A 72089-nucleotide genomic window follows, 5' to 3' on the forward strand; every position below is an offset into this window, starting at 1 on the left:
CATATTTGTAGCCCCAGCACTTGGGAAACAGGTAAGAGGAACTCTGAGCATTTTAAACTCATCTGGGCTACATACATAGTGGCTTCCAGGTCAGTCTGATCTAAAGAGTGAGATCCTGTCTTCCATGCACACACACACACACACACACACACACAAATCAGTAGAAATGCATGTGTATAATTTATGATCTCTTGGCTTTTTTTTTTTTTTTGTATTCTGAGGTTAGAATCCAGGGCCTTGTGTATACGGGGCTGGCACTAGCCTTGTATCCGTCGTGTCCTCCAGGCTGCCCTCGAACTGCTGCAGCAGTAAGCAGTCTGGGTTGACTGTGTAGGAGCTCGGGAATTTATCCTTGGGACTTTGCTTTCCTCGGGGACAGTGGCCTCATTATCAAAGCAGCAGTCGTATTAACCCACTGTTTTGTGAGTGGGAGTGTGATGGCCCCTGTCCTGTGTTTTCCGCCCCGCTTAAGATCTGAGCATCACACTGAGGTTCTTCCCTCCCCTCCTCCTCAGACTTTCTTCGCATCCTAACTACAAACTGCCTTTTAAAAGTTAAATGTTTCCGGGCGGTGGTGGCGCACGCCTTTAATCTGAGCACTCGGGAGGCAGAGACAGGCGGATCTCTAAGTTTGAGGCCAGCCTGGTCTACAGAGTGAGTTCCGGAGCATCTAGGACTGTTACACAGAGAAACCCTGTCTTGAAAAACCATCAAAGAGAAATGTTATAGGGAATATGGGGTTAACTCAGTTGCTGCACAGATAGGAGAACTCCAGTTTTATCTCCAGGATCCACATAAAAATAAATAAATAAATAAATAAATAAATAAATAAATAAATGTTGTATATAGCAGCACTAGGGAGGCAGAGACACGCAAGCACACACATGCACACACACATGCATGTGTGCATGCACTCACATTTATACACAAAAACGTATTATAAATGGACTCATACTCAGAAATCTTGTAAGGTGAGCTGGCAAGATGGCTCAGCAGTTAAAAGTGGCCACACTCAAGTCAGATGACTACGGTCGACTCCTTAGTCGGTATGGTAGGAAAACTGATTCCTGCAAGTTGTCCTTTGACCTACACACAGAGAGAGAGAAAGGGGGGGGGATGTTAGGAGGCAAATTTGATTGTCCTGTTAGAGATGAGGATAGTGAGCAGAAGTCAAGTATGTTATCCTAGGTCATAAACTACACAAGTAGCCACAGCTGAGTCTGAGCCCAGGAGACGCTTGCTCTAGCTTTTGACTCAGTGACTCTGGCGTCCTGTCCCATTTCCAGCAAGGTTGTCTGTAAGGCAGGTTTTCTCAACTGTCCAGGTTGCTTGTCCTGCTGTGGGAACAGGGAGTGTAGAACAAAGTCCCAGACATACCTGGTTCCAAAGATTCTCGAACACCTCCGGCCCTTACCCAATAGCTGTACCTCTACCCCACAGACCTTGCCCTGTGTCTGGCTAAGAACTGCAGGCATGAATTTAGCTGGCTACCCTCACACTGTTCAGGGAGTTGCTTTGCTGTGTTTGTGTGCTGCGGATGTCTTGCCTTAACTATTTTGTAAATTGAGTAGAATCTGAAAGCGCTGACAGTTTTTATCATTTTTTTTGTTTTTTTCTCTAAACTTTTTTTTTTCGAATTATGCAAGCAGACGTCACACACAGAGACACAGACAACACAGAGACATTCACACAGAGACACAGCATACAGACTTACCTTACCTGGGACTTGAACCGGCGACCTCGGGCTCTGCGGGCGGCGCTCCAATCCTCTCAGCCAGCTCTCCGACCCTATTTTTGTTTTTTTTTTATTATTTATTTTTCCATTCAAAAATTTGCACTTCCTCCCCTCCTCCCATTCCCCTCCCTCTCCCCCATTCCCCCTCCTCCCTCCCCCTCCCTCCTAAAGAGAGGGCAGGGAACCCTGCCCTGTGGGAAGTCCAAGCCCCCCCACACACACACACATCCAGGCCTAGGAAGCTTTGCATCCAAATAGACTAGGGTCCCAAAAAACCAGTACATTGTTCTGTGTGTATAAATGTTTTGCCTACGTGTGACGTCCATCTTGTGCTTGTGCATACAGTACCCGTGGTGGCCAGAAGAGGGAGTCATTACCCTGGACTTGGAGTTAGGGATGGTTGTGAGTCACCATGTCAGGTCTGGGAAGTGAGCTCAGGTTCTCTGTGAGAGCAACAAAGGCTCTGAACGGCCAAGCCATCTCTCCAGCCCCTTGAGTTAACTTTTCGACAACGGACTGTATTCCTTTCTCCTCTGCTACAGGGAGAAACTACTCATCTGTTGGCAACATGTATGCTCCGCGCTGGTGAGCAGTGAGCAAGTCCAGGAACTCCAGGTGAAGGACACGAATCTGGGCGAGTCGGCCTTTTCGGTTTTGTATAATCATCTCAAGCATCCCAGCTGTACCCCTCAAATACTTGAGTAAGTTAAAGGGCGACTTTGGTCGGGTCCTGTCATGGAAGTAAGGGACTCAGCTCCCGGCCATCTTCCCACTAACTGCACAGACGGAGGCTTACGGTCTAAGGTCGGGTCAATCTAGCCATCGTGGTACCACAAATGTCTGTTGCTGACCCTTCTTCACTGGGGGTGTTCTGTGAATTGTAGGGTGACGAGAGTGTGTGCGGGCTCCTCTTTCTAGGTGCTTGCTCTTCTGACAGCCAACCTTGCTTCCAGACATTTCTCAGGGTTCCCCGTGGAGGAAGAAAATCACCCAGTTTGAGAGCCAATGAGCTGTATCACTGGGTCACAAAATTAGAATACCCAGTCATTGCGGGTCACAGAAGAAGACGGTCGGGCTGGATGGAACTGACGGGTCTCTTTGTTCTGCAGGGTAAACAAGGTGTCCTTCCTGTGCAATAACTACATGTTCTTTGAGATGTTGGCACAGAACCATAACCTGCGTTACTTGAACCTCAGCTTCACAGTCCTCTCCCACAGCGATGTGAAACTGTTGTGTGAGGTGCTGAACCGGGAAGAGTGCATCCTAGAGAAGCTGCTGTGAGTCCGTGTGTGTGTGTGTCTGCCAGCTTGCACGCCCTGCAGAGGAGGCATCGAAGTTCGGTCCATCTGGCTGTGATTTAAAAAAAAGTCCTGGCATAAGCAGCATCAGAGTAAAAGGATATTGCATTCAAAATTCCAGCTCACAGGACTCTGCTGTGGGAGGTCGGGGCAGCAGAGCGTCCCTTCAGTCCACAGTGGAGAGCAGAGAGCAGTAGCTGAATGGACGCTTGCTAGTGTTCAGCTCACTCTCCCTGCGTGTACAGAGCTCAGGACTGTCCTTCCTGAGGACTGGTGCCCCCACAGTGGGCAGGTTAGCCCATAGCCATGCCCACAGGTCGTCCCTATCTAGAGAACCCCTCCTTGAGACGCTTTTCTGTGTGATCGTAGATTGTGTCATGTTGATGATTAAAACTGTCAACAGGAGAGCTGGGCAGTGCTGGCTCCTGCCTTAATCCCAGCAGGTGGGAGAACAGAGACAGGTGGATCTCAGTTTGAGGTCAGCCTGGTCTGCAAAAGTAAATTTCAGGGCAGCCAGGACTGTTACGCAGGAAAACACTGTCTTAAAAAGACAAAAAAAAAAAAAAAATCCACCTTATCACAGGAAGACTACAGTTTTTAATTTGCACACTTTCATCCGTGTCCTACCGTTCCTGCGCAAACTCAGTCACCTTATTCACTGATGACAGCTAACCAGCAGGATGGGCCAGCGGGTCCAGCTGTTCCAGAACACAGTGTTTCTACAGAGTGCTCTCCCCTCTCCCTATAGACCCGCAGGGGCCAGTCCATTCCTGGACAAGGAGGCGTCTTAGAGGATATTTGCAATAAGCGTGCTAGACTCTGGGGCAGGAAAGCCCTCCTCACTCCCACAGTCCAGTTTCAAGAGATGGCACATCACAGTTTACCAATATAGCGTGTACCACAGCTGAAGGGCATTAAACGTGTGTATACACCTGCACCCAATAAATAAATACAGTTAAAAAACTGGGCTGGAAAGATGACTCAGCAGTTAAGAGTACTTGCTGCTCATGAACAGAGAACCCATACTTAAGTCCCAGCACCCACAATGATGCCGCCACCTGCAGTTCTAGTTCTAGGGGATATGATGCCCCCTTCTAGTCTCTGTCGGTACCAGGCACACATGTGGCATGCATACGTACATACAGGCAAACACTCATACACATTCCAAATCATCGTTTGTTTTAAGAACAGTGTCAAGGCCTGAGAAGTCCCAAACCTTCATGGGGTTAGCAAGGGGACATTGTTGTGAAGCCAGAGAAAAATATGATCTTCTTCTCCTGCAGGGTGGCAGGCTGCCAGCTTTCCCCTGAGGACTGCAAGATCTTTGCCTCCATCCTGACCAACAGCAAGACATTGGATCATCTTAATATTGCATCCAACAGCTTGGAAAATGGGGTGTCCTCGCTGTGCAAGGCTCTGTGCCAGCCAGACTGTGTTCTCAAGTACCTAGTGTAAGTGACCATGCTGGCATGGTGGGGGGAGGGGTGCTGTGGAAAAACCGTGACTGGGAAATGGCTCAGTGGGGAAGAATACTTTCCATACTGACAACCGTGTGCACTGTCTGAAACCCCAGAGCTGAGGGGCGAAGATAGGTGGGTCCTAAAGCTCAAGGACCAGCCATATTGGTGACAGACGAGACAGCAACTGAGGAAGACACGCAGTGACAGCCTCTGGCCTCCACTGGGCCATCATATAGCATACACACTGGTAGATTCCTGAATCAGCATAGAGAGGCAGGCGGAAGAGAAAGAAACTGGAGCCTAATCTTGACAGACAGCAAAGGATAGACAGTCTCCTGTGGGAAAACGGGCACCTGTGTGGGTAGCTGTGACTCTTCACAGGAGTGTGTGTGTGGTGGAGGGGTGCTTGCATCCATAAGGAGCCAGGGTAGCTCTGTTTGGGTTTAGGATGCAGCCATAGGGTGATTTGATGGGCCCACATTCTTTCTTTCCCTGAATTGCCGTACCTTCCTGTGCTTACCCACTCACCAGAGTGAGGTGTGTGTAAGAATCCTGCCTGGTGACTAAGGCATGCCCTCACACACCCGATGGAGAGATTAATTAGTCCTAATATCTGCCCATTTGAAAGAGCCCCGTAGCAGAAATTCCAAGGCCTAAAACCTAAGATTCGCAGACAAGCTGAGAGGCCTTGGAGAGGCGGCGTAAGAACATGCATACTGCTCGTGCAGGGGATCGTTTCATTTCCAGCACCCAGATCAGGCCACTTGTCCCCAGCCCGAGGAATCACAAAGCCTCTGCTGGCATCCACAGGCACCCTACTCATGGCACACACATGATGTAAAACATAGACACACAACACACACACCGGGCTTGGTTGCTGCACATCCCTGTAGTTCCCACTGCTCGGGAGGATGAGACAGGAGGATTGCAAGGTCAACCTTTGAAAGAGCCCACACAAAAGCGGGAGGAGGCAACTCCAAAAAGTTGCTCTGTGACCTCACACATGCTGTGGTATGTGCCCACACACGTCGTAGATGGCACATACACACAGAATGTTTAAATTTTTCATTGGGTTTGACCTGAATATCTGCAGATCATTTTTCTAGTTATTCCCTTGTCAACATGGCATGACAGTTGGTGTTTAAATTGTATTGCATATTATAAGAAGTCTAGAGGTGGTTGGGGCTGGTGCATGGGAGAATGTGGACCACATCTGAACACATCCTGAACCCACTGTCCATACAGCTCTGAGCACCTGTGTGATTTTGCATCCGCAGTGAATCTGCCCTCTTGCCTTTCCATACACACCCCTGCTACCCATAAATACCAAAGGATTAATGTACTAAACTTCAAAAGCTATTAGGTTCGATTACAGTGTCTGAAACAGACACAGAGAGACCTGTGTTGGTAACTTGTTTCTGGCGTGCAGCGTGGGCTCTAAGCTGGGACAGTCTGAGCAGGATGCCCGTGAGCCCCTGCGCCTCACTCCATACAGAATGATCCTCTCTTGTGATTGTGGATGGAGTAAGTGGGTAGGCTGACACAGAAGGAAACTAGGGTCTTTAGACGCAGAGGAGAAAACAGATGGATTGGCGCTTTGGAGGGTGTAAGGCAATCCTATTTGGTCTTATTAAATAAAAACCTGGAGTCCGATATTAGGGGGTGAAAGCTGAAAAGATCAGAGAAGCAGAGCAGCAGCCACTAGCATTACACCTCTCGGAATGCTCAGCCTAAAGTGGCTAGATCCCGTCTTCACGAATCCTCAGACAGAAGGCTCTAAGCTCCTGTCTCCTCCCGCCCTATATTCATGTCTCCGCCCAGGCATATCCCTTCCTGTCTCCACCTCCTCAGTGGTGGGATTAAAGGTATGTGATTCCCAAATACTGGGATAGAACGTGCGAGCCGTCACCGCCTGGCCCTGTTTCTCTTTTAAACTGGATCAGTCTCATGTAGCCCAGGGTGGTCTTGAACTCACAGATCTGTTTGCCTCTGCCTCCCGAGTGCTGGGATTAAGTGTGTGCCACCACTGCCCGGCTCCCAGAGTTGCTTTCTGTAAGGATATGTTTGTCACAGCAACAGAAATGAAATGGAAGCACACCCACCTTTTTCATATCCTTCGTTACATAAGACACCGTGGATGTGGTTGTCTCCATGACAGTAACCATGTAGCTATAAAAGGTATCATAAAGCCAGGTGATGGAGGCATTGTTAATATAAATGATTCGGGTTAACGTTGGGGAAGGTCTTCGAAACATAAGCATTTTCAGTGAATTTTATTCGGTTTGGATACTGGAACTGACGTGAGTCGGAAGAAAGGATAAGCCGCCAGTTCCTTGTCTTGCTTGAATCTTTTGTTACTGTGTGTGGCATTGCTATACTCCCCTTCACACGATCCTTTCCCGCCCACAGGTTGGCTAACTGCTCCCTCAGTGAGCAGTGTTGGGACTACCTTTCTGATGTTCTTAAGCAGAACAGAACCCTGGAACACCTAGACGTCAGCTCCAATGACCTGAAGGATGAAGGACTGAAGATTCTCTGCAAGCCTCTGAGCCTTCCGGACAGTGTCCTGCAGACACTACAGTAGGTTTCTGTCAACTTGGCTTTGCAGGCTCTGCCTAGGAATCCTTAATATCTATACCTGAGAATATGGAGGTTAGGGTCACTCACGTCAGGTTCCAGATGAGCTGTTCCTAAGGACAAACCTGTACCTTGACCTCTGAGTCACAGAGTTGGTATGTGGCGGGGCAGCCTCTCAGAATATAGACACAAGGGACCGAAAGAGAGGAATTATGACTCGGGTCCAATAGATGGTTAAGACGTTTGGAGTAAATACTGGACAGTGAGTAGATACCAAGAGGTGGAAAACTGGACCCCAAATTCGGGATCGAAGGGTATCGTTGTAATTTTTCTTATTGCTGTGACTATGATAAAACACCTGACAGAAGGGACTTAAGGAGTCGGGGTTCATTGTAGGTTATGGGATGGGATACTCTAATCTCTCCTGGTGGAGGAAGAAATGGTAGAGTGGCTTCATGGCGCATGCGTGCCTAATGGTGCATGCGTGTGTGTGAAACTTTTCACACCTCATGCTGGCGGTGTGTGTGTGTGAAATTCTTCACGTCTTTGTGGGTTAGGAAGCAGAGAGTGGGACCGAAAGTGCAGAGATAAGGATATATCCCTTAAGCCGACACCCAGTGACCCACATCTGCCTGTCAGACCCAACCTTCCAGAGGTCCCACAACCTCCCCAAACAGTGCTCCTGTCTGGGGACTAAGTGTTTAAATGCATGAGCCTACAGGGACACATTTCAACCCAAAGAAAGAGTTAATACATGGACGAGAGGATCCAAAAACGTGTGTGTGGATTAGTTTATGTGCATGAAAATTCTGCTTTGGGAAGAAGAAACAGTTATGGGAAGGGAAATGACAGAACTCTTTATTTCAGATTATAAGATCAAGGGGTGCCTGGGTAATGTGGTTCTTGTTTTGATTATGCCAAGTAGATTAGTATGGCTTGATCATAGGGCTTTTCCGTGAGAGGACCTGACGTGTGGGACTTAGGAGAACAGTGTTACTTAATATGCTGTGACCCCTCAGCGTCACAACGTTATCCTCACCAGAAGGGGTTAAGAAGCAGAATGAAAACACATAGTGAATGGAGCGAGGTTTTTGTCCTCTAGTGATGGCTTTGGCTAATGTTAGAAACTAAAAATGTCAGCATATATTTTTAAAAATTAAAGGTATCTATGGTTTCCCCAACATTGTAAAGAATAAAGAAAAAGTATTTTTAAAAGTCCCAGTATAAACCACTTGAGGTCTCTAAAAATACTGAATATGTGCTTAAAAATCTGTTGGGGGGATCAGTTTTCTTAATGGATTAAAGACTTTGCCGTGTGGCTCCCAGCAACCTGTAACTCCATCCTGGACTTCACAGGCACCGTGCTCACATGTGCATAGACACACACACAATTTAAAAATAATAAAATGGATCATCTAGAAATACATAAATGTCAGTATTAAATCCCTAGTGGCATGGGTTGACAAGTTAGAAAAAAAAAGACACTTCACATGTCAGCAGAACTGAAGACAGGCCACAGGGGGCGAGAAGACAGACAAGAGAAATGCATAAATTGCGAGAGACTAGAAAAATCTAATGTATTAGTGAAGCCCGGCTCCGGCTCAATAGTAACAAGAGGCTTAGTCAGTCGTTCTATGGCAGAATGCTTGCCCTTTGTGCACCAGGTCCTACCTCCAATCCCAAATACCAAAATAAAGAAACTCTAACTGAAGCATTTAACGATAGAGGTGAGATTTTTCACTCCATTCCAAAACAAGATTGCTTGTCGTCCCTTCCATTCAAGAGAGTCCTGTGAGAACTAAAGGTTTCTTTAGGCAGGAGAGTAGGTGGGAAGGAATTTCTAAACCCATCCTTAAGGGAACAACAAAGGAAGAAACCACTTGTTTTATTCAGATGATAGGAATGAATATATATAATCCCAAAAATGTACAGATAGTTCCTCAGGCACAGGTGTACCCAAGTCTCCCCAAACAGTGCCACCAGCAACTAGAAAACAAGTGTTCCACTACCTGAGACCATGGGGGCAGTTATTCAAACCACCACATACAGTATGTCAACAAGAAGTAAGCTGTAGAATTACATATGTAATATCAAAATGCAGTTGTCCAGAAATAAGACCGTCACAACAGGTGAGACTTTTATATACAATATTAAGTAATAGTATAAATGAAATGGATGTTCAAATACTGATGTAGTATTTAGTCATTTCTCCATAGACGGACTGTGGTTTTAATGAAACACTAGTAGAGATATGCTTGCTTATTTGGGTTGTTGTACTTGAAGAGCAAATCCTAAAACTTACTCGCACCTGTAACGCCAGCACTTGGGAGATGGTTTGCGGGGATTCTCATATGGTACTTTCAAAAAGCCGAAAACAGAAAACACCGTAAGAATATGAGGTAGACAGCGTCACTCCAAATACTTTGAGAGATTCGTTGTGTGTGAGCTGGAGAAATGGCTCAGCAGGTCGGAGCCCTTGCTTCTCTCGACTAGAATCTAAGTACAGTCCCTAGCACCTGAGTCAGAGGCTCACAACCATGTGTGACTCTGGCTCTGGGGGACTGTACTGTTGCCTCTGGCCTCTGTGCACACCTACTTAGATGTGGCAGGCACACACTCAAATAACATTTTCTAAAAGCCGTGTTAGATTCGCACGGGAATTTGAGAAATCAGAAATGGGCTCCTCAGAAACAAGCTCATCCGCTGGTGTGTTTCATAAAATCGAGTGAATCAAAGATAGTTCAGGAAAAGAGCGGGCTTCAAGCATTCCCAGTCAGCTACCCTTCCGTGTGGGTGGCAAAGGCGGAAACATCACGCCTTCTTTCTTCTTTGCTGCCAAGTGTAGACTCCTTGAACGCTGCACAGTAGCTGTTCCCACTCCTGCCTTATCCACGGTTTGGGTTACCCATAGTCAGTACCCCACTCCATTTTCACAGGAGTCACCCATAGTCAATCATTGCTCAAAGTCATTATTTACTATAATATTGTTCCAACTTTTTTTGGAACAGTGTGTAATTTTTTGGAAAAGGATTTCTCTGTTTAACTCTATAGACCAGACTGGCCCTAGCATTCAGATCCACCTGCCTCTGCCATCTGAGTGCTGGGATTAAAGGTTTGTGCCATACCCGCCCAGCTTGTTCCAGCTTTTAAAGATTTATTTACCTCATTTTATGTGTTTGTGCTTCTGAGTGTATGTATGTGTATCACGGGCATGCAAGAACCCAAGGAGGCCAGAAGAGGGAATCGGATCCCCTGGAACTGCATGTAGTAGGTGGTTGTGAGCTTCCTGACATGCGTTCTGACAGCCAAACCTGGGTCCTCTGCAAGAGCAATGTGCTCTTAACCTCTGAACCATCTCTCCAGTCCTGGTTTAACTTTTATTACAGTGCATTGTATTTGATGTGCTCCGCCATCGTTAATACCTTAGTGGGTCTGGACTTCTTTGTCCTCTGTGGACCATTGAGAAGATGATGTGTTATCTGAAGGGCTCGGTGCTATCTGCAGTTTCGGGCATCACTGAGTCTTGTGTAACAGGGAGTAACTACCGTATTGTGATTTTTCCCTTGCAGTTTGAGGCATTGTCTCATCACCGCTAGCAGCTGCCAAGACCTGTCGGAAGTCCTCAGCAACAACCAGAACCTGAAAAGCCTTCAGATTTCCAACAATAAGATAGAAGACACTGGCGTGAAGTTTCTGTGTGATGCTATCAAACAGCCCAACTGCCACTTAGAGATTCTCGGGTGGGTGTCATCGAGGTCATAGCTGTGTCCTTGAGGGTGACAAAAGGTAGGAGATTAATGTGCAGAAAGAGGAATCAAAGTTCCATAGGGACAACGTAGCAGTTAGCCTTACTACGTTGCTAGTCTAGCCAGGTATGATTTATCTCAACTGGGCATACTTACAACACTTGATCATCCAGGGAATTGTGATAATGGGGCAACCTCACTGCTGGGAATGGAGGCAGAAGACGTGGATGGTGCATGCATGGGTGGGTAGATAACATGGATACACAAATGGATGCCAGGATGGGTGGATGGATGCAGGATGAGCGGATGGATGCAGGATGGGCGGATGGATGCCAGGATGGGCGGATGGATGCCAGGATGGGCGGATGGATGCCAGGATGGGCGGATGGATGCCAGGATGGGCGGATGGATGCCAGGATGGGCGGATGGATGCCAGGATGGGCGGATGGATGCAGGATGGGCGGATGGATGCCAGGATGGGCGGATGGATGCAGGATGGGCGGATGGATGCCAGGATGGGCGGATGGATGCCAGGATGGGCGGATGGATGCCAGGATGGGCGGATGGATGCCAGGATGGGCGGATGGATTGCAGGATGGGCGGATGGATTGCAGGATGGGCGGGTGGATGCCAGGATGGGCGGGTGGATGCCAGGATGGGCGGGTGGATGCCAGGATGGGCGGATGGATGCCAGGATGGGCGGATGGATACCAGGAAGGGCGGATGGATGCCAGGAAGGGCGGATGGATGCCAGGATGGGTGGATGGATGCAGGATGGGTGGATGGATGCAGGATGGGCGGATGGATGCCAGGATGGGCGGATGGATGCCAGGATGGGCGGATGGATGCAGGATGGGCAGATGGATGCCAGGATGGGTGGATGATTGATTGTTGCATGAATGGAATGAATGATTATTACATGGATGGATGCATGTTTGGTTGGATGAGTGTATAGATGGATGCCTGGGTAGGTGAGTGAATGGACAGGTTATTGAAGGTTGCAGGCATAGATATTATTAATGGATTGAAGCATGTGACAGGTAGCTGTTTTATGGATGGGTGCATATGTAGATGCACGGATGGATGTCCACTGGCAACGACAAGTGTGGCTAGCCCACATCTCATTGACTTATTTGTCTGGATTGATTTGGCAACTGCTTTGGCTGCCATGAGAAACATAGATTGAATGGCTCCTACACCAGAGATTTAGTGATGATACAGTTGTAGAGGCTAGAAGTGAGAGCTTGCTGCCAGCTGGTTCCTTTAGAGGACCAAGGCAAGGCGTACGGTCTAGGCTTTGCTCATTGACCTGAAAATGGCTGTCTTCTCGCTGTGTGTTCAGTTATACAAGATTAGTTCCCACCCTAGCGTCCTCCTTATAACTTAGTTTTCTCTCTACAACTGTGTCTCAAGGTCCAGTCTCATGAGGCACAGGGGATTCAAACTTTAACATATAAATTTTGAAGGGACATAGTTTAGTTCATAGCAAAATGAATCTTCAGTGGTTCAAATTAAAAGGTATCATGGTGCCTGAGGTATAGGCTCAGAACTCACCAACCCTCCACTGTGCCAGGTAAAATTTCACCCCAGGTTCAAGGGCTGGGACAACAGACTGAGTGGAGAGGGCTAATTCATTCACCACAGACACGGATACAGAGCATGGGCAGTTGTGGTCACATCTGACAGAAGGGGCAATGCGACGTCATGGACACTGGGCTTTTAAGAGACTTAAAGGTTATGGAGTAAGTGTAGGCTAAACGACCAAGTCACTTCTCGCCCGCCGTCTGCCTTCCAACCCTGACATGGACCTGTTCTTTGTTGCAGGTTGCAAGCCTGTGAGCTAAGCGACGCCTGTTGTGAGGACCTGGCTTCTGCTTTTATCCAGAGTCAGACCCTGCGGGCAGTCATCCTGGCAGAGAATGCCTTGAGCCGCAGTGGGCTGGCCATGCTGTGCGAGGCCCTGCAACAGCACAGGAATATCCAGCGTATACTTGGGTGAGCTGGCATTAGGACTAAGAAGTGATTGACTGAGATCTGAAGTGTGCAGCTAATAACATAACATAATAATTTAACATAGAAATAAGGGCTGGGGAGACGGCTCAGTCTGTAGAGTCCTCGCCACACAAGCATGAGGACCAGGGTTCGATCCCCAGAAAGTACATGAAAAAAAAAACCATACACTCATAATCCCAGTCCTGGAGAAGTAAAAACAGGAAGGAGGATCCTTAATGCTCAGTGGCCAGCCTGTCTAGTCATATTGGTGAGTTTCAGGCCAAATGAGGGGACCCTCATCTCAAAAATGAAGAATGATAATCTGATGTTGACCTCTGTCCTTTGCATGCTTGCACACACACACATGCACACACACATGTACACACAAAGAACTCAATAATAAGGTGGTTGGTTGCCCCAATAGTAACCATGCCGCTGCTGTAGCAATAGGCATATCTTGTCATGAAATCCCACCCGTCATTGAGGACAGGTGTCAACCTCAGAGATCATTCTTGATCGTTCAGATAGGGGTCTCTCAATTGAGGGACTATGGGTAGTTAATTGGCATTTGGGGAGGAGATGCCATAAAATATTTAAAAATTTCAAATTAAAAATAAATTCAAGTAATATATTCTCTCACTTGGGGGCTGTAGCAGGAGTATTAGATTAAGTGTAAAGCCCTTCCTTTCCCTGTGCCTAGTGTGTGCCCAAGTACTGGTGACATTTGATACTATCATTGCTCTAACAATAATGCATAAATATACTTGTAAATAATAACTTTCGTGTATGCAGGCAGCCCGGATCTAACATCATTCAACTCTGCAATATGAGGGCATATCCTTACAGCCATTCATTTTTTTTTCTTGCAACACAGTAGTCAATAGATACATGAGAGACTCAACATTTTAATACAGGGTGGGCTTTGGGATAGGTGATTTGACTTTTTTGCCCACCTGGGGACTAATGTGGCTGCTCTGAGAATATTTAAGATAGGCTAAGCGAGCTAGGGTGATCTGCTTGTAGATAAAATAAACATATGACATAAAACATATAAATACGCCGGGTGGTGGTGGTGCACGCCTTTAATCCCAGCACTCGGGAGGCAGAGGCAGGCGGATCTCTGGGAGTTCGAGGCCAGCCTGGTCTACAAGAGCTAGTTCCAGGACAGGAACCAAAAGCTACAGAGAAACCCTGTCTCAAAAAATCCAAAAAAAAAAAAAAACATATAAATACATATCAAATAAATATATTCAGACTACTTTATATTAGCATAAGATGTTTGTAAATGTATATTATTTTTATAACCCTCAGCATTTATCTTTGTGATTCATTTCCCCCCATGGTCTTCGAACCCATGTAGATCAAGGTAACTTGTGAACGCATGTAGGTGAGTTCAGGTTACATGTGAGGTTGGAGACCAGAGGACAGCCTCCGCCGCTGCCATCCGCCTCCGTTACCAGTTCTGTTAGACTGGCTGGCCAGCAAGCCCGGAAACCTGCCAGTCTCTGCTTCCTGGGTTCTTGAACTGCAGGCGTGTGCCGCTGTTCCCAGCTTTTTATGTGGGCATTGAGGGTTAGTCTCAGGTCCTCAAGCTTGTGTAGCAAACCCTTTACTGAGAGAGCCCTCTTCCCCAGACTCCAAGATCAGGTTATTTTAGGTAGGTTAGGGCACTCTTTTCTGGAAAAATCAAATCCTTAAGGAGTGTCCATGCTTTTGACGTTACAACATGGCCAAACACCGTTCACACTCAAACCTGTGCAGCTGGTGTACAAAACAATCTTCTGTTTTGAGTAAGTTTGTAATTTTGTGCAAGACCTTTTCCTAGCTGTCCTTGGCTGCATGTGGCCCCAGCTGGAGTGAAGGCAGGAGGTAGAAAGAGGTAAGTTGTCTATCATGTTCTGAGCCATCCAGATCTGCATTTGATTCCAGTTCAGCCACATTTACGCTGCACCCTGGGGCCAGGTATCAGTCCCTCTGACTATCAGGCTTTGATCTGCAAAGTAGGAGTCGTTATTTGACATGGGAAATTCAAATATATACAGGTGTCCGATAATGTGGTAATATTACAAAACCAAGTAAGTTTTCGTTGTTGCTGTTTCTTTTTGTCGTACACCACCATGGAAAGTATCAGAGAGACTTGTACTGCAGTTAACATATGCCCTAGGAACATGACTGTTTCCTACAGAGGTACTTGGAACATAAAATATGCAAATGTCACGGTTTGAATGAAAATGTCTCCCATAGGCACAAGTGTTTGAATACTTGGTCCCCAGTTGATAGTGCTGTTTAGGTAGGTTTAGAAGGTGTGGCCTTGCTTGAGGAAGTGTGGTCACTCTGTGCAGGCTCTGAACTTGCAAAGCTTTGGACCATTCCCAGTGTGCTTTCTCTGCTTTATGCTTACGGCAATACACTCAGCTTCCTGCTGCTGCTGCCGCCATTCTCCCTGCCACTATGGTAGCTTCTTATCCCTCTGGAACTCTAAGCCTAAATAGACCCTTCCTGCTGTGAGTTGCCTTAGTCCTGGTGTTTTATAACAATAATAGAAAAGCAATTAATACAGAACCAAAACAGAGACCAGAACCAGGGTGTGTGTGTGTGCGCGTGCGTAAGTGTGTGCATGTGTGTGTCTGTGTTTTCATCTGTGGTGTCTGTGACTGTGATTGTAGGTGTGTGCACATGCATAAGAAACAGCCAGAGGGCTAAGACCAGACACTCAGATCGTGGAAAAAATTGTTTTGGCCTTGAAGGGGGAAAAACCTCCTAAGCCTTTTCCATGTCTTCTGTCCAAAATCCTAAGGCTTAGATGGAATCCGTGCTTCCTATCACTGTTCTGGGGGTTGACATCAAACTGAAATAGACCACAGTTGGGTTGAAGAATTCATCCCACAGAAATGGCCCGAGTAAGAGCTGAAGGGAAGCTCAGTCGAGTAAGGTACTCTCAGCAGAAGCATGAGGACCTGAGTTCCGATCTTCAGCCCGCACATTCAGAAATTGATTATGGTCTCATGTCTGTAACCTTGTTGCTTGAGAGAAGGGTGGAGATAGGGGCCCCTCTCTGGCAGGTTCAGAAAGAGACCCTGAACTCAAAATTTTAACTATGGTGGTCAACAATTGAAGACACCGGACATTGACCTCTGGCAGGTGCGTGCATGCACACACAAACATGGGCAACAAATCAATTAAAATTCTGTATGTATGTGTATGCACCGCATGCGTGTAGTAGCCTTGGAGGCCAGAAGATGGTCTCGGGTCCCCCGGAAATGGAGTTACAGGTGGTTATTAGCCGCCATGTGTGGAACTGAACCCTGGACCTCTACAACAGCAGCCAGTGCTCTTAATCACTGAGCCACCTCTCCAGTCCCCAATCAGTTTGTATGGAAGAAATCAGGATATCATAGGTATGTCTCCCCATTTAGAGGCAACATCAGAGTCTCCTGAACATGATCTTGGAAAAGAAAAATTATGAAGGGAAAAAGAAATGTTGGAAAGCACAAAAGGGAAGCGTGAGGGGCTGGAGAAAGGACTCCTCAGTTAAGAGCATTTGCTGCTCTTCCAGAGGTCTCAACTTCAGTTCCCCAGCACCCAGCATGGCAGCTCACAACTGCTGTACCCTAGTCCAGAGGGTCCAATGACCTCATCTGATCTCCACGGGTATCTGCGCACAAATGGTGCCCATAAACTTCTCACACATATACATAGACAAGAAAACCTTAGAGTGACTTAGAGCTGTCAATTTTGTGTATCTTTCTAGGCTGCAAATTACTGACTTTGATAAGGAAACACAGGCGTTTCTGCTTGCCGAGGAGGAGAAAAATCCCTACATGCTCATCGTCAGCGAAGAGGAAATCAAGAGTGAACATTTCCGTATGAGACACACGGATGAATTCTGACCCCAAGAAACCTCCAGAAGAGTGAGGCCCTTCTTTTGGCCCACTTGTATACAAGAATTAACAGATCACTAACATTCCAATGAGATAGGATTTCTTTGCCCCTCCCCGCCCCGTCCAGATGTTTCATAAGACAGATGTGATGATTTATTTGCAGGCCATTCAAAGACCTACATGCTAAAATTGGCTACCTTACAATGACATTTTTCTCATCCGATAAAAGTGTTTTATCTTTGAATGCTTTGGAAATCTCTTACAAGGAGATTTGCCTGTTGGATTACCGCAGCACTGATAGGTTATGTAGGCAATAATAGTACCCTAGAGAGTTGTTGGGGAAATTCTAATTGGCTATGCATGAGAAACCTGTGGCAGAGGGCCTAGACCAGACAGTCGGATAATGGAAACTGTTAACTGTTTTCTGTTTTGTATTAAATAATAATTTAGGCGTCTTCCAAATCTACTGACTTATAGTTTCAAATGTTAATGCGTACATAGTCATGGTTTTTTTCACTGTTTTACAAATATTTGTGTGTGTTGCAATAAAATTATTTACAAAAGCAGGCTAAGAGCCGAATTTGATCTCCATATTCCAGTTTGCTAACATGCAAGTGTTTTCTTAGTTGTGTGTTCCTGTGCGGATAAGTGCACGTGAGTGTCAGTTCCTGCAGAGACCGCAAGAAAGCATCAGAGCCCTTGGAGCTGTCCAACATGGGTGCTGGGAGTTGAACTTGTGCCCTCTGGAAGAGCAATGTGTTAGGGTTTCTATTGCTATGAAGAGAAACCATGACCTGGCAACTCTTAGAGAAAGGAAAACATTTTGTTGGCATAACTGGCTTATAGTTCAGAGGTTCACTCTATTATCATGGTGAGACGTGGCAATGTGCAGGCAGACATGGAGCTGGAGAAGGAGCGGAGTGTTTTTACATCTTCTGCAGGCAACAGGAAGTGGTCTTTCTCAGTGTGGCTTGAGCATATATGAGACCTCAAAGCCAGCCTCCATGGTGGCACAGTTCCTCCAACAAGAGCACAACTAATAGTGCCACTCCCTTTGGGGACCATTTCCTTTCCAACCACCACGAGCAGTGCCTGGGTTTAACAGCTGGGCCGTCTCTAACCTCTCATCTACCTTACAAAGATGATGGCCGTGCTGAGAGCCCGAGAAACACTGGCCTGACTTGATTCTTCTGTTTGTCCTCTAGGAGTCTTACTGGGACTTTTTCCTCTTCTCTTTCTGGATGAAGGCATTTAAAAAGCATGGCTTTTCAAGTTTTATCAATTCTTTGAGGATGTCGCTATGCATTTTGATCATAGTTCCTCCTCTGACTCTTCCCAGACCCATCCCTCTTCTCTTGCCACCCTTGTGTGGTCACCTGGCTCTCCCATCAGTGCCAGTATGTGTTATGTGGTCTTTCCTAGAGCATGGCCGGGGGCTACTCCCTTAGCGCTGACCGTTCCAGCAGCTAGCCATGACTCTCCGTGCTAGCATTCAGTCTGATTTGAGCTTACGTGGGTCTTTTGCATGTGAGAAGAATATTTGTTTTTTGTTTTTGATTTTCAAGACAGGGTTTCTCTGTAGCTTTTGGAGCCTGTCCTGGAACTAACTCTTGTAGACCAGGCTGGCCTCAAACTCAGAGATCCGCCTGCCTCTGCCTCCCGAATGCTGGGATTAAAGGTGTGCGCCACCACTGCCCAGCTGAGAAGAACATTTTTGTAGAAGCCACTCATCCCTTCTAACTACAAATCAGGCAAATGCCCATTTTAATCACACCTTATCTTATTCCTCTCTTCCTAAATAGCCCTGTCATAAGGCAAGTGGATGATCTTACAGCATCACTCATATATACTTGACCAAGTCTTTCAATGACTTCAAACATTGAGGTGGGTTTTTTTTTTCATTATGTTGAAGATATCATTCTTCAAGTTGTCAATATTGTTAGTCTGGCTTTGTAGCTACTTGAATGTGCCTAACAGCACAGATAATAGTGAGAAAAAAACATAACACATTAAATGTGTATATACATATGTGCATATATCTATCTTTGGTCAGACTAAACGTAAAAGTAAGTATGAAGAACTTACTGAATTAAGAATTACCATAATGCCATCTTTAGTGGTGTTTTTAAATGTTTATGTATGATTGGTGAGACGGCTGAGCAGGTAAGTGCCACCAGGATGGATAACCTCAGCTCCATCTCTGATGGTGGAAGGGAAAGACGGGCCCCCCAAAGTAGTCCTCTGGCCACACACAGACACACAAGATAAATGTACAAAAACTCTTTGTGTGATCAGGTATGGTGTCAACAACTCCATGATCCCAGTACTCTGGAGGTAGAGACGCACGGTGCTGGAGTTCAAGGTTATCTGTCCTTGGCTGCATAAGAGAGTTTAAGGCTAGCCTGGGCAACATGAGACCCTGTCTCAAGCTAAAGAGCCGTTGGCGACCTATACCTCCTGAGGGAGAGTCGATTTTATGGGTATGGGCACTGGTGAGGCTACCATCTGCAAGCATCCAAGAGAATGTGGGCAGCACAAATTGTACTTCAGGATATTTAAAAAAAAAAAAAAGACACCAAGTTTAGTGGCAAAGTGTGACACTATTCCTAGGAAGACGTGAGCAAGTTCTGTCTGCTCCAGATGGGAACCAAGGAGAGAACAAAATACACACCAGGAGAGTCCAACACTGGTCCAGTCCTTTCCTTCCTTCTTCCTTCCTTCTTTCTTCTTCCTTCTTCCTTCCTTCCTCCTTCCTTCCTTCCTTCCTTCCTTCCTTCGTTTTTCAAGACACTTTCTCTGTGTAGCCCTGGCTGTCCTGGAATTTACTCTGTAGACCAGGCTGGCCTCAAACTCAGAGATCCTCCCACCTCTGTAGAATGCAGATGAATGCAGATGCTTGGTTTTTGTATCTATTTTCCAAAGTGGTCAGGTCGTTTCTAGTATTTAGCATTATGCATATCACTGCATTTTACAGCCCTGCAAACTTCTGACATGTGAATCTCCCTAAGGTAACTAAAGATATAAATAGTTAATTCAGAGACAACCAAATGTGGCAGGAGAGAAAGGGGGTTCGATTCCCAGCAGCCTCATCAGGTACCTCACAACCTGCCTGTAACTCCTGTTCCATGGATCTGCTGCCACCTTCTGGCGTCTGTGGGCATTACACTTACACACACACACACACACACACACAAAATAAACATCTTCCAAGGCAACCAGAGATTAGAGCATTAGGGGCTTGAGGTGGCCAAAGGAAGTGAAAGAATGGGCAGATGTCCTGAGGGGATGGCTGCTCCAACCCCTGCAGGGAACAATAATATCTCCTAACAAGTTTCTCCACTTCCAAGGCAGAGGTCTCTTTAAAAGGAGGGCAGGAACCAGGGGTAATAGCACACGGTGTGAAAACGGGAGAATGTGAGTTCAAATCCCAGGCACGCGCATAAAAATCGGCATGGCATGTTGTACAGTGCTGCGGAGTGAAGACAGCCACACGAAAGGAAAAGTATTGGCCCAGAACACCCCAAGACTAAGTTCTCAGCACAAAAGAGATTTATTTGCCCCAGAGGAACAGAGGACAGGGAATAAGGGACAAAGACAGGAGGAAAGGGAACAAGGGAGGGGGAGGGGTATTTGTCGCAGAGGAACAAAGGACTGCCTCTGGAAAGAGAGGAGACAGATGTGGCCTATAGGCAAGTTGCAGTTTATAAAGGTAGAAGGGAAAACACCTGTGTTAGAATAAGGTGTTCGATTTTAATTGGGCATGTTAAATAGGCGAGCCAAAGGAAGATCTTTGGTTGCTGGGCTTCAGTGCTTCCATAGCAGAACCTTGGTAGTCAACCTCAGGAGGAGGAAGTGGCCAAATAAGAGAACAGACTGTGGTGGCTTGCTTTAAGAATGTGATCTAACGGTTTTCAGTAAGACAGAGGGGATAGGGGAGAGCGACAAGGCCGCCAGAACCACATGCTCGTGTGGACCAGTGTCCCCTCATCAGGAGCTCGCTGGCCATCCAGCCTAGCAGAAACAGTGAACTTCGGATTTGGAGAGAGATCCTGTCTCAGGGCAATAAAGGAGAGCAATAAGAGAAAACTCTCAACATCTTCCTCTGGCCTCCGAGAGCATGGGTGCAGACGCCGGCATACACACGCATGCGCACACTATACAAAAGGGCCGCAGACATAGACTTTCACCTGGGACACGATGGAATGACAGAAATTGGTTGCAGCTGCTCTCCCTAAGGACTTCATGACCTTTTTTTCATTTTTATTATCAATGCTCCCCGAGTCCAATTAGTGCTGACCCGTGTGTATAGGTGCACGTAAGCATGGAGTCAGGCGCTATGTAGGGTATGAGCTGCCCTACCAGCGGTTCCATTTCCCAAAGAAAGACTATTCTCTCTCCCTCACCAAGAGCTTCTGAAAGAGCCCTGTCACTAGCGAGAAGGCTTTTGGAGCCCCGCTCTGCACCCACACCACCGGTACTGAAGTTTGACTGGCTTCAACTTGTGCCAGTCTTGTGGAGGCGGGATCTCACTGCCTTGGAATTCGCCTAGGCTCCCTGACCAGCCACCCTCAGGGAGCGACAGGTCTCTGCTTCCCCAGAACTTGGATTACAAGCATGATCTAATACGCTCACAATTTTTATGTGGGTTCTGGGGCTCAAACTCGTGACTTCATGCTTGTCCAGCAAGCACTATCAATGAGCTATTTTTCTGGCCCAAGAATTATTTTGAGATAGGGTTTTGCCGTGAAACCAAGGCAGGATGGCCAAAATTCAAGATCTCCCTGCCTCAGCCTCCCAAGTTCTGGGATCTTAGGCATGGGTTCCCATTCCTGGCCAAGAAATATATTTCAATATTTCGCATATTCAAATATTTCAGCTGAATAATGTTACCATCTTTTTCTCATTTTTGTTAATGCTTTGAGAATTTTCTGTCATGCATTTTTGACCGTATTCATCTCCTCCCCGCTTCCTTTCAGATCCGTCGCCACCCCCTTCTTACCCACCGTAGTGTCCCTTTCAATTTGAGGGTGGGAGGATCTGAAAACTACATGATTTCTGAAATATTTTTGGCCCTTTATGTCAATCACTTTGTGAGCTTCTTGGGAAGGAAGGCACGTTTCTCGAAATGACTACCGCGAATATCTACACCCTCTCAATTGAACTTTATATTTAAGCGGTATATCAGAAAAGGTTAAAAAAAGAGTATTATAAAGTGTAACCTATTTGCGTATAATCATATTTCATGTCCTTTTGCACTTATTTATTTGGAGGGGGCACTGTATGCCTCAGTGTTCCTGTGCAGGGAGGTCAGAGAGCAACATCCGCGAGTCGTCGGTGTTTTCCCTCTACCAGGTGGGCTCCAGGGATTGAACTCAGGTCATCAGGATTGGTAGCAAGTGTCCTGACCCACAGATCCATCTTGCCACCCCTGGGGACTGTGAAACCCTCCTTCCACTCAACACCATTATTCTTTGTGTAAAGGCAGAGGACATGTGAAGAAAGATCACCTTGAGAATGTCTCAGAACGATTGCCAGGGTAAGTAGCACAAACGGCGTAGACGCAGCTCTCCGGAGGTAACTTCCTGCAGCTTGTTCCGCCGCAGAAGGGGTTGGGGAGAAGTCCTGCCTCGCATTGGATGAACCTGGAAGAGCAAGCCTTGAAGACAGTGTACTTGGTGGGGGTGGGGCGGGAGGTGATATACTAAGTGCTTACCAATCGGTACTGTGGGAAAGGAGCCTGAGCCAGTCCCAGCCAATGGGAAGAAGGATACCATTGGCTTGGGTTCCCAGAGCCTATAAGGGATTGGGAAGGAGCCAAGAAAGGTTTGTTCTATCTGCTTGGGAAGATATGTTTTGCTAGAAGGAGCCTAGAAGTCTGATCCATTTCAGAGGTGAGTGTTCGAATTTTTCTCATCATCTCAATTTTTTAGTTCTATTGACAGAGCTCACCCAACCCAGATGAAAATTTGTATTGAAAATACAAAACACAACCAGAGACTCATCTCTGAACTCCACAGTTCTCATAGATAAAATCCTTACCGGCCTCCCCAGTTATCCCCATTTCTGACATAATGTCCTAAATTCCAGTTCTGAGGCCTGGGCTCCAAGAGACTGGCCAAAGCTGACAACCCCCTAAAGCCCCGAAGAGGTCATCTTCCCTCATGGCTCAGAGGTCCAGGTTAACCACTGGCATATGTGTTAGGGTACAGCAAACGCTATAGCAGGAAGGGAGTTAGGCTAACCACTGGCACATGTGCTAAGAAAAATCAAATGTTATTGACAGGACGGGAGTTAGGCAAAGAGCAGGGAGCAGAGGCTTGAGAAACACAGACTTTCACACCCCCTCCCTACACTACTCCTCCTTAGCTAAGGAAAGCGTTAGTTTCTCCCCAGGCTCAGCCTTTGGGCATTAGCCGGGCTTCAGCTGCTGCTTCTACCGCTCAGCTGTTGCCTGAAAGGCAAAACAGTTTTGTATGTTAAGTGAATTAAATCTGACTCAGAAACACAAATGCCACATTTTCTATCATATGAAGAATCTAAATAGATAGATAATAGACAGACAGACAGACAGACAGATAGAAAATATTTGATGGATAGATCAACAGATGGTGGATAGAAAGACAGCAGGATATAAATGATATACATACATAATAAATAGGTAATAGTTGATAAATAGATCTAGATAGGCGGTAGGTAAAATAATAAATGATAAAAATAGATGACAGATATTCATGATTAATAGAGAAGTAGGTAGGTAGATATACAGCTAATGGGAAAGTAATAAGTAGATAAATAAATAATATATTGCTGATAAATAAGTAGGGGATGGTTAGGTAGGTGATATGCAGATAAATAAAAATGATTGACTGGTAGGTAGGTGATAGATGATTGATATATATGCTTGATAGATGGTTGATAGATGAATACTAGATGAAGATGTCAGGCAATAGACGGAGTATAGAAAATTGATAGATAAATGACAGATGGATAGAAGGGATAGAGGTGGTGATAGATATGTAGACAGACCATGGGTGGTAGGTGGTGTATAGGGTGTATAGCTATGGGATGGTAAACAGGTGGGTAGGTAGGTAGATGACAGAGTACTCATGGCTTCAGATGGCAGGACAGGAGAAGGGGACCATTATGGAGGAGGATGTAACAGGAGAGGGTAAGGGAAGACATAAATACTCCACAAATAGTACGCACTTCCCCTTACATGTGGACCTAGATTTAAAGAGATAGATGAAGCCAGGCGTGGTGATATATCCCTATAATCTCAGAACTCTGGAGTCTGATGCCAGAGGATTGATGTGAATTCAAGGCTTCATGGAAAGAGCCTCAAAAAAAAATGTATATGGTATTAAAACAGAAAAAAAAGATTATAAAGGGAGGAAGTGAACAGTTGGGAAACAGATAAACAAGAGCATTCAGGTGGCCAAATAGTAGCTAAGAACAATAATACACATATGTGCAAAGGTCATGACGAAACTCATCATTTGTGTGCTAAGGAAAAATTAATGTTAAAAATTAAAAACCGACTTTATATGTGAAAGAAGCAGAAGGGGAATTATCTGGGAAAAATATGGAAAGAGATGATAATAAAGGGCCTAAGAAGATCAATGCATGTAAGACATGCATCTGAAAAGTTATAATGAAATTTATAATTTTATGCAATAAGTATATACTGATAAAGTAAATAAAAATAAAAGTGTTTGCTGGGAAAAAAACAATGGCATTCTTTGTACAATTAAAAATAAAGGATTAGGACCTTGGAGAGATGGCTCAGCAGCTAAGAGTGCTCGTAGCCCTTGCAGGGGACATGGGTTCGATTCCCAGCACCCACATGGTGACTCATAACTGCCTGTATCTCCGCTTCCAGGGGCTCTTCTCTGGCCTCCTTGGGCATTTCACATGCATGATACACAACCATGAAGGCAAATATATAAAACAAAAATAAATATTTTTAAAATAATAAAGGATCAAGATTTGGGGCTTAGCTGGGCGGTGGTGGCGCACGCCTTTAATCCCAGTACTCGGGAGGCAGAGGCAGGCGGATCTCTGTGAGTTCGAGGCCAGCCTGGTCTACAAGAGTTAGTTCCAGGACAGGCACCAAAGCTACAGAGAAACCCTGTCTCGAAAAACAAAACAAAACAAAAAAAGATTTGGGGCTTGTCTAGCATGCACAAGGCCTTGGGTTCCATCTGCAGCATGAGACCCAAAGTGAGACTCAGGGGGAGTGCTGAACCATGGTGGCGGACTTCTCGTGAGATGTTGAAGTTCTCTCACTGTAGGGTGGTCTGGATTCTACCGCTGATGACCGTGCTGTGTCTTCCCAGGTCTTGTTTGTTGTCTCCTGCTCAGTTCACTGACAGAGAAGTGTTGTTCACCTTGCATGAGGATGAGTAAGGTAAATCAGAGATCCAGCCTACACCTCAACCCCCCTTCCAACTCTAGCAATCTTACTTCTACCCAAACTTGGACACACACTCCCTCCCTTGACTCCCCATGTGCTAATGGAGTCATGGTGTACATGAGTTATTTAAGCAAGACGGAGCTACAAACCTTCAAGGAGCTGTTGATGGAAAAGAAGCTCCTGCCGGACTCTCTCGGCATCACCTGGAAGCAGCTAAACAGAGCCAACTGGGCAGAGATGGTTCATCTCTTAGTAGAGTACCTGCCTGGAGCACTGGCCTGGAATGTGGCTCGTGAAGTCCTCGAGAAAATGAACCAGAGAAGGATTTCTTCCCTGCTACGGGAAGAGTTAGAGGGTAAGTGACACACAGATGGGCAGAGGCTGAGGAACCAGAGAGCGGCTGCCTGCCCTACGACTTCCTCTTCCCCTGCAAAGGAAAACAGAGTGAAGTCAGACGGTGGGTCGAACCTCCCGGCAAAATCTACTTTGTTGCCTTTGTAAATTTTTAAGACTTTCATTTTTCTGTCGTGTGTGTGCGTGTACACATGTACATGCATGTGGGGGCCCACACAGGCCAGAAGTGGGCATTCGATATAGAGTTACAGGCAGTTGTGGGGAGCCAGTGTGGGTGCTAGGAACTGAACCCAGGTCCTCTGCAAGAGCAGTAAGTGCTCTTAACCACTGAGCCATCTCTCTTCCCCCTATATTTCATCTTTTTAAAACCTTAACCAGATACTATTTATAAGAGATAGTCTGTGAATAAAAACACTGAAAACTTAGGGTGTAGTTCAGTTGGTGGAGGGCGTGCACAGCATAGACAATCTCTAGGAGCACATGTGCCAGATGAGGTGGTGCACATCTGCAATCCCAGCACTCAGGAGGTGGCCACAAGAAGATGAGATGTGTAATTCATCTTTGGCTATATCGTGATTCTCAGGTCATAAATACATGCGACCCTATCTCAAAAGACGAGGATTCTGGGTCATTCGCAGACCTGAGCAGAGCAGCAAGCTGAACTATGGTTCTCAGCTGAGCTCATGCAAGGCAATGCATTAAGTTCCTGGCCTATGCACGGGTCTCTCCAGTCCAGGCTATACCACATCTCTGTGCTTTAGTTGATTTTCTTGTTCAAAAGGTAGTGTTAAATAATCATCCAGTGATCCTGAGCACGAGGTGACTGTGCTCTTGTGAAGAAATTCTTCATGTCCATTAGATATGACTTGTAACACTGTTGTCGGCGAGTCCAGTGCTAATGAATCAGCAAGATCTAAATATAATACAGCAAATGAAATATATCTGATAAAACATTTAAACAATGTATTGAGCAAATATATTTGAATAGTATGCTGAATAAAATACCTCTAAATATGATATATGTAAGATATATGCAAAACAATGTTGTATCTTAATCAATATGAAAATATAGTGACCAGAAACTCATAAGAAACTAGCTTACTAAGCTCAGTGTGGTGGCACACATCTTTAATCCTAATACCTGGGAATCAGAGGCAGATGGCTCTCTGTGAGTTTGGGGCCAGCCTGGTCTATGTAGCAAGTTCCAGGACAGCCAGGGCTACATCGAGACCCTGTCTCAAAAAAAGCAAAAAATTAATCTTCACTGTGAATTCTCATGGGAACCATGGTACTGGCTAACACAATGCTTATGGTGATTCTAGAGAACATAGCAGCTGTGGGTAGTAGATAATCCAATGGCTGCAAATATGTATGCATATTACATATGTAAGCACACATGGTGTATGCACATTCATACATATGCATAGATGTGTGCATGCATTGCACATATATGGATGTATGTGCTGTGCTTCGGTTATCTTAGTACAGTTTTTACTGTATGTGTAAGTGGGGTGAACACATGCTCATGCACATGGGGTAGTCAAAGGGCAACACTCAGGGGTCAGGGATCTCCTCTCACCATGTGGGCACCTCTACCCACAGCCATCTCACCAGCTAGAGTGTATATATCATACTGGGTTAGGCTGACCATCCTAACCCAACAACCCATATGAAACACTTGAGAGTATGAAACATTTGGGTCACCAACATGATGCCATACAAGTGGAAAATTCCACTTCTGAACTCATGTGATAAGTCGTAGATAAGATGTAGGCACACTAAAATCATTGTCTTCAGGGATGGGAAGTGTTTGGGGGGGGGTTCGGAAAATGCCCTTGCAAAGTAAGCCTGACAACCTGAGTTTGACCTCTAGAACCCAGACTTTTATAAAAGGTAAATGTGGTGGCATCCATCTGAAATCCCACCATTCTTACAGCAGCTTGGGAGGCAGAGCTGGGAGAATTGGCCAATAGCTTCTGAGCCAGCTAGCCTGGTGCATGCAGCACAGACACAGAGATACAGAGAGAGACCTGCCTCAAAAATAACACAGAGGGGAGAACCCTGACTCTCCAAAGGCTTCCACACTTGTGCTGTAACTCGTGCCCTTCTCTCTCTCTCTCTCTCTCTCTCTCTCTCTCTCTCTCTCTCTCTCTCTAATTTTTTTAAAACTACCTTTAGATTGTATATAAGGTGCTTAGGAAATATAAATGAATGAGAAGGCAGTCAGCTGGACTTCCCGACAGAAATCAAGTCTCTAGCAGAGGAGAGAACCCGCTTGGGTGAGACTTCCAAGCAAAAAGAAAAATAGTAATAGATAGAGATGATGTCATCGAATCGGGAGCTTACAACATCCAGCAGAAACCCACTGGAGAAGTTAACACAGTCAGCTGGGGTTCATACCGGTGCCTTTTCTCCATAATTGAGCTGGGTTCCAGACTTCTATTTCCCACTGCGACACTTTCATATCCTGGGGAAAACAATAAACCTCTGTCGAATGGGACTCGCCTTCTAGCTCCTCTTGAGGTCGTAGTGTTTTTATTCTTGAGCTGCTTTATTCTGTCCCTGTCATGGAATTAGAGTAAAAAGCCCCTCCCACAGAAAAAGGGTTCTGGAGAACACCTGACATACATATGCTTAGGTCTCGAGTGTAGAGAAAGGGACCCCACTTTCAGAGCCAACTTCTCAGTCACCTTCAATCACACGTGACAGTTTACCAGAATAATGTCCATTAGACCCTGTTCATTCTGATGGGCTAGTCACTTTTCTCATCCATTGCAGACATTCTTCCTACCTTGGAACCAACGGACTCCTATCTAAGGAAAACACCGCTGAGTCTGACGAAAGAAGAAAACGGTATGTGCTAGCACTGGGCCAGTCTGGTGAAAGTGGGGTACGGGCTGGAGCAAGAAGTTCAGATGCCTCGTCAGCATAGACTGTACGTGAAAGTGGGTAGTCTCTCTTCTACTCATTGAAATTTAGGCAGAAATAGTGTTCGTGGACTCACGTGGCCACCTGGATGCAGGAGCTCTAAACCCATCATCAGAGATGCTTTTCTGCCTTCCTTATGGGTCAGCCTTCTGTAGAGGCTGGTTCTGAACAGTCTCTCCCTTGACAGTAGCCACCTTCATTCCCAGCTAATTTAAAGAACACCGGTTTAAGGGTATATTTTCCAATGCTTCCATCAAAACTCCTCAGATTGGGGCCAGTGAATGAAAAAGGTCATATTAGCTGATTAAAAAAAAAACAAAACAAAACTCCAGTTAGTTAAGAAAAACTAGTGTAGATATCCCTCGATATCTTAGGGGAGTTTGTCAGCATGCACGGATGCTAGAGTCTCTTATATGCAGTGATACAGAGCCTGCACCTAACTTCCACACATCCCTCCCGTGCACTTAAAATTGTCAGCCGATTGTTTCTTTCCTTGCTGCTTGAGAATTTCATACACGTATGTGTTGTGGTCTGAAAAGATCTACCTCCTTTCCCTCCCTTCCAGTCCTCCCAAACCTCACGTCACTTTTCTCTCCTAACTTCACTTGCTCGTTTTTCAAACTCACTGGGTACACTTAGTGCTTCTGATATGTCCATTGCTAGAGAGCTGTGGTGATTTAAAAGAAAGTGGCCCCCAAAGGGAGTGGCACTAATCGGAGGTGTGACCTGGTTGGAGGAAGTGTGTCACTGTGGTGGCGGTGTCTCTTCTCAAGCTTCACTCATTATGACAGTCAGATCGACTTCCTGTTGCCTCTGAGTCAGATAGAGGACTCTCAGCTCCAGCACCACGTCTGCCTGCAGGCTGCCGTGCTCCCCATCCCGATGATAATGGGCTGAACCTCTGAACTGTAAGCAAGTCGCCTCAATTAAAGGTTTTCATTGAAGAGTTGCCATGGGCATGGCATCTTTTCACAGCAGTAAAAATCCTCCCTGAGACAAGAGCCATCTACCAGAACACAGGCAGCCTCTCGGGCGCCACACCTGAAGAAAACTGGCTATCCTCCACCAGCAGCCATCAGGTGCCAATAGCTCTCAACTAGGGGTGAGATTTTATGAGCCCCTCCCCGTTCCATGCTGAGATTTTGAGCTGGCTTGATCTTGTGCAGGCTCTGTGAGCGCTCTCACAGTCTCTTGCGAGCGAGCGGACGAGTGCAATGGCCCTGATATAACCATGCAAACATGTTTCCACTACAGATATCCACTACCTCTTCCTCTTACAATCTTTCTGCCTCGTCTTCTTCAATGATCTCTGAGCCCTGGAGGAAGGGAATATGTGCTTCAGATGTCACATTTGGTACCTACTGCAATGTCAATTCTATAAATAACTAATTGAGTTTCTCTTCTATTTATGTTGTGGTGTGTGTGCACACATACACACACACACACACACACACACACACACGAGCATGCTGCAGCATGCATGTGGAGGTTAGAAGACAATTTGCTGGCGTCCCTTCTCTCCCAGGTATCACACTCAGGTCATCACCCTTGGCAGCATGAGACTGTCCCCACTGAACTGTCTTGCCAATCACCATTATGTTGAATTGTTTGGGGATGCTGATTCTTTAAAAGGAGGTACATATTCAGCACAAACGCAACTTTCAAAAGTATTTTCAATCAATAGCTGATTGAATATATATTGCAGAAACCACAGATTGTGGTAGCCTGACTACGTCTATCAGATGCTTTCCTTTGGCCCTTAGTTCCCTCCCTGTCTGTGTCCTCATACAATTTGATTGAGAGAATCTGTTACCCATTAGCGTAATTTGTTTTGTTTTGTTTCCCTTACCAGAATCCTCTCTCTGATATCTCTAGAATCTGAGGGATGGAAGAATGAATTAAGATGCCTGCTGTAGCTAGACCCTAGCTTGGGTGGTTCCATCATGGAACTATTGTGAACAACACTGTCAAGAATAGCCATGTGGCTGTATCTCTGTGTTATGTGACTTGCAATCTAGTTCAAGGGCTTGAGGGTGGGAAGACGGGCTCCCAGAGGAAATTCAAACATCCCATGGAGGCTGGCATAGACTTACACAGCTGTACTTTTTTTTTACCAATGCTCTAAGCAACTCTAAAGGAGTTTCTGTGTTTCTTCATGATTCTAGATAAAATAAGGGAGTACAAACGGCGTGTGATGGGAAAGAACTTCCTTGTGTGTGACACCACCGTCTGGCCTGGAAACCAAGCAGACTTTCTGTACATCAATGTGAGAAACCACGATGCAATCTTGCCATGTCTCTTCCTACCCAGGAGCCCCCAGGGGAGACAGCCTAAGATAGTGGTCATCCATGGAATTCCTGGTATCGGAAAAACAACGCTGGCCAGAAAGACAATGCTGATGTGGGCGCAAAACAAGTTCTACGCACACAAATTCAAGTTTGCTTTCTATTTCCACTGCCGGGAGCTGAACTGGGTGGGAGAGCGCAGCTTCTCGGAGCTGATTGAGGGCCAAGGGCTTAGGTCTCAGGCTCTCGTGTCTAAGATTTTATCCAGACCAGATCAACTTCTGCTCCTGTTGGACGGCTTTGAGGAGCTCACATCTTCCCTCATCATAAGACCAGCTGATCTGGTGGAAGACTGGAACCAGAAGTTGCCTGGGGCTGTTCTCCTGAGCAGCTTGTTAAGCAAAAGGATGCTTCCAGAAGCCACACTCCTGATCATGGTGAGACCGACCTCCTGGAGAGGAGTTAAAGTCTTAGTCAAGCGTCCCTCCCATGTCACCCTGACTGGATTTAGGAGGACGGAAACGCTCGACTATCTCAGGTTGTATTTCAAAGACAGAATGAAAAGGAATCAAGTTGTGGATTTTGCCATGAAAAACACCATTCTCTTGTCCATGTGTCGGGTCCCTGTGGTGTGCTGGATAGTGTGCCATTGTCTAAGAAAACTGATGCAGAAAATGGTAAATCTCACAGAGGCTTGTCCAAATGCAACATCTGTGTGTGTGTTGTATCTGGCTACCCTGTTCCCAACCATATGGAAGAAACTTTCCGGCAGTAATTACCAAAAGCAATTGGAAGGTGTGTGCCGTCTGGCTGCCCATGGTGTATGGGACCTGAAGAGTGTGTTTGATAAGAGTGACTTTCAGCATGTCAAGGTGGCTGAGGCCACCATAGACGCTTTCCTTCAAGTGAACATTCTTCGAAAGCTAGAAGACCACGGAGACCGTTACGTGTTTGCCTTGTTTATCTTCCAGGAGATTTTTGGCGCCCTGTTTTATGTTCTCTTTTTCCCCGAAAGAATTATATATTATCACCCACTGAGCCAAGTGGGCATCCAGGATCTGATTGCAATGTCGCGATCCAGAGAAAACTGTGAGACTCAGATGGGGCTTTTCTTATTTGGTCTTTTAAATGAAGCGTGTGCTGGCATCGTGATGAGGTCCTTCAAGTGCAGAATAGGCTTGGGTAACAAGAGGAAGGCCATAAGTGTGATAACCCATTTGAATGACTATGGATGCTATGACTGCTCCCAGCTCTTCCCCTGCCTGACGGAAATCAGGGAGGAGAGCTTTGTCTGCAGTGCCCTGGAAAGCTACCAGAAAGTCTTTTTGAAACTCAGGAGCCTGAAGGACCTTCAGCTGTCTGCGTTTTGCCTTAGGCGCTGCCGAGGTTTGGAGAAAGTAGAACTGACTCTGTCGAGAGCCTTCTACCAGGACCTTTGGCCGGACTCAGCAGATCCTACCCAGAGCACTCAGTGAGTGTTTTAGTCTTTGGTAGTAGCCTGCTGCGCACTAGGGTTTCTACCTCCTGGGAATGCAGGAAGCAGTTGAGTTCTGATCTTGTGGTTATTGTTCTGTTTTCATTTAGGTTTTATTGGGTGCATGTGAATGCTTTACCTACATGTATGTCTGTGCACCACATGTGTCTGGTGCCCTAAGAGGCCAAAAGCAGGCACTGGATCCCCTGGAACTGGGGTTAGGGTTGATTGTGGACCAACATGTGGGTTCTGGGAAGCGAAACTTGGTCCTTTATAAGAGCAGCAAGGTCTCTGAGACACCCTTTAACAGCTACTTGGGTAGTTTTTAAATTATGTTTTATTTATTGAATGTAGAGATGGGTGCATGCCTACCAGGGAGCACGGGTGGAGGCCAGGGGACAACTTGTAGGAGTTAGGTCTCCCTTTCCAGCGTGTGGGTGGCAGAGGTAGAACTCAAGTTGAAGGGTGTGGTGGCAAGTGCTATTCCCTACTGAACTATCTAGCTAAGTCAATGTTAGTTTAGGCTAGTGAAGACCCCAAATCTTTCTGCTCTCTAGTTTATACGATTCTTCTAACTTATTTGTGGTTTAGTCTTGGTTTGTTTTAGTTTTTTGAGACAAAGTCTCTCTCTCTCTCTCTCTCTCTCTCTCTCTCTCTCTCTCTCTCTCTCGCCCTGGCTGTCCTGGAACTCACTTTGTAGACCAGGCTGTCCTTGAACTCACAGAGATCCACCTGCTTCTAGAAGCCTCCTGAATGCTGGCATTGAAGGCATGACTTGGTTATTTTATCTCAAATGCCAGTCCTGTGTTTCCTCATTTTTTTTCATGTATTTTTATTGAAATGTGTATGTGTGTGCATGTGCACGTACTGAGACAAGATTTCTCTATGTAATAGTCCTGGCTGTCCTGAAACTCACTCTGTAGACCAGGCTGGCCTTGAACTCACTAAGGTTCTCCTGTCTCTGCCTCCCAAGTGCTGGGATTAAAGGTGTGCCATCACTGCCCAGCGAAAATAGATTTTTTTTTCTCACAGAATATATCCTGATTATGATTTCCAGTTCCTGTCCACCTCCCAGTTAATCCCCCTCTTCCATCTTGATGCATTCCCTTTGCTCCTCTAGAACAAACAGGCTTCTAAGGGATAATAATAAAATAAGATAAAATATAATATAATAAGAGAAAACAAAAGCAAATATGTTGGAATTGAACAAAACCAGTAAAAAGAAAAGAGCCCAAGAGAAGGCACAAGAAACACACTCAGGAACCCCATTTAAAAAACCCACTAAACTGGAAGCCATACTGTGTACACAGAGGACCTGGTGCAGACCTATGCAGGCCCTGTGTGTGCCACCTCAGCCTCTGTGAGCTCATCTGAGCTTTGCTCATGATGATTTAGAGGACCTTGTTCGCCTGGTTCCTCCATCCCCTCTGGCTCTTACATTCTTTTCACCTCCTCTTCCTAAGGGTTCCCTGATCCCTGAAGGGAAGGATTTAATAAAGATGCCCCATTTAGGACCGTGTGTTCTGAGGTCTCCCACTCTCTGCATAATGTCTGGCTGTGGGTCTCTGTATTTGCTCCCATCTGCTGCAGGAGGACGCATTTCTGATGATGGCTGAGCAAGCCATTGATCTATGAGTACAGCAGAGTGGGACTGGGAGTCATTGTATTGCTTCTTTTTTGCTTTAGACTAGTGGGATGTGGTTTTATCCTAGGTCTATGGGCTATCTAGTCTCTGGTTTTTAGTCACCCAAGCAATGCCAGGTATGGGTTCCATCTCTGCTTTTCCCATTGTGTATTTCTGGCTTTTTTTTTTTAATCAAAAATCAGGTATCCAAAGGTGTGAATTTATCTCTAGAGCTTCAATTCCATTCCATTGCCTGCTGTGTCTGTTTTGGAGCCTATACCATGCTATGAGAATTTGAAATTGGGGTTAGTGATACTTCCTGTAGTATTTTTATTATCCAGGGTTGTTTTAGCTGTCCTGGGTTTTTTGTGTGTATGTTTCCATACAAAGCTGAAAATTGTCCTTTAAAGTTCAGTGAGGAATTATGTTGAGATTTTGATGGGGATTACATTTGGTAAGGTGGCCATTTTTACTATGTTAATCCTACCAATCCATGAACATGGGCGATCTTTTCATTTTCTGACGTCATCTTCAACTTCTTTCTTGAGTCTTTTAAAGTTTTTATCATGCATGCTTGGTTAAAGTTGCCCCCAAGATATTTATAGTGTTTGAGGCTATCATGAAAGCTGTTTCCCTGATTTCTTTCTTAGTTCATTTTTCACTTGTATATAGCAAGGCTTACATGAGCTAATTTTGTATTGAGCTACCTTGCTGAAAATGTAAATCAGTTGTTGGAGTTCCCTGCTGGAATTTTTAGGGTGTACACTATCATACCATCTTCAAATAAAGATACTTTGATTTCTTCCTTCCCAGTCTGTATCCTCTTGATTTCCTTTGATTGTCTTAATTGCTCTGGCTAATACTTCAAGTACTATATTTATTAGGCATGGAGAGAATGGACAACCTTATCTTGTTCTTCTTCCTACAATTGCTTTGAGTTTCTCTCCATCTAATTTGGTTTTAGCTATAGGTTTGCTGTATATTGCCTTTATTTTGTTTAGGTCTGTTCCTTGTATCCCTGTTCTCTCCAAGACATTTATCATGAAGGGGTGTTAGATTTAGTCAAAGACTTTTTCAGCATCTAATCAGATGATCATGTGATTTTTTTCTTTCAATTTGTTTATATGGTGGAATATATTTATTGATTTTTGTGTGTTGAACCATCCCTACATCTCAATATGAAGCTTACTTGATCATGGTAAATGATATTTTTGATGTGTTCTTTGATTCGGTTTTCAAGTATTTTATTGAGCATTTTGGTATCTATGTTTTGAGAGAAATTGGTCTGCAATTCTCTGTGTTCTCTTTGTTGGTTCTTTACTCCATTTGGGTATCAGGTTAACTGTGTCCTCATAAAGTGAATCTGGCAATGTTCCTTCTGTTTCTATTTTGTTTAATAATTTTAGGAGTATTGGCATTAACTCTCCTTTCAAATTCTGATAGAGTTCTCTTCTGAAACCATCTAGCCCTGGGTTTTTCTTGGGGGGGGGGGATTTGTTGGTTGGTTGGTTGGTTGGTTGGTTGGTTGGTTTGGGATAATTAGTGACTGATTCTGTTTCACTAGAGGTTATACGTCTATTTAAATTATTTATATAATCTTTATTTAACTTTTGTAAGCTGTATGTATCAAGAAAATTATCCATTTCTTTTAGATTTCCCCATTGGTAGAGAACAGGTTTTTAAAAATATGTCCATATAATTCTGTGGATTTTCTTGGTGTCTGTTGTTATGTCCCCCTCTTCATGTCTAATTTTGTTAACTTGAATATCCTTTCTCTACCTTGTAGCTAATTTGTATTAAGGTTTGTCAATCTTATCAATTTTAATCAAAGAACCAATTTTTCATTTCATTGATTCTTTTTATTGGGTATTGTTGTTGTTGTTTCCATTTTATTGATTTCAGCCCTGAGATTGATTCTTTCAGTTCTTTCCTTCTGGATGTGGTTTCTTTCTTTTGTTCTAGAGTTTTCAAATGTGCTGTTACGTTACTAATATGAGATCTCTCAATTTTTTTAAATAGAAGCACTTTTCCTATGAACTTGCCTCCAGAACTGCTTCCATTGTGTCCTATAAGTGTGGGTATGTTGTGTGTTCATTTTCACTCAATTCCGGGAAGTCTTTTTTAATTTCTGTCTTGATCAATTTTTCATTCAGTAGTGAGTTGTTCAGTTTTCATGGGTTTGTAAGCTTTCTGTTGTTCTGTTGTTGCTACACAACCTTAATCCCCAGTGGTCTGACAGGATGCAGGGGGCTGTTTCAGTCTCCTTGTATCTGTTGAGACTTACTTTGTAATTGAGTACATGGTCGATTTTGGAGAAAATACCATGAGATGCTGAGAAGGAGGTATGTGTGTGTGTGCGTGTGTGCTTGGGTGAAATGTTCTGTAAATATTTGTTCGGTCCATTTGGTTTATGATGTCTGTTAACTCCAGCATTTCTCTGTTTGGATTCAGTCTTTATGACCTGTCTATTGATGAGTGTGGGCTACTGAATCCTCCCACTATCAGTGTGTGAGGGTCAAGATAGGGTTTGAGCTGTAGTAGTGTTTCTTTTATGAAATAAAAGAGTGTGGGGGAGGGGTGCCCTTGTGTTTGGGGCATAGATGTTAAAAATTGCAATGTCCACTTGGTGGATTTTTTCTAATGAGTTTATACTGTCCTTCTGTATCTCTTCTGGTTAAATTTGTGTTGAAGTCTGTCAGCTATTAAAATGGCTACATCAGCTTTCTTCTTCTTCTTCTTCTTCTTCTTCTTCTTCTTCTCCTCCTCCTCCTCCTCCTCCTCCTCCTCCTTCTCCTACTCTCCCTCCTCCTCCTTCATCATCTTCTTTTTTGTTTTTTTTTCATTCAAAAATTTCCACTTCCTCCCCTCCTCTCATTCCCCTCCCGCTCCCCCACTCACCCTCCTCTCTCACCCTCCAGTCTTCCTGTCGGAAGTTCAAGGTCCTCCCCCGTCCAAGTCTAGGAAGGTGAGCATCCAAACAGACTAGGCTCTCAAAAAGCCAGTACATGCAGTAGAAACAAGTCCCAGTGCCTTTATTAATGGCTTCTCAGTCAGCCCCCATTTTCAGCCATATTCAAAGAGTCTGGTTTGATTGCATGCTCATTCAGTCCCAGTCCAGCTGGATTTGGTGAGCTCCCATTAGATCAGGCACACTGTCTCAGTGGGTGGACCAACGCTTTGCAGTCCTGACTTCCTTGCTCAACGTCTCCCTCCTTCTGCTCTTCAACTGGACCTTGGGAGCTCAGTCCAGTGCTCTGATGTGGGTCTCTGGTCTCTATCTCTATCTATCGCCAGATGAAGGTTCTATGGTGATAGTCAAGATATTCATCAGTGTGACTATCCAGTGATAATCTTTTTTGGTTTTTTGAGACAGCATTTCTCTGTGTATTTCTGACTATCCTGGAACTCCCTCTGGAGATCAGGCTGGCAGGTTGGTTTAGAACTCATAAAAATCCTCTGTCTCCTGCGTGCTGGCATCAAAGGCATGTGCCCAGCTACCAGTTTACTTCTTAGATCAATTTGTTTGGAATGTCTTTTTCTATCCTTTTACCCTGAGGTGATGTCTATCTTTGATGCTAAGGTGTGTTTCTTGGCTACAGCAGAAGGATGGGTCATGTTTTTTTAACCCATTCTGTTAGTCTCTTTTCATTAGGGAACTGAGACCATCGATGATGAGAGATATCAATGAGCAATGTTTGTTGATCCCTGTTTTTATTTTGGTGTGGTGTGGTGTGGTGTGTGGGTGTGTGTGGGTGTGCATGTGCACACCCACACACACTTCCCTTCTTTTCATTTGTTGGTCTGGTATTATTTATTCCTTGTGTTTTTTGGGGTGTAGTTAACTCTTTAGGTTGAAGTGTTCCTTCTAGCACCTTCTGGAGGACTAGATTTGTAGATAGATATTGCTTAAATTTGGTTTTATCTTGGAGTATCTCATTTTTTCCTTTATGTGCCAAGGAACTTTCTTTTCTGGTACATTCTATTTTGTGATCTATATGTTTCTTGTATCTTGATGATCATCTTTTTCTTTAGGTTAGGAAAGTTTCTTCTGATTTTTTTGAACATATTTTCTTTGCCTTTGACTTGGGTTTCTTCTCTTTCCTCTATCCCTGTTATTCATAGATTTTTCTTTTCATAGGTCCCAGTTTTCCTGAATGTCTTATGACAGAATTCTTTTAGATTTAGCATTTTTGACTGATTCTTCATTTCTCCTTTTGCCTCTTCAATGCCTGTGATTCCGTCTTCCGTCTCTTGTGTTCTAGGTGAAGTGTAGAAGAAGCAGTGGGCCGCTTCCTGCCACCCGGCTCCCGGCTGCCTGGCTAGCTTATGTGACTTTCCCACATCAGTGAAGCATGCCTCTAGGGTTCCTGTATTAGTTCCCATAGTTTTTATTTTAGATTTTCCTTGGTTTGATTTTTTTTATTGATTTTATTTCCATTTTCAGGCCTTGAAATGTTTTATTCATCTCCTTCCATGGTGTTTTTGTGTTTTCATAGATTTCCTTATGGGATTTATTTTTATTTCCTCTTTAAGGATCAGCACCATCTTCAGACAGGCTGTGTTAAGATCTTTTGATTGTTCTTTAGCTATGTTAGAATATTCAGGGCTTGCTGGGCTCTGGTGAAGACATACTGTCTTGGCTGTTACAGTTGTATTTTTATGCTGGCATCTAGGCATCTAGGGTTGAGAAGACTGTAATTCTAGGTGCTAATATCTGTTCTTGTCTTTATCAGGTAGGTGTTTTGTTCCTGGTTTCTGGTTGCTTTCTCGGGTTCTTAGGAGAATATGGTGGCTGTGTGTTGCTTAGTAGAAAATTCATGTGGGCCACTGTGGCCACTGGGAGTCCAGGTAGAATGCATTTCTAGGTGTCTGGAGCTGATGCTTGGGGATGGGGTTAGAGAAGGAAGGGGAGCATGTGAGGGAGCAGTGGGGAGAAAAGTGGGTCCCCTAGAAATGGGGGCAGAGAGTGAGGCGGGGTCATGGCAGGTCTGCTACAGGGCTGTGGATGAAACTAGGGGTTTGAACTTGAAGGAATGGAGAGAGAGGTGAAGGTTTTCAGCTAGCCTCCAGCTTGGCTGGCCAGAGTAGTCTGCAGACTCCCTGAGAATGCCTGCCTGGCTGCTGGAGCTGGAAGCTGGCATGAAGCATTGAACGGGAGCGGGTGAGTCTGGAGGAAGATCTGTTTGAGCCACTCGGAATTGGGAGCGAGAGGCTGGAGCAGGTGTCTGCTACTGAGCCGTGGATAAGACTGGGGAACTGGTTTTGGAGGAGCTGAAGGAGAGGTGAAGGTTAGCCTACCTGCTTCCCTGGCTGGAGCAGCCTGCAGGCTTCCAGGCTGTTTATTCAACTTTAAACTCGAATTTTCCTTGAGTTTAATGTCAATCTTGGGCCCTTACCCTTCTTCTTTTTTTTTTCCTTGCTGTCACTCAGACTGAGAGAGAATAAGATCGTCTTCAGCTGGTGGGAAGATATCTGCTCTGTGTTTGAAACAGAAACAAATAAAGACCTGGAAGTGCTGATGGTGACTGACAGCATCCTGGAGGCCCTGTTCATACAGATAGTCACTACTACCCTGCAGAAGCCCCAGTGTAAAGTGCAAAGGTTACAGTGAGTACTGTATTCCATGTTTGTTTACTCTTCTGTTACTATGGCAACAAAATGCACGGACACAAATCCAGCCTAGAGCCCATCATGCCAGGGGAAGACTGAGCAACATGGAGGAAGGAAGGGCACAGTGCAGGAGCAGGAAGACGTCTACATTTCAACCACACGCATAGGAAAGAGCAAGAGAACAAGAGGGTCTGGGCTATGAAACCTTAAAGCCCGCCTCCAGTGACGTACTTTCTCCAGTGAGGCTCCACCTCCTAAAAGTTCCATAACCTTCCCAAAGGGCACCACCAACCACAAACCAAGTGTTCAAACACAAACCTATATGGTTTCAAATTTCAAATTCAAATCCCTACAAGTATCAAACACAAGTGTATTCCAGAGAATAGTGACCACTTCCTGGCTGGAAGGAAGCCCATGGAAATATCTATTTCCATTTAACTTGCTTATTCCTTCTCCTATTTCCCACTCTATGGGCAAGAAATACACACACTGAGCTATGTTTTTACGTCATTGCATCATTTTTAGTGGCTCTCAATGCTTTATATTTGTAGTGTGTTTCGTTATGGCATTTTCATACATATTTTCTTTTGTTGTTGTATGCATAAATTGTGTATGTGTATGTATGTGTGTGTGTGTCTGTGTGTATATGTGAGTGTGAAGACCAGAGGACAATGTTTTTTGTTTTCTCCCTCTTTTTTGAAGCAGGGTCTCTTGCTGAACATAGAACTCGCTCATTCATCTAGGCTGGCTTGCCAAAAGTCCCAGAGATCCCCTGTTTCTTTCTCTAAAGCACTGGGGTTATAAATACCCTACTTCCCATTCAAGTGCTAGGGATCTGAACTCAGGTCTTTGCTTGGGTCATCTCCCCAGCCCTGATGCCCCTCTTGAAGGCTGAGTAGCCTGCAGTTGTACGTGTGCCACATTTCTTTTCACCCATTCATGTGTGAAGGGTGTGCCATGTTCAGCTTTCCGTGGGATGATTACTGTGTTCAGAAAGTGAATTTGAGCTGGTGGGTGAATGAAACTGTATACTCGGGAGCCAGAAGTCACATCAGTTCCTATCTTGCCAGTGGCTGGGTCCATGAATGCCCAGGGCACAGATGGTACAATGGAATATTGGGTTTCTGCTAATATACTCTGTTGTGTGCCAGTGTGCCCACATCCATAAAAGGATGATAATGGAGGCTGGAGCAGTGGCTCAGTGGGGAAGTGTCAGGGGTCTTGAATACCAGCCTCAGAACCACCTCAGGGCTCGGAGCAGGACTTGTACAGCAAGCGAAAATCTGACTCCTAAGATCTCAGGGTAAATAAATTAACTCAAGCACGTTACCTCTGCATGTTCTTTATTCTTTGGGTGAAGATGCAAAAAAAGAGAGAAGGGATGATGTCCACCTGGTTTTTAAATAGTTTAAATTTTTTCATAGACAAAACAATGAAATCAACATGCATTTGAGAATCACAAAATAACAGGTAGAACGTGGCAAAGCAGCTCCAAGAAAAGGTGACACCACCCAGGAAGGGCCAGCGTCCCAGGGGAAATTGCTGACATTCCAAACCCTTAGAGAAGAGCCCTAGACAGCCCTGAACCCTGGACTCGCCCACACCCCTTCCCCCAATCTCCTGTTTGTCAGTAAGGGCGGGCACCCTGTCTTCCTCTCTCTTTTTGAAATTTCTACGTGATCTATTAGCAAAAGTAATTGTGGGGGGTGACTTTAAGTAGATTTGACTATTTAGAACAAAAAGTCACTCCATTGCCTGTACAGGAGGAAGTTACTAGGCTGAGGTATTTTGGGAAGGAATTCCATTTTGAAGGGGAAAAGAGTCAAGGCTTCACAATTCTGTTTTTACAGAATTGACAGCAACTTATCCAAAAGACAAGTGTTCCCAAAGCTCTGCCATTGGGTTCTCTGTATGAAGTGTCTGTAATATATATATATATATATATATATATATATATTCCCGTATATACCTATCTGTCTATTGGTCTGTCCACTGTGCATTCGCTATATAGGCTTGTGGGCTTGTGACAGGGAAGAGCTGTACTGATCTTAAAGAAGACCTGAGTTTAGTCACCAAAACCCATATCAGACAGTTCACAACTACTTACAATTCCAGCACCAAGGAATTAGATGTTCTTTCCTGGCCTCTGTGGGTACCTGCATTTGTGCATACATGCATCACACACTCACTCAACACACACACACACACACACTCAACACACATGCACCACACACAAATGTTCAACACATAAGCACACACATTCAACACACACATACTCAACACAAGCATGCACACAGACTCACACACTCAATACACATGCACACACTGACACTCTCAACACACATGAATGCAAACATACATCATAATAATAAAATAATAACAAAAACTAGGTGTGGTAGTATATATCTTTAATTTCAGCATTCAAGATGTATAGGCAGGTGGATCTCTATTAGCTAGAGGCCAGCATGATGAATTATAGACCAGCCAGGGGAGTGAGATCCTACCTCAAAAAAACAAAAATTACTACTACCACTACTACTATTATTATATACATTTTAATAATAATAATACATTTTCAAGGCTAATAATGATATAGCGATGACAAGGTTAAAATAGTTCCACAGTAGAGCCCACAGAACCATGCCCAAGAGAAGGAGCGTATCATTCTAGAACTTGTTCTGCCTGTAACTCTAGCTCCAGAGAGGCCAGTGCCCCTTCTGTCCTCTGTGAGCACGCCCTTACGTGCATTTACTGTCACAACACACCCACATGCACATATGCACACACACAAATGAAGAATTTCAAGTCTGAGATCAACTACCCATAAGCTTTAGAGAACACTGCTGCCCCCTAGCAGTTGAAGAGCTCATCTCCCATCCCTACACCCTGCCTTTTCTGCACCAGCAGCAGCAGCTGCCTGCATGTGGTCGCCAAGGAGCTGCGCTGGCAAGCATGAGATCTTCCCAGAGGAGGAGATAGGATGAAATAGATCATGGTTCCAGCTTAGCAAGCTGTTATAATGGGAAATGCATGTATCCCTGGCCCCCAAACGTTTCATCTTTCATTCCATCCTATATAAATCCATACATAGACAACCAGGGAAATGGGCAGGAGCATCACCATGACTTCATTTTCAGTCATACAAACTATACTGTGTGTGTGCATGTGTTCGAGAGAGAGAGAGAGTGTGTGTGTGTGTGTAAGTGTGCACATGGAGGACAGAGAGCAGCCTTTTGGAGTCAGTTCTCTCCTTCCCCATCTCTGATCTGGGTTCAAACTCAACTCATCAAGTTTGGCAGCAAGTGCCTTTACTGAACAATCACATCAGCCCTCGCTCACACAAACTGTAACAGCAAAGTTTTAGGGCATAGTTCCTGCCTTTCTGGAGCACTCCTAAAACTCACAACTACGCTAAATTGGAACCCCATTTCACGGATGAAAATAAAAGATAAGGCATGGGGCTGCAGAGCTATGGGTATCAAGAACTGGACTAAAGCTGCACATACTCAAGATGGGGCAGCACACACTGCAATTGTAGCACTTGGAGGGTATCAGCAGGAGGAGGAGGAGTTAAAAGTCATTTTTGACTACATAGTAAGTTCAAGGCCAACCTGAGATTTATGAGACCTTTTCTCTAAGAATTAATTTTTTTAAAAATCTAACTCTGGGGTTGGAGAGATGGCACAATGGTTAAGATTACTTGCTGCTCTTGCAAAGGACCTGAGTTTGATTTCCAACACCCGTATTGAGCCCTCAAAACAGTCTGTCACTCTAGCTCCAGAGAATCCAACACCCCCTTTTGGCCTCTGTCAGCACACACATACACACACACATACACACACACACCACACACACACATACACAGTATTTTTTAATCAAAAAGACCTAACCCCATAGTTCTTTTATCTGTTAAACTGTACACCCAATCCCTGGTGCTTTTAAGATCCAGAAAGTAATCATTTATCATATAAACAAACCACTGATTTTTCCTTAAAACAAAACATTAAACCTCACGTAGGCCTTGGCCAGTATCTGACTGCCTTTTCTTCTGTTATAATCGCTGTTATTGGCTCCCGTGAACTGAGTGCCTACCATAGCACAAGAAGGATGCTGAGGGAGTTGGGGAGCTGGCTCAGTCACGAAAGTGTTAGCTACACAACCACAAAGATCTCAGTTCCAAGTCCCAGCTCCGACATAAAAACCAGGCAGGGCCAGGCATGCCTATAATCCCAGCACTGGAAAACAGAAGCGAGACTAGGCCCTCTAGGCAGCTAGTCTAGCCAATCAGTAAACTCCAGGCTTAGTAAAGGGTTCTATGTTTTAAAAATATGGCACCAGGCAGTGATGGCGCATACCTTTAATACCAGCACTGAGGGAGGCAGAGGCATGCGGATCTCTATGAGTCCGAGACCAGCCTGGTCTACAGAGTGAGTTCCAGGACAGCCAGGGTTACACAGAGAAACCCTGTCTCAAAAAAAAAATGGAGCATGATCAAGGACACCACTCAGCATCAACCTCTGGCCTCCATACACAGGTGCTCACACAGGCAAACACACAAAAGAATGCTGGGTGCTTTGCTGGGATCATGTAGGGCAATTTGCACACATACCACAAGGAGAAAATGTCCCATGCTCACTGAACAACTTATGCAAGGTCTTCCCACTGAGGAGTCTGGAGGAAGAGATGAGAGCAGGTGCATGAAGCATCTTACATGCTTTCTCTAAGCTATTCATTCCTGCTCACCGTTTTCAGTCACGGCACTGAGTGACTGCCTCCTTTGTGCCGGTCTTAAGTGACTCTGTTCTAAATCACCTGTTTGCCTCCCAAGACCCTTCCTGTCACATCAGCTGGCATGTTTGTGGTCTGATGACCACAGAAATGGTATAAGAAGGGACAGAGGAGAAAGATCTGTCTGTAACGTGTCTGTTCTGAAAGCATGACTACCTGAGTTCAAATCCCTGGCACCCATAGGATTATTATATATTATTATTACTATTAAAAATAATCCCAGAGATCCTTGGAGCTCAATGACCAGTCTGTCTGCACAAACTGGTGAACTCTAAGTTCGATGAAAGACACTATCTCAAAAAAAAAAAAAAAGAAAGAAAGAAAAGTTAGGCTGGGTGGTGGTGATGCACCTCGAGGCAATGGCAGGTGGATCTCTGTGAATCTGAGACCAGCCTGGTCTACAGAGTGAGTTCCAAGACAGCCAGGGCTACACAGAAAAACTCTGTCTCGAAAAAAATTCAAAAGAAACAAATCAGTTAGAAGGGCTGGAGCGGTGGGTCAGCAGTTAAGAGTGCTTGCTTCTCACAGAGGACTAAAGTTCAGTTGTCAGCACCCACACTGGGTGACTTAGTGCCAGGAGCTCTAGTTGCATGGGGAATCCGATGCTCCCTGGTGGCCTCCTGGGATCCCTGCAAACACTTGGTGAACGTACCCATAACCACACACATTCTTACATGAGTGAAAATAAAATCTTTATGAAAATAAGGTAGAGAGTAATTGGGGGAGGCATCCAATGCTGCCCTCAAACACACACACACACACACACACACACACACACACACACACACACGAAGATCACTGAAGTCCCTTGGTAACGGGGTACTGCTTCGTCATCCAGTTTGATGCATGTGAGTCGCATGTTGCATAAAAACTTATTCCGTGTTTTGAGTGAAAACCAGCATCTGAGACAGCTGGGAGCAGAGCACACAAAACTGGGGGAGGAGGCCGTGAAATCCCTGTGTATAGCACTGAATCACCCCAGTGTGTAAGGTAAAGGCAGAGGCTGGAATTGGTGGTAGCACATGGATGGGTGGTCTCTGCAGAATGAATGGTCAGGTGCTCTGTGCCAGCCTGGCTTCCTCATGTCCAGCTACCGTTAGCTTTATTCAACTTTAACAGTATAATCTGATGAGATTTACCTTGGATAATGCCCAGAAATGGAATCGCTGGCTCACATTAGCTCTGTTGTTCATTTTTTACATATTTATTAGATTTTTTTCTTTTGTAAAAATGTTTAGATTTGTTTATGTGTTTGGATCTTTTATCTACATATGTATATGTGTGCCACATGCAGGAACCAGTAGAGGGCACCAGCTCTCTTGGCACTACAGTGGGTGCTGGGAACTGAACCCAGGTCCTGTGCAAGAGCAGGCAGTGCTCTTAACCACTGTGTCGTCTTTCTGACTTCTTTTCCTAAGTTCTTACTGGCATGCATTTGCTGTGCACGATGCAGGATTCCACATTTTCACATAGCATGTAATATGCTTTCCGCACATTTCCTCCTTGGCTCCTCTGCTATATGACCCTGCTCCTGGGAGCGATGAACAAATATCCATTTACCCCAAACAGGGAACTGACAGCGAACCAAAATAACAATAGCACTGAAGTCCAACTCAGTGAGCCAATGAGTTTATCAGAGTTACTTACAGCTGTATAGGTGAGGGGCTACTTATAAGAGCAAAACATTGCAAAGTCAGTTTTATCACTGAAAGCCCACCTAGCATGGGCTCACAGAAGCTGGCACCTTAGACCTCACTGCACAGCTCCTGGGAACTCAGTGCGCTAGAGAGTTCCCTTCCAGGCTACTCGGCTGCTCGGCTGGTTGGAGTCTCCTCCAGTTTACGGCTGAGAAGCTAGAACTAACTCCTAGAGTTATCCTTCCTTGAGGAAGAATATGAGGTAGAGGGAAGGGTCTTTGGGGGTACCATTTCCTCCAGGAGCAAGGCTTGCCATCTCGGTGTGTCATCTCTAGGCTGAAGAACTGTGAAGCCACCTTTATAGACTGGATTCTGCTTACCAGCAATCTTCAAAGGAACTCGCACCTGAAGGCTGTGCTATTGACAGCAAGCCCCCCAAACATTTTTGGGGTGAAGTACCTGCTGCTGAGTTACCTCAGGGAACTGATGTAAGTTTAAATTCTCTTCCTGTCGTTATCATTTGGTAGCTCCAGGGCATCCCTAAAGAAATCCTGTGCCACAATGGGAGAAGGTAGATGTATTTAACAGGTGGCAGTCTTATGGTTGATGCGATTGTGTGGGTATACAAATGAACATCCACGAAAACTGAAGAAGTGTGACAGAGGGAGGGAGCACAAGATAAGGAATACCTGTGCTGGCTGATTTTGTCAACTTGACACAAATCTAGACATCTCCAGGAAGAAAAAAATGCCTTCATCAGATTGGCCCATAGGCAAGCCTGTAGGGCACTTTCTTGATTAGTGATTGATGTGTGATCCCACTCCACTATGCCCAACCCTGAGCAGATGGTCCTGGGGTCTATAAGAAAGCAGACTGAACAAGCCATGGGAAGCAAGCCAGTAAGCAACATTCCAACATGGGGTCTGCTTTGCGTTCCCTCCCTGACTTGCCTGGATGACGGGCTGGAGGGTATAAGGTGAAATAAGCCCTTCCCTCCCCAAGTTGCTTTTGGATACAGGAATTTATCAAAGTGATAGAAACCTACCCTGTTGATTAGGGCTCAACAGGTAAGAGAACTTGCCATTCTAGTAGAAGAGCCAAGATCAGCCTCTAGCTACCAATGTAGAGTAGCTCAAAAGAGCCTTTAACTCCAACTCCAGAGGATCCAATAACCTTTTCTGGCCAGTATGGTCACCTGAACTCTTGTACACATCCCCCCATGCAGACATATATGCATAATTTAAAAATAAAATCACTTGCAGTGGTTTGAATAAAATGTCCCCCATAGGCCAATAGGGAGTGTGGCATTGTTGGAATAGGTGTGGCTTTGATGGAGGAGGTGTGTCACTAGCTTTGAGGTCTCAGAAGCTCAAGCCAGTTGTTTCCTGCTATGGATCAAGATGCAGAACTCTCAGCTCCTTCTCCAGTACCATAACCGCCTGCACACTGCTGTGCTCTTCAACATGATGATAACTGGCCAAACCTCTGAACTGTAAGCCAGCCCCAATTAAATGCTTGCCATGATCATGGTGTTTCTTCAGGGCAATAGAACCCTGAGAGAAGTATATACTTATACCTAATACCCTAGACCATATCATCATGAGCTCTGTGTGTCCTCCATCCAATGAACGAAACAGTATTATCATTACTGTGTTCTCCCCTCTCTGTGCCTATCAGCTGTCTTGAATGCAACTGAACAGGCTAGAATCTTTTAACTCCATGGCAGAACTATACACACTTATCCTTAAGCAGGATGGCACACAGGCACACGGGTTTCTATTATCTAACATTTTACACAGACGGAGGCATCTGCTGTCCTTCCTTTTTAATCAGTAGGTTTTTGGTTTGGGGATTTTTTAGTTTGGTGTTTTTGTTTGTTTGTTTGGTTGGTTGGTTTGATTTTTCGAGACCGGGTTTCTCTGTAGCTTTGGAGCCTATCCTGGAACTAGCTCTTATAGACCAAGCTGGCCTCGAACTCACAGAGGTCCGCCTGCCTCTGCCTCCTGAGTGCTGGGATTAAAGGCGTGTGCCATCACCTCCTGACTCACACAAGCAGGTTTTAAATGGACATTTTAGTAGCAGAGTTGAAGAGGGCTTGTCTTCAGTCCGCAAGGTTTTGTGGCTGGCTATGCCCATTTCCAGTCCTATCGTCAATGCATAGCAAAGTTCCCAGGACTTGAAATTCTCAGCTGACTCTAGTCAGGTTTTGTCAACCTGTTGAGCAGCAAATGATACTTTATTGTTTTAATTGATACTTCTGTCATTTTTCTGAATGATCTTGTTTTTAATTATTTTTATATGTGTATTTCCCATGCATATGTATGTACCCACGCACACGCGTATCATGGCACACGTGAAGGTTTGGCGACAACTTGCAAGAGTCAGTTCTCTCCCAAAACTATGCTGATCCCAAACTCTAACTCAACTAATTGAGCTTGATAGCAAGAACCTTTGCCTTCCAACCATCTCATTGGCCCAATAATCTTTCTATTCATCATGTTAGCCCTGATCTCTGCACTTGGTGTGTCTTTCCATTTCTAACGCCTGGAATTGTGTCTCTTCCTGGGTCAACTCTCATTGAGTCGGTCACCTTTGCTGTCCTCTTTGTAAAGATTTGCTTAGTTTTATTTTACATGCTTGAGTGTTTGCCTGCATATATGTCTGCATGCAACATGCATGTCAGAAAGCAGCAGTGAATTCCCTGGATGTGGAGTTAATGGTTGTGAGCCACCATGTGGGTGCTAGGAACCAAACTTAGGTCTTCGGGAAGACCAGCCAGTGTGCTGGACTTACTGAGCCCTCTCTCTATTTCCCTCTCTGTCATACAGTTTTCCTGACTCTGTTATTCCTTCAATCTGTTATCCTCTCTTCTACAAAACCTGAAAACCCTAAGAGCTGGTGACAGAGCCATACAAAGCTTTCTGCTTCTAGAAGGAAAGCTCGGGTTAAAGTGACTGTTCCTCAGCATAGCACACACACACACACACACACACACACACACACGCATGCATGCGTGCACACACACACAAACTAAACAAAAAAAAAGCTAGTTGTGGAAATGAATTTAAACTGTCCCTTGTCAGTTGTAGGAGTCAGACTGATCAAGGATACCACAAGAAATCTCACAGAATCAACTAACCTGGGCTCATTGGAGCTCACAGAGACTGAACCAACAACCAGGGAGCCTGCACAGGACTGACGTAGGCCCTCTGTATATATGTTACAATCGTGTAGCTTGGTCTTCTTGTGGGACTTCTAATAATGGGAACAGAGGCTGTCTCTGACTCCTTTACTGACTTTTAGGATCCTGCTCCTCATACTGGGTCACCTTGTTCAGTCTCAATACACGGGAGGAGCTTAGTCTTACTGCAACTTGATATACTATGCTTTGTTGGTCCTCATGGGAGACCTGTCCTTTCCTAAACAGAAACAGGGGAGGAGTTGATGGGAGAAGTAGAAACATAGGGGGGTGGGAGAGAGACAGGGAGGAGAAGAGAGAAGGGAAACTTCGGCCAGGAAGTAAAATAAATAAATAGATTTATATTTATATATGTATACATATAATATGTGCATGTACATTAAAAACTGCCCCTTGCCTGTGCATTTCTCTTCGCAGGCTGGAGAACTGCAACCTCACTGAGAACTCTTGTCAAGAAATTGCCCTCTCTCTCAGCCACAGTAAGCTGCTGACCCACCTGAGTCTGGCAGAGAACGACTTGAAGGATGAAGGATCGAGGCATATCTGGAATGCTCTGGAACATTTAATGTGTCCTTTGCAAAGACTGGTGTAAGTCTGCAAGGATTTTCTTCCTGAAACTCTGGAGGGATTAGGAGGGGGTGATCAGGAGACTCTATCATGGATTCACCTATGCGGAATGTTAAGTCTTGTGATGATTTAGTTTTTCTATAATGTGTAGTCAGCTGAGAAGAGACTCTCAATGAGTACTGTCTAGATCAGATAGTGGGCCTTTGGGCATGTCTGTGGGAGATTGTCTGATTGAGCTCATTGATTTAGGAAGACTCAGACTGAAAATGGGTATTACCATTCCCTTGACTTGGGTCCTATGAATGAAGAGAAAGTGAGCTGAATACATGCATGCATTTATATTCTGTGTGTGTGTGTGTCTGTCTGTCTGTCTCTGTCTCTAAGAAAGTGAGCTGAATACAAGCATGCATTTATGTGTGTGTGTGTCTGTCTGTCTCTGTCTCTAAGAAAGTGAGCTGAATACAAGCATGCTACATAGCATGAATAATAAAAGTCCAGAGACAGATACTGGGGTTCAAGATGAAGATCAGAAAAACAAAGCAGCCAGCCACTGGCTCTAACCACTACCTCAGACCAGATTCGTCCTGCCTCCACGAATCCTCATGCTGAGACCTATCCTCTCCCATCTTATATTCCTCTCTAGTACTGGGATTAAAGGCAAGCACCACCGTGGCGAAGCCTCTATGGCCAACTAGTATGACTGCTGGGACTAAAGGTGTGTGCAACCACGGCCTGACCTGTATGGCTGACTAGTGTGGCTGTCTTGTGTTCTGATCTTCAGGCAAGCTTTATTTATTAAAACAAAAATAATATGCCACTATAATGCATTTAATGCATTTATTCTCTCTCTCTCTCTCTCTCTCTCTCTCTCTCTCTCTCTCTCTCGACTGTGCATTGTATAGCTGCTTCAGGTTCCAGCTACTTAGATTTTCGTTGAAGCACAACTGAGGGGAGTGAACACAGCAGTGGGCACTGTACCCACTCAGAGGTTGATGCTGGCTAGCGTGCTGGAGTGTTGGCTGGCTTGACCTTGTGCTAAACTTATGCAGGCAACCATGGCTGCTGTGAGATGGTACCTGAGTTCCCAGTAGAGAGCAAAGTTGTTACTATTTCCATTGTGGAGGCAAATGATCTAGTCCTTAACCCAGTTCTCTGAGGTGAAGCCACAGAGTGGAAATTCTCAGATTTGAGGGACATGGAGGAGTATCAGATATTTACCACTGGAGGAGTCGCTAGCTGGAGGTCACTGAGTCTGAAAACTAGATTGCATTCAATTCCCCTTGGCGATATCATGTATTTGCAAAGCTGTGTTTTCCGTGGTGATGTCATGGCGACAGGGATCTTACAGATTAAATGAGGGAAAAGGTACGTCCTGAAAATAGTGACCAAGTGTGAAGGCTGGTGCCAACCGAGAATGTTTAGGAACCTTTGAACTTGTGTTCCCCATCTCCTGTGTTCTGAGTGAGTGCTCTGTCTGCCTCTAAGACCAGAACAGTGCCATGAGACCTGGCTTCCTGCTGTAGGAAGAATGTCTTGTTTCTGGCATACTGCTGGGGACCAGAATGCATTCCTTTGGTGGGGGTGGGGGCGTTGAGACAGGGTTCTCTGTGTGATCCAGCTGCCCTGGAATTCACTCTGTAGACCAGGCTGGCCTCGAACTCACAGAGAACAACCTAACTCTGCCTCCCAAGTGCTAGGATTAAAGACATGTGCCCCAATCACCCAGCCAGAATGCATTTTAAATGATAATCTGTTGGCCATTTATCTCACACAAGCAAGCATGGGTTCCTTAGATGGCTTTCCTCAGAGTTCATATTGGTCATTTTCTCCTTGATGTGTTGATGTGACCAAATTCCCAACAAGAAGATACTTGAGTGGACAAGAGTTCATTGTGACTCATGATTAAGGGGAATCTACATTCTTTTCTGACCTGACGGAAAAGGCATAGCAGCAGGAGCATGAAGCAACTGGGCACATTGGGTCTGTAGGCAGGAACCACAGAACTGACAGGAAATGGGGCTCTAAAACCTCACGATTCCCCTGGCAAGATGGCAAGCCTGTCAACGTGAGTTTGAGCCCAAGGACCAACGTGGTTAAAGGAGATAACCAAGTCTTGCAAATTGTCCTTTGACCTCGCTACATGTGCGTTATGTCATTGCCATACACACACACACACACACACCACTGCCTCCATTGAGTGCTATTTAAGCAAATGAGTATGTGGCCCTCCATTAGAACATTGGCAACCTTCTAGCGACCACACACCCAAAGAAAAATGACCCCTCTCCCTCCCTCTGCCATCAATTGCCGCTAGCTCTTTGGTTGGTGGGGTTGTTTGTGCCCCTCCCAACTCTGTGCTGAATTTCTAGCTTGATCTTGTGCGGGCCACCACAGCGGCTGTGAGTTCAGGAGAACAGTCATTGTGCCGTGGCCAGAGGGCAGACACCCCTCCCATCTTCTGGTTCTTACTTGGCGTTTTCTGCACACACACACACACACACACACCCCATGTTCTCTGAGAAGTTAACCAAGATGTCCTAATTACTGAAACCATGGAAGAAATGAGTATAGTCCAAGAGTGATTTGGATGGTGTTTCCTGACAGGCTGAGGCAGTGTTCTTTGACTTCAGCATGCTGTAAATATATGACGTCACCTCTCAAAAACAATAAAAGCCTGCAAAGTCTGGACCTGAGTTTCAACAGGCTGATGGACGACGGGGTCATCCTACTCTGTAAAGCTCTGGAAGATACCAACTGCAACTTGTTGGTCCTGGAGTAAGTTGTCTCAATTTTCCCAGCATCTCCGTCTCTACCCCTAGCCCTGAGGTTAGGAACTCCTGCAGCCACGTCTGTTGTAAGATAATAGCTGCTAAGGGTCTGACTCTTTCCCAGAGAAGTCTCAACTCCCTAAGCCATCTCACTAGACCCTCGTTCCCTCCCCTGAATAATCGCCCTGCAGACCCTAGTGCATAGCAGAGACTTGCAGCCTGCTTCAGCTGCGGTGGGATTCGGGTCTGTGCGCTCTGTGTGAGATGAGCCCTCAGACATTTGAGGACATAGTGACTTCCCTTCTGTCTATTTCTGGGTTTTGCTTTGGTGTATGTGTGTGTTTGGGGTTTTTTGTTGCTGTTTTTTTTTTCCGTTGTATTTTTGAGACAGTGTAGGGGAAACTCCGCCCAATGGGGGGCCTCAGGCTAATATTTACATATAAATCTGGAGGCATGAGCCCCTGCCACTCTCTTTTTTATATATCTCCTGCTCATCGCTGGATCCCTAATGTTGTAAGCTATTCCTTCATTAAAATTTGCTGTTTCATATTAAGCTAGCCTGATTATTACGCCGACTGCATTTTGGCGCTCCAACACCGGGCTTTTTTGCCCCCGCCCTTGCATGGCTGGGGGCACAAGCTCGATCTTTCCCAGCCTTTGCGAGCAAGTCACCTGAGCGTAGCCCACTAGCTTTCACAGCGTGCTCCCGGCTCGTTTTCCCTTCCCCTACTCTCATCCAGCTGCACGTTCACCGGGGGCTCGGCCCAGGCCAAGGTACAGTCGCAGCTCGCAGCTGGGCAGATCAGTGACCCCACTTGGCCCCGCCCGCCATACTAAACAGAGCAGCGGCCCACACAAGTCTGTGTGGCCCTGACCTGCCCGCCAGAATCTCCACTGCAACAAGACAGGGTTTCTCTGTAGCTTTGGAGCCTGTCCTGGAACTCGCTGTAGACCAGGCTGGCCAGAACTCACAGAAATTTGCCCATCTCTGTCTCCCTGAGTGCTGGGATTAAAGGCATGTACCAGCACCACCCAGCCCTTCTATTTCTGCCCCCACAGGCTGGAAAAGTGTTGGTTCACCTCCGCCTCTTGCCACACCCTGGCATCCATGCTCTGTAGGAACAGGAAGCTGAGGTACCTGGACCTGAGCAAGAACATTATCAGAATCAATGGCATGCTGACCTTGGCCCTGGAGTTATTCAGACAGAGGCGGGCAGATGAGGTTGTACTGTAAGTTCCATGGGAACCAAAGAGACTCAGTAACCATTGGGAAGAGGTTTTTTTTTTGTTTGTTTGCTTGGTTTTTGGGGTTGTTTTGTTGCTGTTGTTGTTTGGGTTTGGCTTGATTTTTCAAGACAGGGTTTCTTTTTTTAATTTATTTGTTTTTTAAAACGATCTTTTCTCATTAACATACCTATCCCAGTGCCACTCCCTTCCCTCCTCCCACCCCCCTGCCTTCTGATACAGCACTTTGAGGCAGAACCAGGGCCCTCCCCTCTATAGTTAGGCTGAGCAAGGTATCCCTCCAAAATGAATGGGCTCCAAAAAGCCAATTCAAGCACTAGGGATAAATCCTGATCCCACTGCCAGTGACCTCAAAGACTGCCCCCTCCACACATCTTTCACCCACATTCAGAGGGCCTAGTTTGGTCCTATGCAAGTCCCCGCTGTCAGTCCAGAGTCAATGAGCTCCCACTAGCTCAGGTCAGGTATTTCTGTGGGTATCCATATCATGGGCTTGGTCGTGTTATTGCTCCTTCCTCTTGGGCTGGTCTCTGGGAGCTTGGCCCAATGCTTCCCTGTGAATCTCTGCCTCTGCTTCCATCAGGTTCTATGGTGACAATTAAGGTAGTCATCAATCTGATTACAGGGAAAGGCCAGTTGAGGTACCCTCTCCTCTCTTGCTTAGAATCTTAGCTGGGGCCTTCCTTGTGGATTCCTGGGAATTTCCCTAGTGCCACGTTTCCCGCTGGCCTCATATTGGCTCCCTCAGTCAAGATATCTCTTTCCTTGCTCTCCCTCTTTGTCCTTCCCCCATCTTGACCATCCTGTTCCCTCAAGTTTTCTTTCCCCCTCCCCTTCTCTCTTCTCTTCCTCTTCCACACTCCCTTCCCCTACCTCACGCTTCCAATTTTCTCAGGAGATCTTGTCTATTTTCCCTTCCCTGAGGGATCCATGTATGTCAAGGTGGGGTTTCTTGGTGGCTTTGGAGCCTGTCTGGGAACTCACTCTGTAGACCAGTAGACCAGGCTGGCCTTAAGTTTGTTGGGTTTTTTCCTTTTTTCTTTTTCTTTTTTTTTTTTGACTTTGAAGAAAATGCAGAAAGCTAATATGTCATTTTGTCACAAAATAGTGTTTAATGTAGTTCTGATCTCATTTCCCTGAGTTCCTCAGTGGCTGGGTTCTCCAGGGAGCTCTCTTCCCAATGTCTAGTGGAGCTTCCTCCCTAAATTCCTCCATCCTATTGGTTCAGAGCACAGGGCCTCCTCTAATGTACATCCTCCTTTTCTGATGTCAGGTTAGGCAGATGGCCGATTTCCCAATCCTAGGATGAACTGAGAGCACCTAGAGAGCAAGCAGGAATCTGCTGCCAGCTAACGAAGGCGGGGCATCAGGGCTCCCTTTATCTGCTTCTCTCATGAGCTCTCCCTAAACAAATGTTTCTTACAGGCGTCAGAAGGTCTCCTATGCACAAACACAACTCAACATCTCCTGTGTAGAGTGAGATGCACCATGGGTGTGGCTGGAAATCTGACCGGTTCCTGGGAACTCCCAGCCCGCTTCATGTGCCATTTAGACCATCTGATGGGAAAGGGGTCTGTGTTCTCCTGACTGCTATGCTCTCTCTTTTCATCCTTTCCTTTCTGTTTCCTTCATTTTTTTTTCTGGTTTTTGTCTCCTTTTGTTTCTATGTATCCCTGGGTGGCTTCAGCCTCATCTTCCCCTGCCTCAAGCTTTCTGAGCACCAGGATGATATGGCATGAGTTAACATGCCTCTCTCTTCATCCCGAGTTTTAGACTGAGTTGTTGTTGTTGTTGTTGTTGTTATTATTATTATTATTATTATTATTATTATTATTATACTGTTCACCAGCTGAGTGACTGTCAATCACCTTGTCTGCCTTTGTGCCTCAGTTTCCCTGTCTGTAGGTAGGATTTGAGTGGGTTCTTCATCCATGAGATTTCAGGATTATTATGGGGAGTGTACATGTGAGAGACCAAGCACTGACATGTTGTCACCCAGGGGTGGATGTGGGCTCAGGTGTCATTGCAACCGATGCCTTCAGAGCCCATACTGTGCAGCAAATTACCTCAATATGTTTTCACCTAAAGCAGTGAGCAGACTCTCTGATGGGCAAAGCCACAGAGCTGTCTGACCAGCCATTCAGATCAGGGTGTCTCACTGGGTCTCAGTGAGGCTGTTGCCTAGGATGTGATGGGAGCTGGGAATCTTCTGTCCACACACGTGGCCATTGGCCAGAGGTCAGGAATCTTCTGTCGACACACGTGACCATTGGCTAGAGGCCAGGAATCTGCTGTTCACACATGTGGCCATTGGCCAGAGGCCTGTGCTGTTCTATAGGATAACTCCTGACATTAGCTAGTTTCTCCCAGAATGCATGACAAGAGAGATGTACAGAAACACAGAGAGACAGACAAATGGAAACAGATTTGGAGAAACACGCAGAGAGAGAGAGAGAGAGAGAGAGAGAGAGAGACAAAGATACCAAGAAAGACAGAGAGAAACACAGAGGCAGAGATAGACAGCAGAGAGAAACAGAGAGATGCAAAGAGACACAGAAACCAAGAGACAGACACCGAGAAAGACATTTAACAGAGACTCGTGAGGCAGAGATAGAAAAACAGACATGCATACAGAGACACGGAAGGAGACAAGCAGAGACAGGGCATGTACAGAATCCTGCTCCCAGGGTTCCTGGATTGGGGGAACGCAAAGGCTAAGAAAATGTCACATGAAAGAAACTGAGACAGAAAACACAGGATAGAACCAGGAGGGCTGTTTGGTCATGCCAAAACAGCCAAACAATCCAAAGTTTATTTTAGAACTTGCTTATATGCAAAGGCAAAACAAAGCACAGCACAGATGGTCAGTCAGTGTCTATCCACAAGACCATTCCTGTCCGTGGATGAGCAGTCTTCCAGCTAACATGTGCTTGCTGTTCAGGAGCAGCCTCACTTTCTTTTTTTTTAATTAATTAATTATTTATTATGAATACAATGTTCTGCTGGCATGTATCCCTGCAGGTCAGAATTGGACGCCAGATCTCATTGCAGATGGTTGTGAGCCACCATGTGGTTGCTGGGAACCAAACTCAGGACCTCTGGAAGAACATCAGTGCTCTTAACCACTAGACCACCTCTCCAGCCCGCAGCCTCACTTTCTAACTTGATGTTCCTGAGGTTTGGTGTCAGCTGTGTTCTTTCTACTAGATAGAATGTTCTTTCCTCGTGGGCAAAATGCTCTTTCCCATGAGCTAAATCAGAAATCTCTCACAGTCCTTGAGATTGTTGGGGAAAGCAGGGCAGGCAAGCTTGAACTCAAATGACTTATAAGTCAAAACTGACTCCAAATGGAAACTGAGTCACACATGGGCTCCCACATAGAGGAAGACACACAGGGATAGAGATGTAGAGAGACACGGGGAAAGATGGATGGAGACACAGAAACACAGAGAGACACACAGGGAGACAAAAACATGGAGACAGGGACACAGAGACACAAAGAGACACATTGAGGTAGAGACTCACAGGTGTGCATAAAGAGTCATAGAGAAAGAGACACAGAGATACATGGGAAAAAGCCAGAGATGGCCACAGAGAGACACAAAGACATAAAGAGGTGGCATAGATATGCATAGAAACATATGGCCAGAGTGCGACCTGGTTAGACTCACAAAGGTCCACACAGAGAGACAGACTGACAAGGACAGAGAAACAGATACATGGAGACAAACAGAGTGGCCAAGAGCTAAAAGGCGGCTCGTAAAACACAACACACAGAGGAAGACACAGAGGCAGGGAGATAGAGAACACATATATAGTGACAGACAGAGATGGGGACATGTATATACACAGAGACACAGAGAGAGACAGCCACATGGAGACAGAGACGCAGGGAGACAGACACACAGATACGGAGCTAGAAAAGAGACAGAGACACACATAGGCCGGGCGATGATGGCGCACACCTTTAATCCCAGCACTCGGGAGGCAGAGGCAGGCAGATCTCTGTGAGTTCGAGACCAGCCTGGTCTACAGAGCTAGTTCCAGGACAGGCTCCAAAGCCACAGAGAAACCCTGTCTCGAAAAACCAAAAAAAAAAAAAAAAAAAAAAAGCGAGACACACATAGGCCAAAAACCAGAAGGCAACAGACCTTTATAACTTTCAGTGTGCACCCTATACATCTGCGTTATTCTATTGGCCATTCAGGCCAGCCCTGGTCTACCAGGACGTGAATGGCAGGATAGTCCCTGGGCCATGGGGGGCAGAGGGCACAAGATGGGACACTGCTTACTATGTGTCCCAAGCAGGTGGATCACTGCACAGGACTCCAAACCCAGAACTGTTTCGGATTTTTTGTTGACACGGCCTCAGACTCACAGAGATCTTCCCCTCTGCACCCCCCCCCACCTCTCCCACCCTGGGTGACAGGATGAAAGGCCCTGGCCACTACAAAAGCCAAGTCTCTGGAGGTGTTTGTTTAGCTCTAGCCTCACACTGGTCTCCTGGGTGGCAACTTCCTGTGCTAGAGTGTTTGTGGCTTTCCTGGGATTGCTTCACAATCTTTGTCGTTTGTTTTGTTTTGTTTTTTTGAGACAGGATTTCTCTGTGTAGCTTTGGAGCCTGGCCGGGAACTCACTCTGTAGACCAGGATGGCCTGGAACTCACAGAGATCCACCAGCCTCTGCCTCCCAAGTGCTGGGATTAAAGGCTTGCGCTATCACCGCCTAGCTACTTTGCAGTCTTAAATGTCAAATACCAAGCCTTGTTTTCTGTGCCCTTCCCAGGTCGAAGAAATCAAATAAAAGCCTAGACATGTACACAAGACTAAAGGGCCCAGAGGTAGAGAGTGACCATCTGAAGATCGTGGAAGACTGGAACTCTTGTTACCTCAAGATGCTATGAGGCCCTCGGGACACATTCTTTCCATTTAAAACGGAAACAGTGCCTGGTTTGGTTTGCAGGGCCTTCTTTGTCAGGAACAGCCCAGTTTGTGCTGGGGCGTGGTGTGGGCGTGGCCTCCACAACCCCCTCTGGTTAGGGGCTATCACTATGTTCATAAGCAGATCAGACACTTAAGTGGGACCAGGTGGTTAGAGGGTTGGGAAATGCCTGTTTTACCTGCTGGGAGAAATAAATTAAACATGTTTGTGCAATGATGGCAGTGTGAGCCAGTGTTCATTTACCAGTTGCCTGGCACATGCGCTATTCAGAAGAAAGAAACCTGTTCCTTGTCTGAAAGTTGGCTACTATGGGAGATTTACAAGGGAAGTGACGCCAGGGAGTTTAAGAAGGTCACAGAGACAGAGTGATATAGAGCTACAGAAGCAAAGCGATACAGAGACAGAGAGCTGAAAAGACTCGGAAAAACAGGAAATGGAAGACATGTAAAGAAACACAACAGAAAGACAAGTGAGGAGCCAGAGATAGGGAGACAACGACACATGGGGAGAAAGAAAAACGTAGAAGACACAGACCAACACACCCATAAAAGGCACAGGGACCCACAGAGTCACACAAACAGAGGCAGAGATACACAGGGGCCAAGGGCTTCCACGAAAGTGAGGTGTCACTGCTGTGTGTGACCTACCTGAGACATGAACAAAGCCCGCAAACAGCGAGACACCTGTGTGTCCATGTTGACGGGCGCTGAACTCCATCACGGGGCTGCCGAGGTGGCTCAGAGGGTAAAGTGCCTGCTGGTCTCCATCTGGCCATTCTCCTGCCTCAGCCTCCTCCTGGGTCCCAGGTTTATGTACTCAGAAGTAGTGCAATTACATCATAGTGTAGTTTATTCTTTGAGGACCCTTCATGCATACTGATGTACAGATAAAGAAAATGGATAGACAAGATCTATCGGTATCATACATCTGTTGCCAGGCACCAAGGTTGATCCATGGCCTGGCTCATGAACTGCCACAGTAAAATGATCTAACTTTTTTTTCTTCCTTTTTTTTCTTCCATTCTTCTCTCAAACAATACATCCCAACTACAGTTTCCCCTCCTTCCAGTCCTCCAAGTCCCCCTTTCTCTCAACCCCAGATCCACTCCTCCTCTGTTTCCCTTCAGAAAGAGCAGGCCTCCCAGGAATAACAACCTAACATGGCAGAACAAATTACAGTAAGGCTAGGCACAAACCTCATATCAAGGCTGGATGAGGCAACCCAGTAGGAGGAAAAGGGTCCCAAGAGCAGGCAAAGGAGTCAGAGACACCAACTCCCACTGTTAGGAACCTTGCAAAAACACCAAGCCAAAAACCATAACATATATGCAGAGGTCCTAGCACAGGCCCATGCAGGCTCCATGATTCCTGCTTCAGTGTCTGTCAGCCCCTACGAGCCCTGCTTAGTTGATTCTGTTCTCCTTAACCCCTCTGGCTCCTACAATTCTTCCTCCCCCTCTTCCATAGGGTCCCCTGAGTTCTGAGGAGAGGGAGCCCATGGAGATCTCCTATTTGGGCTTTCTCCACCTAATGGCTGAGGTCTCTTTGTCTGCTACCATCAGCTGCCAGAGGAAACCTCTCTGATGACTAAACTGGGCTAGCCACCAATTTACTAGCAATTATTTTTTGTTTTTGTTTTTGAGACAGGGTTTCTCTGTGTAGGCTTGGATATCTTAGAACTCGCTCTGTAGACCAGGCTGGCCTGGAACTCACAGAGATCCACCTGCCTCTGCCTCCCAAGTGCTGGGATTAAAGGCGTGCGCCAACACCACTTGGCATAGCAATTATTTTTTAAGTAGAGTTGTCTGGGTCAGCAAGATGGCTCAGTGGGTCAAAGTGCTTGCCACCTGATGATCTGAGTTCCATCCCCAAGATGGTGGAAGGAGAGAACTCCCAAAAATTACCCTCTGACCTCCATGGGCACACATGGCATGGGCACGCCCACACACAACCGATCGAGGAATGAATAGGTAACTAAATGTCAAAGGCAGTTTGACCACCTGCTCATTTAGACCAGGCTAGCCTTGAACTACTGATTTCTCTCCTTCTATGAACTAAGGGCTGGGATTATGATTCTGTGCTTCCATGCCTGGTTGTATGAGGTGCTGGGGATCAAACAGGGGCTTTCATGTATGCTAGACTGGCCCCTCTACCACTGAGCTACGCCCTTAGCCCAATTGCTTCATTAGTATAAAGCAATCTAGTTTTGACTTTTTTTTATTCTTTCTGTTGTTTTTGTTGATGTTGTTTTATTTTTTTGAGACAGGGTTTCTCTGTATAACAGCTCTAGCTGTCTTAGAACTAGAACTGTAGACTGGCCCGACCTCGAACTCACAGAGTTCCGTCTGCCTCTGCCTCTGGGATTAAAGGGGTGTGCCACCACCACCCGGTACTTTTTTATTCTTAATTGTGTGTGTGTGTGTTATGTGTATGTGTATGTGCATGCAGGGAGGGGTTGTGTATATGAGCACTGACAGAGGCCAGAAGAAGGTGTCCAGTTCCCCCTGGAGCTGGAGTTTCTGCTGATTGTGAGACACCCTGTGTGGGTTCTGGGAACAGAACACAGCTCTTCTGCAAGAGCAGCAAGCACTGAGCCATCTCCCCAGCCCCTTTTCAAAACAGAACACACATTTCACTTATCCCATATGACCGCACAACATAAAGAAAATACAGAAAGTTTTGACATTAGTTTAGCTAAATAATTGAAGTAACTTTCCCCCTTATTTTTATTGATTATTTTGAGTTCCTTTGAGCTGTTGCAGTCAAGCCGCTATTAGCATATTAACGGCACCAGATGTCACTATGGTCAGCATGTGTGGCACGCGTGTAATGTTCTATAAATTCACTGTGGAGTGATCAAGTCGAGATAATCAATATGTCATACTAAATAAAGGTGGAAAGGAGAACGAGAATCTACTAAAGCACTCTGCTCAGTAAGGGCACTGAGGGCTGCAGTGGTGACTCAGAGGCTAAGGGCATTTGCTTCTCGTGAGAGGACCCAAGTTTGGCTCCCAGAACCCACATCAGGAGTCACAAGTGCTTTTAACTCCAGCTCTGGGGATCTGACACCCTCTCTGGCTTCCACAGACACACGCATTCACACAGTGCATATAGGCTAGTGCAGGCACATTCATATGCATATAAGTACATCTTTAAATTTTTAATGATATAATGATATATAATATCTTGTATGTTAATAGCTAAGCATTATTCATAATAGCCAAGAAATGGGATTAACCTAAGTCTCCATTAGTAGGTGGGTGGATAGATAAATTGTGGTACATATAACAAAGAAAGAAACCCTGTAATTTGCAACAATATGGATGAATTGTTTTTGTTGGTGGTGGTGGTGAGTTTTTTTTTTTTCCCCTTGGTTTTTCGAGACAGGGTTTCTCTGTGTATGTTTGGCTGTCCTGGATCTCACTCTGTAGATCAGGCTGGCCTCGAACTCACAGAGATCTGCCTGCCTCTGCCTCCCTGAGTGTGTGCCACCACTGCCTGGCGTGGATGATTTGTTTATAGAAAACATGATACTAAATGAAGTATAATACGCACAGAAAGACAACAATGCATGTCATCAAGAAAGTTGGGCTTAGAAGCAGAATGGAGTTAGCAGAGGCTAGGGAGAAAGGAATTTGAACGCAGAAAGTATAATGTTTCAAGTAAGTAGGAGGTCTGTTGCACAAAAAAGCAATCGTATTTAGGTATAATTTGGGCTGACAAGATGGCTTTGTGGGTTAAAGGTGCTTGCTGTCAAACCTGATGATCTCAGTTCAATCCGTGGGTCTCACATGGTGGGAGGAGAGAATGAGAATAAAATTCCACAGACTGTCCTCTGACATACATACATACACTCACATGCACGCACACGTATGTAGTGATGTTTCATTTGTAGTGATATTTCACATACATACACTCACATGCATGCATACGTATGTAGTGATGTTTCATTTGTAGTGATATTTCACATACATACACTCACATGCATGTACACATATGTAGTGATGTTTCATTTGTAGTGATATTTCACATACATACACTCACATGCATGCACACATATGTAGTGATATTTCACATGCATACACTCACATGCATGCACACATTTGTAGTGATATTTCACATACATACACTCACATGCACGCACACATATGTAGTGATATTTCATTTGTATTTTAATGACTAAAGCTTGCCTGAAGATCAGAGAGTAAAACAGCCCCACTGGTCAGCCTTACAGACAAGGCAGTGGTGGCACACACCTTTAATCCCAGTAGACACACTTGTTTGCCATAGGATCCAGGCGGTAGTGATGCATGCCTTTAGTCCCAGCACTAGAGAGGAATATAGGATGGGAGGAGGAAGCTCTCAGAAACGGTCTCGTTCTGAGGGTTCATGGAGGCAGGATGGCTATTTCAGACTGAGGTAGAGGTAAGAGCTGGTGACTAACTGTTTTGCTTTCTGATCTTAAGGCAAGCTTTATTTATTAAAATACAAATGAAATGTCACTACACATATGCACAAGCACACACATATACACTTGCACACAGTGACACACAGGCACATGCGCACAAACATGATAAATAAATGTAAATTTTTAAAAATTAAGAATAATAAATTGTAGGGGGCCGTGGAAATGGTTCAACTGCATAGTGCTCACTGTACAAGCCTGAGGACCTGAGTTCAAGCCCCATAACCCATGAAAAAAAAGAAGAGGGTTGTGAACTCCAAGCCAGAGACACTATCATTGAAGAAATATGGGAGAGGGTTGGAGATTTAGTTCAGTGGTAGGAAGCCCAAGGCCCTAGGTCCAAAAGAAAAAAATATATGGCTCAGTGGTTAAGAGCCCTTACTTGGGTTCAGTTTCCATCACCCATGTGGCAGATCACAAGCACCTATAACTACAATTCCGGGGGATTTAACGCCCTCTTCTGGCCTCCCTGAGCACCATACACACAAAGAGAGTACACAGATGTACATGCAGGCAGAATACATTCATACACATAAAATAAAAATAAATTCTTAAAAAAACAAATAGTACCTGGGGAATGACACCCAAGGCTGATCACTGGTCTCTACAGTCACCTTCAAGTACACACACACACATACACACACACACACACACATACACACACACACACTCACACACACACATACACACACACATACACACACACACACTCACACACACATACACACATACACACACACATACACACACATACACACATACACACACACCAGGGCTCAGGAGGCAGAGGCAGGCAGATCTCTAAATTCAAGACCATCCAGGTCTACCGAGTGAGTTCCAGGACAGCCAGGGCTACACGGCAAAACTCTGTCTTGAAACCTCTGCCACCCCCAAAAAAGATTTCAAAACTTGCTAAAGATAAACGTCAAATTCACCCCTAAAACATAAGTATTCAAAAATGATATTTAGCTTAATGTAGTCATTCCACAATGAATATATTTAATGTCATTTTGTACTTCATACATACACAGAATTATGATTGGTCAGCCTGTAGTAAAATTTAAAACAAAATAAATGCCAAGTACTACATTTTAAACTTTTTAAAAGGTGAGGACCCTGAATATACACTGCTCAGAAACACCCAGTGGGGGCTGAGCATATCTCAGGTCCTGCCACATGGAAGAACGAGTCCTTGTCTGGAGAGATGGATCAATAGTTATAAGCCCTGAGTCTAGCAGAGTCCTTGAGCTTGATGCCCTGCACCCAAATTAGGCAACTCAAAACTGCCTGATCCAACTCCAAGGGATCCCAGGCTCTCTTCTGGCCTCCGTACTTACACACATAATTTAAGGGTTTTGTTTGTTTGTTTGTTTGTTTTGCTTTTTCGAGACAGGGTTTCTCTGTGGCTTTGGAGCCTGTCCTGGAACTAGCTCTGTAGACCAGGCTGGTCTCGAACTCATAGAGATCCATCTGCCTCTGCCTCCCAAGTGCTGGGATTAAAGGCGTGCACCACCATAGCCCGGCTTTAAGGGTTTTTTTTTTAATCTTAAAAATATTGAGTACAATCTAATGGGGTGGGGGAATGAGCCTTTCCCTGAGCAGCTGCTGGGCGAGAGTGGGCGGAGGCCAATGCTCGCCCCACGCCCCACGCCCCACGCGCAGCTTTTCCGAATCTACTTCAGGAAGGGCAGTCAGAACTTGCAGCCAATGGGCATTAAGCACGTGCTGGCGTGAGACTCTTCAAAGGCTGTCACCACCTGGGTGTGGAGTGGGGACAGAGTTGGCTCTCTTTGCGGGGGTTGCCAGTTTGCAGAAAATGGACTCTGTGCCTGAAGGTGAGCTCTGGGTAACTTCTTAGTCCCACCCGGGTCTCTGCATTGCCATCTTTGCTCTAGGGCCAGTTAGTATGCACGAAGCCTCCCCTTCTGTCTTTAGACCGAGGAGAGCTAAGAGGCCAAAGGGTCTCATTAGAAAAGAAGATAATGTCACCCCAAGTTTGTTTTTCAAAAAAGTTAACCTGGATAGGGGGCATTTAAGAAGGTCCCTCGCCCTTCCCAGACTTGGTTGTTAACTGGAGACATGCCCCGGGCGGGGGGTGATGTCTGGGCCACACTTTGCAGGAGTGTGAGGTGTTGTTGGGTTAACGGGGTGACTTGGGAACTACCGCGACTTATGGTCCGTGAGATGCCGTGTGAGCGGGAGTGTTGTTTGCTGCGGTTGCCAAGTGAGGAAACAGTCAAAGGTCTGCAAGTCGCAAATTGACCAATTTGAAAGCAATTTGAAGGTCTTTATTTTCTGTGTATACACACATCACGGCACCCATGTGGAGGTCAGGGGACAGCATGCAAGATTTGCGTCTCCCTCCCACGATGTGGGTTCTGGAGTCAAACTTGGGTCCTCAGGCTTGGCGGTAGGCATGAGTCTTCGCTGCTTCCATCAAGTCATTCCAGACACTTGGGAACGAATGGGTGTGTCTGGGAGGCAGGAATGAGAGTGAAAATACTGGCCAAAGAAATGTGCTGGATTGTTTGTTGTTTTTTTTGTTTAAGAGTCTTCACTCTGCAGAAAGCCACAGCAGCTTGCGGTCCTCCATACTTCCCCACCCCACCACCCTCTATTTCCCAAAAAGTTTCTCAGCCAAATCTGTTTCCTCTACTGTGTCTTGGAGGAGGAGTCTGATCTATTAGGAAATCTGGAATGTCTTCAAATACATCAGCCCAAGCTATAAAGTCGTGTAAAGTATTTGACTTCCCAGAACATCGGCTTTGAACCCTGGATGAAGGACAGAATTCTATTTTTTTACATGCTTATGTGGAATTAAATGAGATACTGTAAAACCCTCCCCCACCCTACCCGCAGGAAAACAAACGCCAGGAAAGAGTCCCTTCCTGGGAGAAGACCTTGCTGGTCAGATTATTCTAAAAAGGAAAGCTAACATGCCTTCTGCCCGCTGATGTGTTTACCCAAGGTCTCCTGCCTCTTCAGCCCTTCAGAGGGAAGGCCAGAGGCAGGATATATGCATAGCTAACTAAAGCTGTGTGAATGTGACGTTTGGACTTCAGACTGAATTTTTCACCCAGTGGTTGGGAGATTTGTTTGCTCCTGGTTAGCTTTCTTGATGTCTATTTTTTTAATTTCTAGAAAAATCTTAATTTTACTAGAAATACAACCATTTAAATTATGCTCATAATTTTTGAGACAGGTCTCTATGTAAACCAGGAACTCACAGAAATCCACCTGCCTCTGCCTCCCAAGAGCTGAAATGAAAGGCATGCGCCACCATACCTGGCTAAATTTTTCCTTAATAATAACCTTATAGTCAACATTCTTCCTACTGAGTGAGGCCTAGAAAACGCTTTACTTCTCCTAGCCTTCTAGGGGGCATTGGGTTTTCATTTGTCTCTTCTTTGTTTGATCTCATCTGTTTGTCTTGGCTTTTAAAGACAAGGTCTTGCTGTGAAAATAACATCCACCAGACTCCACCACCCCCTACCTCACCCCAACTCAGCCTCCTGAGTTCCTGGGATTACAGGTGTGAGCTACTACCTCAGCGAGCATTCAGTCCTATAAACCCCAGTGTTCAATGGTTATCAGTGCTTTGAGGGATAATACGTCTTGGTGAAATGGTGTTTATTTCTCTTAGCTTTTACTAAAATGATGGTTAAATTAGGATTACCTTTCGGTATGTGTCCTAAACAACAGACATGAGGGTGAGTTCTCCTATCCTTGGCCCGTCTCATTTTCCCCACGCCTCTTAGCAGGTGTTAATCATCTCCCAGAGGGGCTCTGCTTTGCTGCACCCCTGCATCCCTTTTCTGATGATTTCCAGCTGGGTGTGTTCCAAGGGTGCAGAGCCTCGTGGCTTAAAGGAACCCATGTGGCACTGATCAAGTCCTAAATGGTCTTTGCTCGTGATGTTTGCCCTTACAAGTTTTGTGTTGCCCAGTTCCCTAAGGGGATGGTACCTGTTTCCCTTTACCCCGAGTAGGGGCTCCTCTTCACAGGGACCACGACAGCCGTGTCTTATGCAGCATTGAAGACACACTCAGCTCAGTATGGCAAGAAACACACTCCCCATGATCCTTAATTTTGTTAATAATGATGACTTCAGGTGTAGATGAAGAAGCCACAGACAGTTGTCTGATTTGCTCAATCTTCTGCTTATTGAAGAAAATTGAACTTGCTGGTGGTCTTTGTGGATGGGAACTGTGAAAAGTATCCACACTGTGTCTCACATTTACCAGTTCCTGATCCATCGTTTCTTCGTTTGGCTGTTTGGGGTTTGTCTTTTTGTTTGGTTTGGTTTTAAGAGACAGCATTTCTATTTAACAGCTTTGGCTGTCCTGGAACTCAACTCTGTAGACCAGACTGGCCTCAAACTCGCACCTTTTGCCTCCCAAGTGCTGGGATTAAAGGCATGCACCACCACTGCATGCTGGGGTGTGTGTGTGTGTGTGTGTGTGTGTGTGTGTGTGTGTGTGTGTGTGTGATGGGGGGGCACCTAAGTGACGTGGTTCATGTGGATGTGAAGAGGCCACTTTCCGCTTTGAGGAGTTGGTTCTCTCTCCATGTAAAACTCAAGTCATCTGGTGGCAAATACCTTTACCTGCTGAGCCATCTCACCAGCCCCCACACTTCTGTTCCCCCCAACCCAAGGTAACTTAAAAGTTTAGTGATCTCTAACTATTTTATTGATATTTTTAGAATGAAGAGGATATAAATTGGATTCATTTTGCTCAGTGGTTCTCAACCTTGCTAACGCTGCAACCCTTTGATACAGCTTCTCATGTTGTGGTGACCCCCAACCATAAAATTATTTTCCTTGCAACTTCATAACTGTAATTTTGCTACTATTATGAATTGTAGTGAAAATATCTGACATACAGGATTTCGGATAGGACTCCTATGCAGGGGTCATTTTACCTTGAAAGGGGGTTGTGACCCACAAGTTGAGAACCTCTGTCTTTGCTTATCTTGTTCATAACTTTAGATCGAGGTACTTGAGCCCAGTGGTGGTGGCGCACACCTTTAATCCCAGCACTCAGGAGACAGAGGCAGGAGAGTTTGAGGCCAGCCTGGTCTGCAGAGGAGGTGCTGAGCTGGCAATAATTCAGACGGTAGAGTGTTTGCCTCAAATCCCCAGCACCACTTGCCTGTAATTCCAGCACTGAGCAGGAGGGTCAAAAGTGAAAATATAATCTCTGCTACATAGTAACTTCAAGCCAGCTAAGATATGTGATATACTTTTAAACAAAAAAGAGTCTATTCTGATGTATTTCATCTGAGTTATTTTAGAAAAAAAATCTTTTCTGATGTATTTCATCTGAGTTATTTGGGGGTTAGATATAAAGAAAATGGTGTTCTGGGAATCCAGTCGAGAAGGAGGAGGAGGGAATATATGAGCAAGGGAGGTCAAGATCATGATGGAGAAATCTACAGAGACAGCTGAACCAAGTTCGTGGAAACTCATGAACTCTAGACTGGCAGCTGTGGGGCCTTTATGGGACTGCACTAGGCCCTCTGCATGTGGAAGACGGTGGTGATTTGAACTGTCTCTGCGGTCCCTGGCAGTGGGACCAGGATCTGCCCCTGGTGCCTTAACTAGCTTGTTGGAGTCCATTCCCTATCATGGGATGCCATGCTCAGCCTTAATGTGGGAGGGGGAGGGGCTTGGTCCTGCCCCAACTTAATGAGCCAGACTTTGTTGACTCCCCGTGGGAGCCCTTACGGGAGGAGTGGGTGGTGGGGTAGGCTAGAGGGAAGGTGGGGGGTGGGAGGAGGGAGAGAACTGTGGGTAGAATTTGAAATGAAATTTTAAAAAAGAGATTGGTGCATACAAACATCTTACCCTTTCCTGCATCTGTTTTCCTCAGCTCTTGGAAACAGCATTTTTTTTTTCTTTTTAATACTTTTATTCTTTGAATGTTTCACATATACCTACAGGGTATCGTGATCATATTCACTCCCTTCTGCCTCTCGCGTGTCACCTTGAGGCCCCAAACCTGTCTCCCTTCCAACTTGATGTCCTTGTTTTTACAACTAGTTTTCAGTTGGAATTTTTTTCAGCAGATTATTTTATTACTTTATAAATAATACCAATCAAAATTTCCACTTCCTCCCCTGCTCCCACTTTCCTCCAGCTCCCCCACTCATCCTCCCTCCCTCCCCCTCCAGTCCTAAGAGAGGGCAGGGTACCCTGCCCTGTGGGAAGTCCAAGGCCCTCCCCCCTCCATCCAGGCTTAGGAAGGTGAGCATCCAAATAGACTAGAATTCCAAAAGCCAGTACATGCAATAGGGACAAATCCCAGTGCCATTATCATTGGCCTCTTAGACTTTGATGATCCTTAGGGTTGTGTATACAAAGCATGCACGAGGCTCTGACTTCAATCTCTGGTGGTAGTGTGTGCTTAGCATGTGTGATACCCTGGCATCTCTGGTAGTGTGTGCATATCATGCATGATGCTTTAACTTCTGGTGGTGGTGTGTGTACAGCAGTCAGGAGGTCCTGGCTTCAATCCCTAGTGGTTGTATGTGCTTAGCATTCATGAATCCTGGCTTCAATCAATCTCTAATAATAGCATGTTCATGAGGCCGTGGTTTCAATCATCTCTAGCACTTCCAAAAATCTCTTGGACTTTTTTGATGAAGTCATAATCTTATAAAAGCGAACTCTGTTTGGTCTTAAAGCTCCTATGTTGTCATTCATTTCAGAACTAAGTAGTTAATTTTAATAAAAGAAAAACCTTATTTTTATGTACATTGGTGTTTTGCCTGCACGTGTATCTGTGTGAGGGTGTCAGATCTTGGTGTTATAGGCAATTGTGAGCTGCCATATGGATGCAGTTGAACCCAAGTCCTCTGGAAGAGCAGTCAGAGCTCTTAACCTCTGAGCCGTCTCTCCAGCCCCTCCGTAGTTGTTTTAAGGCTTCCCAACCTCACCCTCAAACTTAAATGGATCGTTAATTCACTTTTTTTTGTTTTTGAGGCAAGGAACAGGTGTCATTTTTGAGTCATTCAGGAGTCTAGTGATGAGCCAGTCGTGGTAATGTACACCTTCAGTCCTGATGCTTGGATTGGGAGGCAGAGACCAGCAGATCTGAGTTCAAGGCCAACCTGGTCTACATAGCAAGTTCTAGACCAACTAAAATCATAGAGTGAGACCCTGTCTCAAAATAGTCTATAATGACTCCCAACAGCCCTCCTGTTGGCCACTTGAATGAATTCACTTGGTCATGATGGCCAAGGAGAGGTGGGGGCTCCCCATTTTCAGAGGAGGAGATATGCAGCCTTGGGGATGGGTTCAGTTACTTGCCATGTAGACACATCATACGGCAGATCTATTTTTTTTTTTTGAGGAATCTCCACACAGATGGCTGCACCAATCTCTGTTTCCACCAGCAGTGAATAAGGTCTCCCTTCCCCTAGATCCTCACTAGCCATTTTTTTTCTTGGTGACAGTCATTCTGACTGGGGTGAGATAGGACCTCAAAGCAATTTCAATTTGCCCTTAAGTCTTTAAACTCTCGTTATATGGGATCTCTCCAATTGTTTACTTTATACCACAAAGATAGAGTTGTGAAAAACCAGACTAGCCAAAATGACCGTTTTTATGTGCATTGTTTAGTCTGTATGTCTATATGAGGGTGTCAGATCCACTAGAACTTGAGTTACAGACCATTGTGGCCTGCCGTGTGGGTGCTGGGAATGGAAGCTGGGTCCTCTGGAAGAGCAGCCAGTGCTCTTAATCACTGATCCATCTTCTAGCCCCAAAGAGGGCATTTCTTCAGATTGCTACACTGTTCTGTCAAAGGCCACATAGAGAAGAACAAATGTAATACTGTATGGCCCTGAAACAGATTGGGCTAGTGCCAGATGAGGAACCATTTCTGTTCTGTGGGTGCTGGCAGTTACCAGGATTTTTGTGTGCTCATTACCCATCTACTTAGGAGGGATTTCTGTTCAGGTCCTTATCCTGTTTTAAATTGTCTCTTGATTGGTGTTTAAATTTTTTTCTGTGTATGTACACATGCCATGTCATATATGTGGAGATCAGAATGATTTTGTGGAGAAGATTCTGTCCTTCTATCCCTTTGCACGGGTTCTGGGGATCAGACTCAGGACACGAGGCTTCTATGACAAATGGCCTTTACCCTCTGAGCCGTGGTCTTGTTGCTGGTCTGAGAGTCTTTTTATCTAAATTTAGGTCATTTATTGGATATAGCTTTAATATTTGCTCATTTGTATTTTACGTGTGCATGCTTATAGAAGTCAGAGGACAACTGACCAGAGCCAGTTCTCTCCTTCCGCCATGTAAGTCCCATGGTTCGAGCCTGGGTCAGCAGGCTTGGCTATACAAGCTCCATTACCTACCGCGAGTCATCTTGCTAGCCTTTGAATTCCTTTTTATGATTTTATTTTTGAGACAGGATTTCTCTGTATAGCTCTGGCTGGCCTGGAACTCTCTATGAAGGCCAGACTGGCCTTAAATTCACAGAGATCACCTACCTCTGCCTGCTGAGCTCTGGAATTAAAGGCATGTGCCACCACTGCCCTGCTAGAGTTCCTTTTAATGCCAAACTTTACAGACTTTATGTAACTTATCATCAACAGTCCCCAAGTGGAATGGATCTGAAAAGGTGGGTCCTGGTTGTTAGCGATCACTGGGGACCGATTGCTACTTTCTCTGTGTACAGTGCTGTGGCCGAGATCTCTAAGAGGGCAGGACATTAAGTCAGGTCTGTGCTGGGTGTTGTTTAGGGAACTAAGGAGCTAGCCACTGGAATGCCCCAGATTCTATATTCCAGTGACAGACAGATGGGTAACTGGAGTGAGATTTACAGAGACCTGTCACTGTGAAGTAGGCTTGCCTTAGGATGCCCTTCCTCCCAGGAGGAGGGGCGATGGTGGTTCATGTGACTGAGGTCAGTCATTCGACTTGAAGCTTTCACAGTTCTCTGCCGAGCCTGCCCAGCCTCCCACATCTCACACTGTGTTACCACAGGGTCTGCTTCTCCCCCAAAACCTGAGCTCTGACTGGAGGCACACTACCCTCCCTCTACTCCAGCCATACTCTACAGTGGTTTCTCGGGGAGCTAGATAAGAA

General features: G+C 45.4%; 2 protein-coding genes across 2 annotated transcripts in view; both read left to right on the top strand.

Moving 5' to 3' along the window:
* Nlrp4 (NLR family pyrin domain containing 4) overlaps positions 1–3016 on the top strand; it is an 8420-nt gene extending 5404 nt beyond the window's left edge. Inside the window, exons 3-4 of the mRNA XM_041654358.1 lie at positions 2278–2436; positions 2845–3016. Of these exons, the coding sequence (XP_041510292.1) occupies positions 2278–2436; positions 2845–3016 (331 nt within the window). The remainder of the gene's footprint in view (positions 1–2277; positions 2437–2844) is intronic.
* A 22071-nt stretch (positions 3017–25087) lies between these two features.
* On the top strand, positions 25088–58484 carry Nlrp8 (NLR family pyrin domain containing 8). Its single transcript, XM_041654512.1, has 10 exons — positions 25088–25457; positions 28235–28309; positions 30550–32140; positions 39198–39374; positions 45004–45150; positions 46138–46290; positions 49419–49589; positions 52173–52343; positions 53396–53566; positions 58367–58484. The coding sequence occupies exons 1-10, from the start codon at positions 25088–25090 to the stop codon at positions 58482–58484; spliced, it is 3144 nt and encodes a 1047-aa protein (XP_041510446.1).
* Positions 58485–72089: the final 13605 nt, after the last annotated feature.

This window comes from Microtus oregoni, unplaced genomic scaffold (genome assembly GCF_018167655.1).
Source record: "Microtus oregoni isolate MIOR12 unplaced genomic scaffold, Mior012 000006F_ref0000085, whole genome shotgun sequence".
Classification (NCBI taxonomy): domain Eukaryota; kingdom Metazoa; phylum Chordata; class Mammalia; order Rodentia; family Cricetidae; genus Microtus; species Microtus oregoni.

What these genes read in the sequence shown, in the direction of transcription:
- Nlrp8 (XM_041654512.1), top strand. Translation starts at nt 25,088, where the DNA reads ATGAGTAAGGTAAATCAGAGATCCAGCCTACACCTCAACCCCCCTTCC. An exon ending in GCTACGGGAAGAGTTAGAGG is followed by an intron (nt 25,458 to 28,234) that starts GTAAGTGACACA and finishes CATCCATTGCAG; the next exon opens with ACATTCTTCCTACCTTGGAA. An exon ending in TGTAAAGTGCAAAGGTTACA is followed by an intron (nt 39,375 to 45,003) that starts GTGAGTACTGTA and finishes TTCGTCATCCAG; the next exon opens with TTTGATGCATGTGAGTCGCA.